Raw genomic sequence first — 72089 nt, forward strand, 5'->3', positions numbered from 1 at the left:
TCCCAGCGCTCCAGGACGATGCGGTCCCACCAGTCAGTGCTGGTGTCCAGACGCCAGATGCGGCGGGGCACGCCGGTGCTGGGGCGCCGCCACGGCTCCTCCTCAACCCCCAGGGCGGCCAGTCAGAGAGGCAGGGGGCTGACGTGCACCAGGTGGTGCCAGGCAGCCTCGAGCCATTGCTGGCAGGCTTGCAGCAGCAAGTCCAGAAAGTGCACCAGAAGGTGCAGGGCGAGCTCTGGCTCCATGTTTCCACCTGCGGCGGCGGCCCCGAAGGGAAGCACCGACACAGACGGGCACAGAGACCAACGCTTTGCTGTCCCTCAGCGAGGTTGGCAAGCAAGCAGGAAAAGCTGAGAACTGGCTGTCCGGGGGGAGGGGGTCCCTTTAAGCTCGAGCCTCAGATCGCCTCAGACAGCAGCCACACAAAGCAACTACTGACCTGATGCCCTGCCAGAACCAGTTTCAGCTGCCCTTAAATGCCCCCTTGCGTCCAATCAGTGTGGACGCGCTAGTTCGAATTAGCAAAACGCTAATTCAAACTAGTTTTTAGTTCTAGATGCTTTAGTTCGAATTAGCTTAGTTCGAATTAACTAATTCGAATTAAGTTAGTTCGAATTAGCACTGTAGTGTAGACGTACCCTGGAAGAATTTGGCCCATCGAGTGAAATTTGACACTTTCTAAGTGCTTAAATAGGATATAAATGATGCATAGTCCTTATGCTGGCACTTTTCAAAGGGGTGAATTTTCCACAAAAAAAGGTAAGGATCCTCACTCATGTAAATAGTCATAGTTCCATTTGAACTCTTAAGGTTGGCAAGTATGCTTGTAAAGGAATCCAGTTGTATGAAGGAGGTACTGCTGCATAAATGCAAAAGCATAAACAGCTTTATGACTGCTGATTCTAACCCATAAGAAAGTAAATGCATCAAATGAGCATATTTGTCATAAAACTGAGAAGCACAGAGCTATCAATGTTTGCCAAGTGGAAAAGGATGAAATCAGTGGAGAGAGCCTTTTGTTTCCAAAATAGAAAGTATTGCAAAAAATGGAAAGATTTTTTTTTCAAGAAAAACTTTTAAAATAGCAATCTTTTACATCATTTGAAATTAATCTAAACTAGCTTTAATTTACATATTTTTATATACATGCCTTACTGCCAGTGGAGTAATGCTGCTTTAAGAATATGTCTTCTGGGTTTATGCTGGTTAGAGGAGTTGTAGAAACCCTCTAGGCGACTTAAACAAAAGTGAACCTAAAAAAGATGTTATTTTGTTGCAATGCTCTGCCCATGATTAATAGAAGCCTCTGATGGAGACTGTAACTCAGTATATTCCTGGCATGTCATTTTGTTTCTCTTTCTTCTCAGCTGGGTCAAGTCCCAGGAACTACAAAATGTGAAAACATGACTTTTCTTGACAGTTCTTTAGTTTAAAATCGGGCCTGCTGCTGTGCAGGGCAGTATTTTATACATAAATGTGAGTATTTATGAGGATGTGATGGAGATTAGAGCAGGACAAATATTGATGGATTTTATCCAAAGGCTGAATAAAATTCAGACCAGGCCTCAGTGAAATCACTGCAGGAACTTGAACTGCACACTTTGAAGCATCTCTTAAGTGATTACATAAGATGGGTGGCATCTACTACAGGCAGTCCCCGAGTTACGCGGATCCGACTTATGTCGGATCCGCACTTACGAATGGGGCTTTCTCACCCCAGAGCTCGCAGGCAGCAGGACCGCCCAGAGCGCAGCGGCCCCGCCACCTCGACCTCCGGGGCGAGAAAAGCTGCTCCAGGTGCCCCTGGTCTGCTGGGGACCGTCTCCAGCAGACCAGGGACACCTGGAGCAAAGCCGGGGAGGCGGAGGGGTCCCGCGCCTCTGAGGCTTTGCTGTGGCAAAGCCTCAGAGGCGCGGCAGCCCGCCGCCGCTGCCGCTTTGCTCCCGGTGCCTCTGGTCTGCTGGAGATGGTCCCCAGCAGACCAGAGGCACCGGGAGCAAATCCGCAGCGGCGGTGGGTCCCGCGCCTCTGAGGCTTTGCCAGAACAAAGCCTCAGAGGCGTGGCACACCGCCGCCACTGCAGCTTTGCTCCCCGTGTCCCTGGTCTGCTGGGGGGGCGGGTGCAGCTAGTGCGCCCCCCCCCCCAGCAGACCAGGCTTTTGTTGTGGACCCTGGGGTAGAGCAGCTGGGGTGCTGCCGGGTTGGTCCTGCAGGGACCTACCTGGCAGCCCAGCTGTTCTGTCCCAGGCTCTAGATTCAGCCGCTGTTGAAACTGATCAGTGGCTGATTCCAGGAAGCTGGGGGCAGAGCAATTCTGCCTCCAGCTTCCTGTAGTCAGCCCCTGGTCATTTTCAGCAGCAGCGGCTGAATTTGGAGCCAGTTCCGACTTACATACAAATTCAACTTAAGAACAAACCTGTAGTCCCTATCTTGTACGTAACCCGGGCACTGCCTGTACTGATGGTTCTGAAGTGTCATGTACGCGTGTTATTCTAACCTGCATTGTATCTTTGATAAGGGATTCACTGTATAGGCAGGTGGCCATCAATGGCTACCATGGGGATTAATAAATTTACTCAGGCCCAGATGCCTGTCTGAAAAGTATGAAAGTATGGAAAAAAGATACAAAGAAGCAAATGGTTTTCATCGGGTCAAGGTTTAATAGTTTATGGAACCTCTGTGGGCTAAATTATGAAAGCAGTGGTTTTATTCTGATTTTGCAGTAGTGTGAGAGCAGAGTATGTCTATTGCTCACTTTAAAAACTATCATATCACTTAGCCAATTTCAATATTGGACCATTTTCTCCAATCTTCAGCATATATTATTGTCTGAATTTCATCCTTTTACTCTAGTTATATCCCTACTATCTCTCTAATTTATTCTCTGTCCTTGGTGTTCAGGGCTGTCCCTAGTGGGGTGAGGGGCCCAGGAGAAATCAGTCTGGATGGGCTCCCCCAATGGGGCAGGGGTACACTGGATCTCAGCTGAAGGTTCTGGAGCGGGGGGGCAAGAGGGGAGATGAGTCCAGCTATTCCATGGGACATGGGCCAAGGATTACCTGGATCAAGATTCACATAGTAGTGATCAGGGGTGCCCATCTGCTGGGTGCTGCTGCTGTCTCCTGCCCCACCTGGACTGGGACCCCATGTTCCCCAGCATCTACATTCAAATAATGGTGGGGTTGGGGTAGATGCATGGGGCAGGAAGCTGCATGTGTAGCATCTTCCTGCAGTGCTGCCCTGAGCCTGGCAGAGGCCCAAAAATCCAGGGAGGAGGTAGGGCCACACAATCTGTGCACAGGTTCCACAGGAGAGCCTGGATGTCTGCATGGCAGCCAGAAACCCCTGACCCAGCCTGCTGAGCCTCCCCCTGGCTATGCCAAATGGTATGAGCTGCTGAGGGGAGACGGGGCCAAACCCACCTCACTGCCTCCTGATCACTATCTGCTTCTGCTTGTTCAGCTCAAGGCAGACAGCTACTGTTCTCACCCCATCTGACACCATGATGTTGGAGCACTGGGCCCCCCAAAACATGGGGCCTGGAGCAGTTGCCCTGATTCACCTGACCCAAGATTTACCCCAGGTCTGTATTTCAGTTTTACCTAAGGCAGGCAATGCTAGAAGTTGTCTAACCTAGTGTCTGGCTGAAGTGGGGTCATACACAAAGCCAAGCTGTCTGTTCCTTGAACTGAATTAGATGGAGCTGCAGGTACTCGTCTAGGACAAACAAGCAAAAGAAGTCAGGGGCTATAACTGCCCCTCTGAAGATACATATCCTTTTTTCACTTGAGCTCACAATGTAGTGGGTCTGCTTAGATTCCCAGCTTCTACTGATAGAGAATTGGGTAATGGCAACAGCTAAAATGATTTTCCCTGGCTAGTATGCTCTAATCCTTTATTTCAGATATACATGTCATTGTCATCAGCCACACCTTTGGTACCTAAGATCATAGCAATGCATAAGAGCTAGGTTTTACATTTTAGATATCTAAGGCTGATGGCTTTTATGACTACTCTGTATTAATATCTAAACTGCTCTGTCCTCAATCAAAAAGGGGGCTGCAGCTATTTCTTTCTTTTACTTTTTTTAATGATTTAAAAAAAATTCTTGGGCAAAACAATGGACAAGATAAATGTATCATGATAACCAAATTGCTGCTTTTAAATTTAGACAGCCTTGGGGTAGATGTGAGAATAAGCTGTGAATTAGGCAGCCCTTGACAGATGGAAATTTGTAAAGTGAGAAAAACCAGACTCACCTCTAGTATGGTGCTGACAAGTGAAGGATTACATCGTCTTAAATATTGGGAGCCACGTGGTATGAGTCCCTCATCAGAGGGGCATATGTAGGCAGGAAACCTGCAACTCTCTCGTTTATTCATACTAAGACATACTAGAGTCAAAATATTTAGTGCTTTGACGTATTAAGTGGTCATTCCCATCGATACTGGACACAGGAACTTACGAACTCGTAAGACAGCACCAGGTACTATGGACTTCAGTTCTCACGAATTGCGGCTGTCCAATTTTGAATATAGTCTGACTTGAACAATGCAACTGAACAGGGGAATCAGAAGTCATAATGCTCTGTCACATTCCTTGAGCTATCTAGTCTTTGAGGCTGTTTGCACAGGACTACTTGACTGCTCACTTTCTCCTTGGAGCAGCTGGGTAAGGAATGTGTGGGACCTGGCTCAACTTCCCAGTGCTTGCTGGTGAAAGTAGCGGGGCCAGCGTGGTGAAGTGGTGGGACACTAATATATTGCTGGTATGTACCTTTCTACCTTTCAGAAGCAAGGAAGAAGCAGGGGAAATAGTTTTCTCTCTAAGCATAGGTCTTTATTCCGAAATCCCCCCCCCCCCCGGTTGAATTTATAGGCAGAGCATCCACACTACCAAGCCCATTATTTTGAAGTAAAGGGCTACTTATTTCAAAATCTGTACTCCAGCTTTTCATGGGGAATAATGCTAATACTCCGGTGCTGCTATTCTGAAATAGTTCAAATTACTCTGGGAAGTAATTAATTACTTCCCAGTGCTTATGGGGACTTTCATTCAAGGTTGCATCTCCACATTAAGGAAGCCTGCCTTGAACTACTTTGAGGCTTCCCCGTAGTGGGGACATGCTACTTCAATTTTGTAAAATCAGGAGTTATTAAGCCAAATTTAGTTATTTTGAAATAGTTTCCCAGTGTAGACATGGCCTAAGTCACAACATGTCCTGGACCGTTCTTGAAGTGCTACAGCTAATGCATAACCTCATGAACAGGGTTTTTCATCTATCCCTCTGCACTTTTGAAAATATGAATGTGAAATATCATACAAATGTAACCCTCTGTTTGGTGTGCTGTGCTTCCTTGCAGTTGTGTGCCCAGTCCTCAGAGAATATGAGTCTGTTACCGCTTCCAGCTAAAAGAAGCTAACCTTTTAGCTCAAGATTTATCGAGGTTTTGTTTAAGCTGTGGATGTTTAACTTAACCAAGATGGCAGTTATAAAAACTTGGTGAGTTACAAAAGCATAAACTTTTGTGCAAAACTAGCACTGAGTGAGTCTAATTCAGATTAAATTTCAATGCAATTTAATTCTCAGTCTGGAAAATAACAGACTCATAGTTTTGCTGCTTTTCATGAACAAGCCCTTCATTTTTATACCTAATTAGAGGCCAGCCCTGTTGCCAGTGAAGTTAGTAGAAAAATTCCCTTGGATTTCAATGGTAGCAGGATAAGGCCTTTTGAGATGTCACTATTAAATAATAATACATAATATTAATAAAGTTAAGGGCTTTCCCCCTCACCTCTCCTTCTCTTACTCTGATCAGATAATCATACAATTATGCTGAATATACTTTCACACTTCCAGACTAGTCTTACATACTTACACATTTCATGTATCTTTTCATCCAAGTGCATTTGAGTGCCGCACATCTAGGAGGCTGACAAGTTAGATTAGTAGGGGTGTTTTTCTGCCATGGCTACAATAATTCCATTCTCATTTTAGAACTGTCCTTCTGAGACAGGTGTTTTTGCAATGATAACTATGGGTGCAGTGTTAAAACATGTTTATGGTTTTGTGACATTCTGGGGCCCCTTTCTGTTCTGTGAGAAGAAATTGGACACAGAGGTGACAGGTCATGAGGCTTATTTCAGCATGCTTGCTTGATTTACCAATACTAGCACAATAATGCTCTTCCTTCCATTCCGGCTAGCCCACAGAAAAGGCCCAACTTCCTTTGGCAAAGAAAAACAATCACAGGCCAAAAATCCATGCAAAATTCTCCTCTTGCTTTCACCACATGCACCTGACTGTAATCAATATATTTAGAGGCTTCTCTAAGGTCCACATCAACTGCCATAGTACTTGAGCACCCCAAAAGACACTAACAAATTTACCCTGCCATCAAACTCAGCGATGTTCTATGCTGTAGAAGTTGAGAGCAGACATTGGCCCAGCTGTGGGTGCTTTCAAGTGGGGCTGTTCTTTGTTCCAAGAACAAAGATGTCTCAGCTGCAGCAGGCTGCTTGCCAGCTAATTTAATGGTAATGATAAACAACATCCATGATGTCCATAGAGAGGAGGAAAAGAGAGTGCTGCCTGTCCCCCGGTTGTAAATAGCAAGTAGAGTTAGAAGGAAAAGGAGTGGAATATTCATTAGTGGATTGGGTAGGGATGGAGCTGCTCACTTACTACAAGGTTGAGGAGAAGTTCTCCTATCAGAGGGACAAATGTCAATGATCTCCTCCCCTGCCCTAGTTTCCCATAAATTTACAAGGGGAGATGGGAGCTACCTTTATTGGCCATTTGCTGTCATACTTATTTGGGATGAAGGCCTCTTGAAATAATCCTCTATCAAGAGACTGGGTCAGCAACTGAGGGGAACGTTTTATTTGAATGGATGTTTCCACATCTAGGATTCTGTGATAGAAAAGAGATAGACTGGAGGCAGATAATGTACCTGATGATGTGGGGAAGAGCATCCAAGGTTTGTGGAAACTTCCTTGGATAAGAACTGAATGATTTTGCTACATTTTGACTCTGGGGAGACAAACTGTGAGTCATATACAGGGACTCCATTAATGAGCATCCACCAGGTAATGTAGACTCAACCCTAGACTTGAATGCACAAGCACAGGCCTCAAGAGAGGAAGGCTGATAAGTGCATAGGAGAGCATGCAGGGAGATGTCTGCTGCACAGAACTTACAGACCCATCTTGTGTATGATGTGTCCAGATCAGTGATGGGCAACCTAGTCTAGTCAGTGAGTTGCCCGAGTGGACTCTCCTTTATCTCAGTGGCCTTCCAAGATTGTCATAACCAAGGTGGTCTCCCAGGATAGGATAGTTTTGCTAACTGCACTTTCATACCTAGAATTTGCAGGATGAGCTGATTGAAGCATAGCAGTGCTTTGAGTAGATGGAGAAGGAGCGCATGGCTTCTATAGTCAGTGTTGTGTGCAATCAGCCCACACCTCACCTCACATGCCCTTGCTTTACGTGTGTATCACTTTATAATACTCACAATGGCTACATCTACACTGCAGGCTTCTTGTGCAAAAGGTCTTCCATGAGCGCATCCACACTGCCATGTGCTTTTGCACAAGAGATGTGCTTTTGCACAAGAGATGTGCTTTTGTGCAAGAGGGCTTATTCCTCATGGAGAGAGGAATAATTCTTCTGGAAGAAGCCCTGATTTCTGATGCTATACTGTAAATTTATTTGCGCAAGAACGTGCGTGCAGTGTAGACTCTCTGCATGTTTTTGTGTAAGAACAGATGTTCTTGTGCAAAAAGCCTGCAGTGTAGACGTAGCCATAGAGAAGAAAACTATGTGGATAGAAACCAGCAGAATCTGGCAACTCAGCATGTGGGCAATGGTAAACAAAATGTCTCATGGACCACATGTAGCACCTTGATGGGCTGCATGTGATCCTCGGGCTGCAGGTTGCCCATCACTGGTCTACATGAAGGCCCCCAATAATCTTCAAACAAAAGTGACCTCTCTGAAGCAACTCTACAGCCACTCTATCATTTGTAGGGACAAGAAGGATTCTACCCATCTATTAGTCCAGATAATCTGGGCAAGGCAGGATTTGAGTCTAACTGAGAACAATAACACCAATTTAGCTTGTAAGTTTAGAGAATAATCAGAGGGAGGTGATCTGGCTGCATGTTGCAGGTCTGCTGCTGTGAAAACAAGTTCTCACCGTTCCTATTTACCAACCTGCTTGAAAAGAAGCTTCCCCTTCCCCAACCAACTACCTTGGGCTGTAATGTCATAAGGACTTGTGCAGTACAGACATAAAATATACGGGGTCCTGTTAAGCCAAAACACAGAATCTGATAGCAGAGCTAATATCAACCATTTAAAAAGAATGGGAGTTCCATACAGCATTTATGTTCATAATATGATTCTATAACTACATCCTGTCTTGAATTCTGATTGCTAAGTATTCAGAATTTGCTTCAGGAAATTAATAACTTTATGAAGCAGCTGTTCCCTCCACAACCCTAAAAAATATTGCTGTTGTAAACCATGGATTACTGGTTTGATGGGGGTAATTCCCTTAAAATTGCCCATTGCTTTGACTAATGAATGGGTCTGTCATTCAGTGGGAGCTGCCCTGAGAACCATGTGTAATTTTGGAAGAAGCAAATATAAATGCTGAACTGCTATATGCAATTAGTTACACTGGGCTCAAACTTTTTAGAATGAAGCTTTGCAACTTGGAGGCAATCTCTTTTCTGTGTCTACCTCCTCCCAGGTTGTTGTGTAAGGAACAGTACATAAATAGCCACAGGAGAAAAAAACTCAACTTCTCTTCTTTTAAGAATTAATATTACTAATATGCAGCAAGTGGTTACTTGCAGCAAGCAAGTTTTTTCAAAACTACCACTGGCAGTTAGGTGCCTACCTGTCATTGAAAGTCAATGAGAGTGAAATTCCTGTCACTTGGGTCTTTGAAATTCCTCTGCCCTCCTGTCTCCAATGCCTTGTTTCTTTTACAAGAAACTGGTTGCATGCACTACTGACCTTTCTGCTGCCTAGAACATGAGATCTTCTCAAGTGTGCCATGTGCTCTAATAATACCGCTATGAAAGGAGATTCTTCACTAGTACATTCTTATTATTTGCCTAATTCCCAGCTGAGAATGATTCCCCATTGTGCTAGACTCTGTACATGCACAATAGTAGGAGGCCCTTGCCATGAAAAGTTTACATCTAAATAGACACGACAAACTTAGAGGGAGGGGTAGAACACGAGTGTTATTGCTACTTACAGCTGTGAAGTCCTAAGTGGACATGGTAGGCTGCATGGTGATACCTACTACTGCCTTCGGCATTCACTTTCAAGTTATTGTATGATTAGGACCCTACCCAATTCATGGCCATGAAAAATGCATCATCAATCATGAAATCTGGTATTTTGTGTGCTTTTACCTTATCCTATATAGACTTTACTGAGGAGATCAGCATTTCTCAAATTGGGGGTTCTGACCCAAAATGGAGTTGCCGGGAGGTTACAAGGTTATTTGAGGTCATGTTATTGCTATCCTCACTTCTGCACTCCTTTCAGAGTTGGGTGGCTAGAGGGTGGTGGCTGCTGATCAAAGGTCCAGCTCTGAAGGCAGCAGCACAGAAGTAAGGGAAATAATAATGCAACCTCCTCCAACAATAACCTTGTGATCCCCACATGACTCCTTTTTGGGTCAGGACCCCTGCAATTACAAACCCATGAAATTTCAGATTGAAATTTCTGAAATAATGAAATTTACTAGTTTTAAATCCTAGGACCATGCAGTTGACCAAAGCACACTGTGAATTTGGAGGACTCTAAGTATGATGCATATAAGATGGCTTCTTTCAGCAGATTTCAGTAGAATCATTCTGTTTCTATTCAAGTAAACCATTTGCTTTATGAATTTTCAACTTATAAAGTGACAAAACCAAGTATTACTTAGAGCTGGTTGAAATATTTAGAATGGAGAATGCTTCCTTAGTGGAGGAGAAGGAGAAGAAGAAGTTCTTGTGCAAGAACATGTCCACACTGCCATGGATGCTCTTGCTCAAGAAAGCTCTGATAGCCATTCACAAAATGGCCATCAGAGCACCTGTGCTTTTTCTGATAGGGTTTTCTTGCACAAGAAAATCCTGTTCCCCATGCCCACATGCCTTTTTGCACAAGAACTCTTGTGCAAAAAGGCTTATTCCTCATAGAAAGAGGAATAATTCTTGCACATAAAGTCCTGTCTTCTGGCAATCTACTGTACTTTTTCTTGTGCAAAGGTGCGCTTGTAGTGTGGATGCTCTGTGAGTTTTTGTGCAAAAATCACTGTTTTTGTGCAAAAACTCTGCAGTGTAGATGTAGCCTTAGGAATAGTGCTCTATTTTGAAATTAGATTGAAATAGGATACACAATTTGCATAGCTCAAATTGCATATATTATTTTGACCAACGGGTGCAGTGAATATGCCTCCTGAATGTTAGAGGTTTCATATGAGTATTCTGTGGTGTATTGTGGGCATTGTTTTTGTCCTCACTCTCTCCTAATGTGTTCCTCAGTGACCTAATTTTGTTCTCACAGAAGGCAATAGAAATTTTCCCATTGATTTCAAAGAGAACACACTGAGACCAATTCTGGCTGCATTTTGAAAATCCCACCATGTACTTAACATGCTTAATTCTTGAGAACTCCACCCAGGGGGCAGTCACTGAAGTCAATGAGAATTCTTCAGGAGTAAAGACGGCAGAAAAGGGTCCTAAGAGAATAGCCTTGCAAATATGAAAGTGGGCATGGAATGAGTTAATGATGGAGTTTTAGAATTTTTTTCAGTCAGTTTCTGGTTATTTTAGAACCCTACCAGATGTTTTGCTATCCAGCTGAAGTTAGATATGGCACAGAGAATGTAGTAAAAATGCAGAGATATTTAAGTAATCATGATTGAAGAACAGGGTATTTCCTGAAGATTAATGACTGCCTGGGAGTAGTTGGGGCCTAGGACTCAGCCGAGATCCATTACCCCATTTACCCATTAATCCCCCCCAAATGCTCTGTGCCAGGCTCATTATTGCTATTATAAGCTTTAAAAGTATGTGCATAGTATAATTTTTGTTGACAATGATGCAGATTTGAGAGGACATTTCTGGAAAATTAATGTCCCCTGTATTGGGCTAGTATGAAGTCTTGAAGTCTCTTTCAGTGGTATTTTACCTTTAAAATCTAGATTACACATTGCACCCTGTAGGATCAGCTGTCAGACTCATCAGCCTTAATCATGCAAATATTACATAGATGACTCTTCTCTTTAAACCAGTGGCCAGTTTATCTGATTATTTGGGGCTAGATACCACTATTTATATTGGGCTAGATTCTGATCCTCTTACTTAGGTGCTCATTTATTTCAGTGGAACTATTCAAGGAATAAAGTGGTATTCGGGTTGAACAAGGGGATCCTAATCTGGCCATTAACCAAGTACATATTGAAAGTCAGTTAACATTTCAAGTGGGAAATTGGAATTAGTGTTACAAATTGTTGATAAGGGGCTATTCCTGCTTGTACTGAAATAAATGGCAAGGTACTGTTGACCTGAATGGGAGCAATATCGGGCATGTAGTCCTTTTATTTCATGCAATCCAATAGCATTTTTTCTATTTCTGTTCATTAACTGTATAATCAGTGGCAGAGCTTTAGCTGGCCAGTTTTCACTTATCACTGTCAGTTTTCTTTTAGATTCATTGTTTAAGGTTAGGAGATACCATTAGATCGTCTAATCTGATCTCCTGTTTCTCACAAGCCATTAGATTTCACTCTGCTACCCTGTGTTGAACTCAATAGCCTGTGTTTGTCTAATGCCTTACTGGAAAGTGCCCCTCATGTCTTGATCTGAGGACATCAAGAGATGGAGAGTTCAGTACTTCTCTTGGTATTGGTGGATTTCAAAGATTATTCCAAAGGCTAATAACTTTCATTACTAACAATGCTGCCTAATTTCTAAGTTGAATTTGTCTGGCTTCAACTTCCAGCCATTAGCTGCTTTTGTTTAATTTTCTGCTAGACGAAAGAGCTCTGTAGTACCCCACGTTTTCTTCCCATTAAGGTTTGTAGGCCAGGTTTATACTACAGGGGAAGGTCAGCTTAAGGTACACAATTCCAGCTAAGTAAATAATGTAGATGGAGTTGATGTACCTGAAACCTAACTTTGGCGCTGTTCTCACATCAGGAGGTCAATGGGAGAAATGCTGCCATCGACTTCCTTACTCCTCACGACAATAAGGAGAACCCCAGTTGACAGGAGCATCCTAGCATTTGATTTAGCAAGTCTTACCAGTTGCAGAGTCAATTTTCCCATTAGTATAATCATGGCCTCTGACAATGTAAGCAGGTCTCCTTTCAATCTTCATTTTGATAGGCTAACAAGACTTCACTCTTGTCTCACTCTAAGAGCGGGTCTAGATTACTACTTAAGTTGATCTATCTAACATTGCTCAGAGGTATAAAAAGGATACCCTTGAGCGATGTGACATAAGTGCTGACTATATCAGCACTATGTCAGTGGGAAACACTTTCCCACTAACATAATTTCCATCTTTTGTGGAGGGAGACTAATTATGCCAACAGGAGAATAATTTTCCATCAACATCCTCACTGGACATAATGCATTGGTGCAGATGCACTGTAGTAGACCAGCCCTAAGGCACTGTCTCCAGCCTTCAGATTATTTTGTGTTTTTTAATGCACCTTATAATTTTCCAGCATTCTTTTTGCAAATATGGATAGACCTTTGTACCAAGAACAGGACACAGGATTCCTGTTTCTGGGTTGCCAATGACATATGCAGGGATAAAATCACCACCCTAGCAAAGTTCCCTTAATCCTTTTCCATCTACATACAATTTTTTTCCATCTATGTGTGGAATAATTATTTGTATGTGCACCAAGGCATGTGTGAATGTGCACCATCAATATAAACAAAACTCTGCTAATCATCTGAGCAGCACTTACATTTCTCCTGAGCAGCTACACAAGTGCATAGCTTACAGGGAACACTGCTCCCTACTCTTTTTTTGCTATTCCCCCCTTTTTACAGCCTAGGATCATATTAGCCCTTTTTCGTCACAGCATTGTATTGAGAACTTGTGTTGGGGGGAACACTTCTCATCACCTCCTGTTGGTTTGGTGCAAACCTGCACTCTTTCTCTCTCTGCTCATGGTGCCCCCTCTCAGCTGTTAAGCTCAGCAGGTTACTGCCTCTGGACTTGTGCACTGCCACACTTCACTCTAGGCATCTGGACACCTCTCACCTGCTGAATCCCAGAGCAATCCATGATCTGGGGGAATAACCACCTATCTTTTTTGTGGGACCTGATCCAGTAGGTCGCATATAGACATGCCTACTGAATCAGGGCCCATTCAGAATCTGGCAAGAGCAGTAGAAGTTGATGGTAATGCTCATGTCTGCTTTATAACTTTAGCTCAATGGCTAGCTCACCCACCTGGGATGTGGGAGACCTAGGTTCAATTTCCCCAGTCTGTCCGAGAGAGAGAATGGGATGTGGGAGACCTAGGTTCAATTTCCCCAGTCTGTCCGAGAGAGAGAATTTAACCAGGGGTCTCCTACCTCTGAGACAAATGCTCGAACAACACTGTGTGGGATGGTCTGATATGGTGTTTGCTCATTCTCTGTTGCTGATGATGTTCCATTGTGCATAAATAATGAAGGAGCATTTGGAGAATGGGAACTGGCCCGGGGTCTCCCACCTCCTCAGTGGGTGTCCTATCCATGAAACCACAAATAGTTCTTGCTGGCCTAATCTCTTGTTAAGAATCTTCACCAGTAGAGATTGAAAAAGATGCACATCAGGCTACCCCATAAGTTGGTAACAATGAGCAGTCCTGTGGCAATTAAAGACTAACAAATATATAATATCATGAGCTTCCCTGGGTAAAACCTGATGGTAAAACTACCATCAGTTGGTAGTTATAGAGCTCCCCTGACAGGTGGAAGACTCCTGTTCAGATTGTTTCTCCCCATCACACAGAAGGAGGAATTGAATCAAATAGTGGACACCACTTCCATCTTCTCCAGCTGTTTTCTGTTGAGGAAAGTAGGCTCCTAACATTCATGCAAAAAATGGCATGAGTGCCCAAGCCCCTTTTCTTAAGTCAGGTGGTTTCTAGTTATGCCTCACAAGTAGAGAAAGGTGCTTCCCTACAGCCTGGACTTAGACATCTATGTCCATGAGCGAGGCAAGACTTTGCACACACCAGTCTCAATGGCATCTCCCATTGGACAAACCTGAGTGACTTGCCTAACATGCTGGTTCTTCCTTGGAACTCTAGGTGCCTAACTCAGGCCAGTGGTTTTCCTGTGGCTGTCTAGACACTGAAAGTTACATGTTGCAACATTCTGTATCACAATACCTAAGTCCCTTTGGGGATTCAGGCCTTTCAGATCACTGATTAAAATGATGATTAGCACTGTGCCTGGCAAAGAACCCTACTAGGAACACCCCCATTCAATGAGCTCTCACTTCTGTCTGAAAATTCTCTACTCACCATAGTTACAAGAGATGTTGGAGATTACTATTGCTGAGAGAAGTTAGCAATAAACTATTTCTTTTGTAAAATTTTTGTACTTTGTGTACTTGATACTATTTTGGGCCCAATCCAAAGCCAATTAAAGTCAAAGTCAATTTTTGCATTGACTTCCATTGGCTTGGGAACATATGGTGTGTGGGGGAAGGGAAGACTGTCATTTTAATCTTTCCCCATATTGTTAGCCAATTTCTCCATGACTGAAAAGCCTCTCGAGAACAACAACAGAGGATCAAACCCCCACAACTTTATTTTGAAAGAAAATTTGAATAATATTACAGAATCTTATCAACCTCTTTATTTTATCATAAAGAAAGAAACTATCCTCTTTTCCCACAAGCTAAAGAAGGGATACAGTGAGAGACTTAAATGAAACAGAAGAACTGAGGAAGACCTCACCAGCTCTTTGTTGTTCTGCTCTACATCTCACCTCGAGAGCTATTACAATCACTGTAAGCTTGGGAGAAGGAGAAAACATTTAATAAGCTGATTGCTTTATCAAAGGCATACTATGAGTAAAATGCTGGTTGGAGGGGGAAGTGAATATAATTCTTTATCCAGGTAACCCTTTAATCTCAGCAGTCTGTCATGTCACATTATTAGCATTGGTGCAATGCATGATGGGATATCCCAGCAACAAGAGATTAAGTGAATTTTTTATTGTGGTTTATTGGAAGCTCATATAAGTCTTCTCAGGCCATTTATTTTCTCTTAGTAAAGTTACCAAAGTCACAGAAATTGTGAAACGTTTTTATTGGCTATATATATATATATATATGTATATATATACGGGCAGTCCCCGGGTTACGTACAAGATAGGGACTGTAGGTTTGTTCTTAAGTTGAATTTGTATGTAAGTCGGAACTGGTACATATTGTAGGGGAAACCCTAGCCAAACATTTCTCCAGAGTTCAGTTTTATTCTCCCACACCTCACTTCCCTCAGTCCTTTATTCTCAAGCTGAGGTGTCTGCTGAGAAAAGCCGCTCCGCGTCTCCCTGGTCTGCTGGGGGGCGCGCTAGCTTCGCGTCTCCGTGGTCTGCTGGGGGAAAGCAGCTAGTGCGGGGCTGCCTCATCCCGTTTGTAAGTAGGGATCCGATGTAAGTCGGATCCATGTAACCCGGGGACTGCCTGTATATATAAAACTGCAGCCAAATTACAAACTTTTCAGATTAGTCTAATTAACCAGTGAAACACCTGTTAGATAATGGGTATGATCCTTTTAGGATTCTCATAAGAAATGTATGTATCTTGTATCAAAGGAAGTGTGTGTGTGTGTGTGTGTGCGCGCGCGTGTGTGAAGGAAAGAGAGAAAGAGGATTCTTTAGTTAAAGCTATAATTTCTTCCAAATGATACATTTCAAAAGAAGTTTGTCAAACATAAAGAAAGACATTGTGCTTTAAATTTAAATCAAGTAGGTCATAATTTTTGTTGGAAGAGAGAGCAGAGATATATAAATAGGAAAAAAATATGCACAATGTTGGTTAATATCAAGATGGCTATTCACAATAGATGGATACATATTTTATTGACTCAATTTAGATAATGGAATATCCTCCCCTCATTGTATGAAGTAACAACTGTTTTGTACTTTGTAAGTTTCCTCATACAATGATAAGTGTAAATCTAGACAGCTATGGTAGCCCTGCATTCTTGCTGTAGTCATTTTCCCGTTTGACAAGCTAAGAGGGAGCATATAAAGCAGCAAAGGAAATGCAAGACATCTGTAACAAAACCAGTGAACATGCTATTGATTTGTTTCCCTTGCTGGTGTGGTCCTGGCATTGGTCTCTTTCTTTAGAGAAATGAGTTAAAGAAACAAGCCCAGTAGAGAACATGGAATTTTACTTCCATTCATCTTTCTTATTTTGCAAGCACCACATTCTGCAAATCCCATGCCAGCAAAGCTCTTGGATCAGTCCTTGAATTCTTCTGGATCCTTAAGGGAGGAGATGTCAGAGCTGGCCAAGAATCTAAGTGGAAACTGATGACAGAAGCTGACATTAATCAGTTCCACAGTATGTTCTGCCCAGCAGGTTTCTTCCAATAAATCAAAGGGCTTCAAATCTAAAGGGCATTTAACCATTAGAGAGCAACTGTTCGCTGTGGTCTGTAGCTGCTAAACATGATGAATTTAATATTTAATTGATTCAAATGTATAACCTCTGTGTATATACAGTGTGTGTGATATTACATACTCGCACACTGGGCCAGATCCTCAAAAGGTTTAAGTCAATATAGCACCACTGACATTGCTAGTTTACACCACCAGCTGGGGAGCTAGCCTACTATGTATATACAAGGTGAATTAAATGATTTTTCCTGACAGTGGTATGAAGCAGAAACACCCTCAGAATTTGCACGATGTCTGTCATTCTTATGATAATAACTTTCTCGACAGTGAGCCTGGAAGGACCAAATGATGGTGAACAGAGCGAAACCTTAGAGGCCAGATTACCCAACAGTGGGAGTAAGGAATTCACAGTCATTCACATGAGTGGTTCTGTTGATTTCAGTGAGACTACTCATGCGAATAACTACTTACCAGTAGTAATAAGGGGTCAACATTCTGCATAAAAACTAGGATATTTTCAGTGTGGGTTTTTGTGCAGGTCAGAGACAGGGGATGTAAAGGACTGATCTCTGCTCACATTGTCATTTGTAGTGTAATGTTGTAGCACGCAAGCATAGCTTGTGGTCACTTGTGAACTAATGATCCACCAACTGTGCTGTTTGGACACATAGGCCCACATATACAGTTCCCCATTTTTTTAGTTTAATGTAGCATGAAAAATATTTTGCCGTATCTAAAAGATATGTGGAGTACAAATATACTCAACAGGTAGCACTGTTATCCCTATATTTTAGTAGTTCTATGTATGCTTGCTTTTTGTAAGAGTATTTTGCATTGTAATCATGTATATAACAGATAATACAAAGCAGTAATAGTGGTTGCTGCAAATATTCACCTTAATGGATAAGGCACTCCATGGAAGCTGGTCTCTTCAAATTCAGAGTTGTTAGTGTAAGCAGGGCGTGAATCAATGCTTCCATTAAAGCCACCTGGAATAGGAAAGGAATTCTGGTTGTGGCTATGTAAATACAATTCACTCAGTTGCTTAGGCCTGCTAGATATTCAATTGTTAGAATGGTATTTTGCCTATTGTAAACAATTTGGCTGTTGTGGGGTCACAAACCATGTTAACACTAAATGCAGGAATTGTAAGATATGACCATCAATGCTTGCAGTTATTGGGAATGCAGAAAAGCAGACTGTGTTTAACTCCAGTTTAGTCCAGAGGAGAGAAAATGTCATTGTAAAGAATCTTGGATGGACAAGGCTTTCTCTTCCAAACTCTGTGAAGTCAACTGGTGGGGAGAGGGGAAGGCAGAGTGCTGAACCAGCAGGCTGCATGCCCTCCAGGCATGAGCTGTAAGACTGGTTAAAGCTGTTACTCTCTCCCCATCCCCCCCACCTGTTCTAATGATAGAACTAAGACCCCATATTGAGTCTCTTTATTATTTTAAAATGTTATTCCAATGGATGCTGGAATCTTTTCACTGGACTGTGCTGTGGGCCAAGATCTGAAACCACTGAGAAATGGAAATCACTATGTTTGGCCTAGAGCCAAATCCATCACAAGGCCAGCAGTGGTGGTCAGGAGGAGCAGCTGGCAGGAGCAGTGGCTGGTGGGAGGAATGATGAGCTGGCAGCTGGCGGGCCAGCCAGGTCAGCAGGAGCAGCAGCAGGTGGCCAGCAGGGCAGCAGGCAGGATGAGCAAGTAAGTGACATTGCCATACGCTCAACAACTGGATACATCAGGATGATGTACCTATGAACTCCGGGTCTGCGCTGACTGGACAGAGCCATGAGTGGGGTGTTTGAAGTGGGGGAAAACCACATTATATGTGTTGGGGGTTGGACTAACGATTTTTAAGCAAAAGACTCTGCCCTGTGGATTCCAGGGATGATACCTTGTTTATGGGTTTTCTTTGTATATGTATGTTCCCGTAGGTTGATGCTAGATTACCATTATTAAACAGACTGTTTCTATCTCTGAGTCAGTGCTTGTGAGAGGGGAAGAATTGCCTCTAAAAGTGCCCAGTGGGTAGGTTAGAATTTTCCCAATTTACAGGGTGGGGACTCGAGCCAGTTTGGTTACACTGTTGAAAGGACCTCTGTAGATACCGAACCCAGCCCTTCTGACTGCCAACTGCTACTGCAGGAGGGTTACATTAGATATCCTCAACTTTGCCTAACAATCTTGAGGAGATAGTTTTTCTAGGATTAGTGCTCCAAACGCTGAAGATTCAAATGATTTGAAGGGATTCAAAATGGCAAACAAACAGGCATGATATTCAGCTTCTGACCTTATCAAAATAATTTTGGAAGCCTGAAAGCAAGTTGTCATGTGATGACAATATTTCTGTGCCAGATTGAATTAAGAGTTGCTCTGAGAAGGAAGACCATGTTTCTATTGTTTGTCAAGTTTGTCTTCAGTCAGTGAGGAGCTTGTTTCGGCCCAGGTGTAAGACAGGAAGAAATGTAGTCGGGGATAACTTCTTCACCAGTATTCAGCTTGCTGAAGGTCTATGTCCATGCAGAATGAGAATTTGAACTATGCTCATGAAGTACATTGAAACAAATAATCCACATTACAGCAGAGAGAAATCGTCCTCCGTGTTCAGGTTTGTTGGGCTACTCACACTAATTTCCTATGTTTCAAAGTAGGACAAGTAAATAACAATGCTATTAACAACACATCATAGTAAGGCCATAGAAAGAAACGGAATGAAATGTCAAACACTTCATAGTACCACTTAAAATAGTGCTGATAGAAATGACCATCTTGCAAGAATTTAGTCCTGCAGGTGCAAGATAAATAGTGGTGAATGAGTCTTTTTCAACATACTTGTTGCTGTGATGACAAGTTGCACCCTTTGGGCAGCAACAACCCTTCTTGGCGCCACACTTGACCAAGATAAAGAAGGTGCTTGTTCATAGGTGAACAACTTGTATATGTAAATATAAAGAGAAAAGTCTGTGATGCCTATAATCTCACCACATCCATCAAAGCATCACACTTGTCCTTTGGCTACCACCAAAAACCAACTACTACAGAAACACCTAGCAAATTCACAAATTTAACACACATTTGCCAAAGGTCAGCTGACCAGAAGAGATGCATGAAATCTGGAGAATGCACTGAGGTTTTTCAAAAAAAAAAACTTCAATTACATTGCAATCACGTTCTTTCAAAAAAAATCAAAAGAATTTAAGGGTTTTTCTGACATCAGTAAACCTCTTTCTATGAGAAAAAAGCCTTTTTCCAAAAGAGCTCTTTTAGAAAAAGGCGTGTGTGGACATGGAAGAGGGAGTTCTTTTGCAAGAAGAGGAAAGAGGAAAAAGCACAGGTGCCCTCACTGCCATTCCGCCCATAGTAATCACAGCTTAAATGCAAGATAGCGTCCATCCAGTGTGGACACTAGCTGAAAAAGCAGATTGTTTTTTCAATGCGTTTTGGCAGTGTGGACCCTGTCTTTTGGAATAAGTTTTTTCGGAAGATCTCTTCTGGAAAAGCTTCTTCCGAAAGAAGCCTGCAATCTAGACATAGCCAGACTAAGCTCCAGAGGTCTCAGGTTTGATTCTACCTGTCAGCATTACATAAGCTCACACGCAATGTGACTCTTGCTAGTTCTTTCAGCTTTTTTTCTAAAACATTAAGGAATTGTTCTTATTTGTTCTCAGTCCTTCAAAACAAAGTTTATGTAACTTTTTCATGACATTGAATTGTAAACAATTTTTGTCCTGAAACATTAAAGAATTGTTCTTGATTTCCAAATGCATATGGGTGCAAACTTTACTCCCAAGGGAATTCTGTCCTAAAAAATTAAAAATATGCCAAAAATTAAAAATTCTTCACACAATATTTTAAAATTCTACAAAATATCTATATTTTTTATGTCAAAAACACAATATAACCAAACCAGTTTCATTTATTTTTGGTAATTTATTTTAAAATACCTGTCAGTAAGTATTTCTGTAACAATACAGATAACAGAAAAGATTCAGGAAATGTGTTTTGACAAGTAGATTCCTGAAGAGCTGATGGGTGTGACTAGGAGAAGTATGGGAGGATTGTTAGGGAACTGGAGAATCTCCCCCATTCAGGATATGTCTACACTGCAGTTTTTCCAGAAAAATGGCCGTTTTTCCAGAAAAACTACATTTATATCTACACTGCAATTGCATTCTTTACACTAAGTTGAAAAAATGCAGGGATTTTTCCGACAGCAAGGATTTTTCCGACAATCTTTTTCTATGAGGAAGAGGCCTTTTTCTGAAAGAGCTCTTTCGGAAAAAGGCATGTGTGGAAGGGGAAGAGGGTTTTTTTGTTTTTAAAGACAAGGCCTCCAGGAAAAAGCACAGGTGCCCTGGTGGCCACTCCATCCATAGTAATCACAACTTAAGTGCGAGAGAGCAATCAATGTGGACACACTCTTTTGAAAGACTTTTTCTGGAAGATCTCTTCTGGAAAATCTTCTTCCAAAAGAAGTCTGCAGTCTAGACATAGCCTCAGTAATAATTCATTTAAACTACAATATAGAACAATATTTCCTGTATCACTCAGAACCAGTGCAAAGTCTTGGAGGAATCAGCATAATGGAAGAGCTAAGGCAAAGGAAAGTATTTGTTGGGAAGGAGCCTGGGAGTGAATCTGGTGCATTGTTGGGTGTGAGTGGGAAATGTCTTTTGGGGTGGGAGGGGTGAGAAAGGGATTGTTAGAGATTCAGGGAGTCTCCCCATGAAGATCCTTGCTAATCCCAGCTTCACCCATTTACTCAGGCAAATCTGCCTTTGTACTGATGTGTCCCTGCACCATCACTCAGCCACCCCCATGTGTCTCTGCATGCCCACTACCATTCAGTCCCCAACCCAGTGTGCCCCCATTAGCTCTTCTGAAGCCCAGTCTATGTGACTCTCTAGCATCCCATGTGACTTACTCTATCCATTCCCCCCCCCATATCCTATGTTGCTTCACCTGGCCCCGTTGGGCATGGCATTGATTAATTCATTCTCTCTGCAGCTGGTTAATTTGGCTGCCCTCTGTTTTGGTGCCAGAGCATCCCCTAGTATGTGAAAGGCTTAATTACTGCACCTCTTCAGCAGAATATATTATCTGTAAAAAAATATCTGCAAGGGACATGAATTCTATATGTGTGAAGCGGCCTAGAATCTCCTCCTACCCCTGCCACCTCCTGGAGTAAAACTTCCCTCCATGATACAGTTAGTGTTAATTTTTTCTCAACCTTGGATACTGGCTGAGCTGTGATTCAATGAATGAAAAGTGTAATAGCCTATGAGAAGGCACAAATACTTTTGGATGCCTGGAGAGGAACTTGCTTCAGGTGTGGATGGTAAATGAATAGTTTGAATGGAGTACAGTTTATGGTCTTCACAAAATAGCTCATGGAGATGAGGTGAGGTGATCCATCTAGGCTCAGTAGCTCTCATTCAAGTATCATAGTGAAGTATGCACACAGGGTAAACATTTTGTAAAAGCACCTAGGAGGCTACACTATTTGACTTTAAGTAAGACCAAAGGTATCCCAATGCTCCAACAAAACACCTATGACTGGCCCAGGTCAATTGAGTCCAGCTCATGAGGTTTGGGCAGCAGGGCTATAAAATTGCAGTACATATGTTCTAGGTAGGGCTGGAGCCTGAGCTCTGATCCCTTGCAAGGCATGGGGGATCCCAGAGCTTGAGTTCCAATGCAAGCTTGAACATCTACACTACTGTTTTACAGCCCTACAGATAGAGTCCCATAAGCTTGAATCAGGTGACCTGGGCCAGGCAACCAGGTTTCTTTGCAATGTCTCAAAAGACAAGTCTCAAAATCTTCAAGCCACTTTTAAAAAGGGAATGTAAATGCTTCTGAAAACTTTACCACATGGGCTTCACTACTTTGCTCCTGGTGGCCCAATGTATGAGATTGCCACTATTGTGGCGAATACAGGGTTAGATCTCCAAAGCTAAAGCCATGAATCTCTGCAGCTTGAGAGAAAAAGGCTGTGTAGCTAGAGGTTGTAATATACTCAAATTGTCTTTACACCGGGCCCACAGAGAATACACACACACACGGTCTCTATCTCTCTTGGGGTACAGGTCAAAAGTGTTACCTCATCAGAATGGCAACGTTTTCAACAGGCATAAATGATGGCACAAGATGCAAATGGAGAATGAGTCCTCTCCTCACTGTTAACCAAGTGAGAGACATGTTTACAAGTACACAAGAAAAAAAAATGCATTCTCTTCTCCCGCCTTTCTCTCCACACACTTCTGAAGTTCCTTTGGCTATGTCTAGACTGGCATGATTTTCCGCAAATGCTTTTAACGGAAAAGTTTTCTGTTAAAAGCATTTGCGGAAAAGTGTATAGATGGGCATGGATGCTTTTCCGCAAAAGCACTTTTTGTGGAAAAGCGTCCGTGCCAATCTAGACATGCTTTTGCACAAAACAAATCTGAGCTGTCTACACTGGCCCTTTTGTGCAAAAGGACTTTTGCCCGAACGGGAGCAGCATAGTATTTCCACAAGAAGCATTGATTTCTTACATGAGATTGTCAGTGTTCTTGCGGAAATTCAAGCGGCCAGTGTAGACAGCTGGCAAGTTTTTCCGGAAAAACTGCTTTTGCAGAAAAACTTACCAGTCTATACGCAGCCTTTGTGTTTGCAGGAAGTGAAGGAAACAGTTAAAATACATAAAATTAAAACATGAAGAATAAAGAAGTAAAACAAAAAACAGAGACATTTGAAAATGGAGATCACATAATGTGTGGTATAAATGCTCAATAAACTTCCCAAAGGAAGCAGGATTCTTCCCAAAGGAAGAATGTTTTCTGCTGCAGTCAGCAATGAGATGTTGGAGGTGATGAAATATACTGTAGGTCAATTTATATTTACTAGATTTATAAGGTCAGGTTTGCTAAAACATATGATCATTTATCTTACGCTCTGCATTTGGTGATATCCATACGCTTCAAGTTCACATCTTCTGCGTTGGCTACAAAAACAGGGTAACTGAAGCTTTAAATCCTAAATATGCTAACACATCATTTAACCAAATTAGACCTGTAGTCTCTTTCACTTTCAAGTGTCTTATTCCTGGCTTCAAAAGAGCAACTTAGCACAGGTAGCACAAGGCACGTTATGCTTCTGTAGAGGTGAGAGCAGAGCAGTAGACACTTCCTTAAATTATCCTATTTTTGTTTCCCATCTGTAAAATGAGACTATCCTTATTTCCTTTATATAGACTTTAAGTTCTTCAGGGCAGGAGCTGTCTCTCGCTTTGTGTTTGTAGTAGGGCTGCTCAAAAACTTTCCATGAACTTCTTATCAATGGAAAATTATGTTTTCAACTAAATGGAAATTTGTGTGGAAAGTGGCTGCGTTCCTCAAAATATCTGCTTTTGTATTTTGCTCGGGGGAGGGAAAGGGGGAAACCCAAAAATTTGGCCTTAAAGTAAGTTTTTGTCTTCTTCACAACATGTTGAAATATTCCATGGCAGGAAGGGGAGCTGCATTTCCTGACCAGCTCTGATTTGAACAATGTGTAGAGCAAGGGGACTCCAATAATATCTCAGGCACTTAGATGTTGCTGCAATATAAACAATTAATAATCCCGACAATGCTGGGCAAGGTTGCTTAGGGGAAGCAGGAGACAAGTGTTCCTTGACTCTGCTCCACAAATGCTGTTGTGTATGCTTCTCCCTGTATGTGCTCTTAATGATAACATGAGATGCGACAAAATGGGGGCCTGGCCATGCCCATAGCCCCAAGCCCGCTAACCACACCAACTTAAGACCACAGAGCAATACATGGCTCGTTAAGCAGGTCCCCAGCTATCCTCAGAAAACATACTGGGTCTGTACTTTAGATGTTCCATACAGGGAGAAAAGTTTTGCTCTTCTCCCCCGACCCACCATGGTAGCATAGGTGTGCACAGCAGGCTGGGATTTTTCCCTTTACATTTCATAAGAAGAATGGAAATACATTCACTGCATCAGCATCTGCAGGTAGTTATAGTAGTTAGGGTACAAATGAGAAGGACTAGCATTCCTCATTCTGCAGGGAAACTTTTGCTGATTAGCAGCTGGGATCAGGAAGATAAATCTGAAGGGAAATTGTTTCAATATTTAGATGCATTCAGAGAGGCTTTCCTCCTCCCCTCCTTCTCTGCCCTTCTTCCATAACACCAGCCCCTGGCAAAGCTCAGAAAAGAGGAGAGATTGTCTGGATGATGGATAAGTTTTTGAATGACTGTTCTCAGAGTCATCTGCATCATGTCTCACAGTGCTCTGGAGGTGATTTAAAAGGTCTGGGGCTCCAGGTGTCACAGCTGCCGCAGTAACAATGGCAGGACCTTTTGAATCCCATAGCCCCGGACATGTGCCCCCTTTGCTTCCTTCAGTCGGTGGGCCTGATGCTTATAGAAACAATAATAGACGCAGTCATGGTTGTGTTAGCAGTCTTGGATATAGTTAAAGGCCTGACTTATTGAGGTTGAAGTGGAGCTAGTGTGAAAGGCAGGGCCTGGTGATCGACTTTCCTGGGCCCTGAGCAAGGTGGTGGGTGGGCAGCTCCAAGACCACAGAAAGGGCTGGGCTGACTGGTCTCTCACACCCAGCCCTATAGCAGAAATTTAAAGGGCCCCTGCGACTCCTGCCACTGCTGCTGCCATGGTAGTGGCAGTGGGGGCCAGGAGCCCCAAGTCCTTTCAAATCAATGGGCCTTGGAGCAGCAGCCCTTTCTTCTCAATTTACAAAATCTACATCCTCTCATTCTTTGTGGCTAAACAAACAGAAGAGAGTTTCTGGTTGTAGGGCTTTAGCAACTAGGGGTGTGTCTAGACTACATGCCTCCTTCGACGGAGGCATGTAGATTAGCGAGATCGGAAGAGGGAAATGAAGCCGTGATTAAAATAATCGCGGCTTCATTTAAATTTAAATGGCTGCCCCGATCTGCCGATCAGCTGTTTGTCGGCAGATCGGGGGAGTCTGGACGCGATGCCCCGACAAAGAAGCCTTTCTTCATCGACACAAGTAAGCCTGGTTTCACGAGGGTTACCTGTGTCGATGAAGAAAGGCTTCTTTGTCGGGGCATCGCGTCCAGACTCTCCCGATCTGCCGACAAACAGCTGATCGGCAGATCGGGGCAGCCATTTAAATTTAAATGAAGCCGCGATTATTTTAATCGCGGCTTCATTTCCCTCTTCCGATCTGGCTAATCTACATGCCTCCGTCGAAGGAGGCATGTAGTCTAGACACACCCTAGGTTACTATGCAGAATCTAGGCATTTATAATTTATTTATATATAGGAATTAAGAAATGACTGATGTTAATCATGAATTTTAATGCTTGATGCTTAATTATGGGCAGCTCAAAGACCACATGTGGAGTAGCAGGCACTTATCATAATCAGGATAAAATAAGGACAAATATCCATATCTTCACCATGAAGGGTATAAAATATCATACCCCGTTCTCATTTCTTGGGCTTGTCTAGCCCTCAAGATGGAGTAGACTGAATCTGGAACTTTCTTCTGATGGGATCAGTTATTTTCCTTTCTATTTTTATTCCCAATGGTCTCTATTAAGGTTGAAGTATACACAATGTAAGATTGTAAGTATGAATGATGTTGGAAATCTCTTTACTACATTTGTATTTATGTATATTGATTGCTTTATATTTCAATTATAGTCAGTATTGTTCTTATGTGTTTCATTACATTTAATCTTCTTAATTAACTCTAAGTAGCTGCCAGGAAAAAAAACCTACATCTGTGACAAATAATGCCTCCTCCCTCCCCCCAAGAAGTTTTATAAATATAAACTTCAAGAGGATGTTGTGAAGACTAGGACTTTAAGGGTACGTGTACATAGCAGCGTTATTTCGGAATAAGTGACATTATTCTGAAATAACATAGCGTGCGTCTACACTGCAAGCCTGTATTTCAAAATAATGTCAAGTTGGAGGACTCCTTACTCTAACTCATGGTAACCCTCATTTCACCATGATTGTGAAATTCCTTCGACTTTCTGCTGTTTAAACAGTGCCAAAAGCCAAACTAAGTTATTTTGACTGCAGCTATGCAATTGATGTAGCTGAAGTTGCATAGTTTAATTTGACTTTCAAAAAAAAACTAGATAAATTCATGGAGGTTAGGTCAATCAATGGCTATTAGCCAGGATGGGGTAGTAGTGGTATCCCTAGCCTCTGTTTGTCAGAGACTGGAAATGGATGACGGGAGAGAGATCACTTGATGATTTCTTGTTCTGTTCACTCCCTCGGGGGCATCTGACATTGGCCACTGTTGGAAGACAGGATACTAGGCTAGATGGACCTTTGGTCTGACCAAGTATGGCTGTTCATATGTTCTTATGTAATAATTCAAAGGCTATACACCTCAGTTTTAGAGCTTACCTTGTGATATATATTTCCTGAAGTAATGTAACAATGTAGTAGTTTTTTCTGTATTTCACAGCACAAATTGTGTTGTGTTGTTTTACTGGGTTATGCTTTACTATTTGCTTTCTATATAGTTTCCTAGCATATATTGCATGATGTTGTGTACCTGAATTACACTAGAAACTTCTTGCCACTTAGGAATCAGATGGAAAACATTATACTGAACAAAGGCTGGCATAAGAATTTCCACTGTGCTATTCTGGACCCAATTTATATGTTGTGCTAGAGGCTTCTGAAAGTAAAAGACATATGCAGTAGTCACCTTCAATCCATATAGAGTGCAGCCACTTTCCAATTGCAATGGTTAACTCTTAGGTGTCTAACCCCCCTGAAACCACACACCCTGGGTTAGGTGCCTAGGTTCCCTCTAGAATGCAGGTTGAGTGAGAAATACCTGAGAATAGAATCTACGTCAATCAGCATGCTAGGCAGGAAACAGTTTATGCTAGCCAATAGAGGCTGCTGGTGACTGGTATGTCCTTAGCCCAGCTCCTTTCTGGGAGTTTGGCACATAAAGTCCAGGCTGGCATCTCTCTTTGGATCCATAGTTGGGAGCCTTTTCCTGGCTGACTCTTCATAGAATAATGGAGAAGTGGGTGCCTCTTTTATAACTTTCAGCGTAGTGGTTAGGGTATTTATTCAGGATGTGGGAAACTCAAGTTCAATTTCCCTCCCTACCTGATGATGATTATGAGGAATTTCAAGAAGGGATTCCTACTTCTCAGATAAGTACCCTGAAGCCCATGTTCAAATTCCTTCCCATTAGGAGATAAGGAGAATTGAATTGGGATCTCTCACATCCTGGAGGAGTACTCTAATCACTGGGCTAAAGATCAGAGAGTCTGACTCTGGCTATTTTGTGTCATGTTGACCATGCTATTTCAAAGCACACCCACTGGATCAGGCCCCACTAGCAAAAATCTAGGGGCTGACAGGCTCAGGTGGCAGCTGATCAGGGTGGTTATGAGGATAACTACAGGCAGTCCCCGACTTACGCGGATCCGACTTACGTCGGATCTGCAGTTACGAACGGGGCTGCCCCAGAGTACACGGACTGCGGGACCTCGCAGTCCTGCTGCCCGTGTACTCTGGGGCTTTGCTCTGCGTCTCCCTGGTCTGCAGACCAGGAAGACGCAGAGCAAAGCCACGGAGGGGCTCGGGCAGCGGGGCAGCCCCGCTGCCCAAGCCCCCCCCCCACCCGCGCGGCTTTGCAAAGCGTGGGGAAGCCGGCGGCGGGGCACCCCAGGCGCGCCTGGACTGCCCCACCGCCGGCTTCCCCGCGCTTTGCAAAGCCGCGGGGGGGGGGAGGGGGCTCGGGCAGCGAGGCACCCCAGGCGCGCCTGGACTGACCCGCCGCCGGCTTCCCCGTGCTTTGCAAAGCCGCGGGGGGCTCAGGCAGCAGGGCACCCCAGGCGCGCCTGGGCTGCTCCGCTGCCAGCGTCCTCAGAGGCACTCCCCGTCTCCCTGGTCTGCTGGTCTCCAGCAGACCAGGGAGACGGGGAGCAAAGCCGCGGAGGACCCAGGCAGCGGGACCGCGCAGCATCTCGGTCCGCCGCCCGAGTCTTCCTGGTCTGCTGGGGTGGGTGGGGGGCGCAGCTAGTACGCCCCCCCCCAGCAAACTAGGCTTTTCTCCGGACGCCTGTGGCAGAGCAGCTGGGGTGCTGCCGGTTGGTCCCGCAGCGCCGCTCTGGGCGCTACTGGTGCAACCCAGCAGCACCCCAGCTGCTCTGGTCCTGATTCAGCCGCTGCGGGTCAGTTTCAGCAGCGGCTGAATCAGGACGCCTGGGGCAGAGCAGATGGGGTGCTGCTGGGTTGCTCCAGTAGTGCCGAGGAGCGGCGCTACTGGAGCAACCCAGCAGCACCCCAGCTGCTCTGCCCCAGGTGTCCCCAAGTCAGCTTCTGCTGAAACTGACCAGCGCTGACTACAGGAAGCCTGAGGCAGAGTTGCTCTGCCCCAGGCTTCCTGGAATCAGCTGCTGATCAGTTTTAGCAGCAGCTGACTTGTGGACGCTTGGGGTTCTTAAGTTGATTCTGTATGTAAGTCAGAACTGGCGGTCAGTTTCAGCAGCGGCTGAATCTGGACGCCAGTTCCGACTTACATACAGATTCAACTTAAGAACAAACCTACAGTCCCTATCTTGTACGTAACCCGGGGACTGCCTGTACATTAAAAATTGTGAGGAGCTCAAATGTCCCCACAATGGGTTCATATAAATAACCTGTTTCTAAGAATTTGTGTACTTTCAATTGCTTAAAACATGGTCATAAGTGCTCTGCTGGACTGAGGATCTTGACTTGCTACCTTCAAAGTTCTAAAAATCTCACACACACTTTTCTCCTTGTCACTGTTGCATGTGACTCTCCATAATTGTGGGTCACTCTGCACTATTGTTGTCCCATCAGTCTACAGTTCTTTCAGTCACTGATGCATTTCATCATTCTGAGTTTCACTTTGTAAATGTCCTCTTTAGACTATGAGTGACAAGAAATACCACTCAGTCACTCTTTCTTCTTTTTCTTCCTTCATAGTAACCACTCTCTGAGAATATTTATGATATAATGTGTCACAGAGGAAAGGCTAGTTTTGTGACATAAACTCAAGACTAGGAAATAGGGCATCTGGGCTCTTAGTTTTGTTACAAACTTTCTGAGAGACCTTGAGAAAGTCACTTATTGTCTATTTCCCCCACCCCAATCCCAATGCTTCTGTTGGGTTTTTTAATGTAAGCTCCCAATCTATATGGGAAACAACATCTTTAAGGGATTGTATTAAAATATCTTATCATAAAACACATATAAAAAGTTAGGTTGTTACATCCTCTACATTACACTCAGGCGGGTCCCTTGATATCAGAGAAAGTCCCAAATAGTGCTTCACAGTAGCCAGCAAATGAGCATATAGCAAAATGTAGTCAAAGATATCATGGAACTTAAATCATGGTATCCAGAGTGACTAGTAAAATAGTAACAGAACAACCAAACCTGGGGAAAACACAGATTTTATAAAAAAAAAATCCCCATTTTTTCCAAATTTTGATTAATTAAATTCAACCAACTAGAGGTTAGAGTGGTTAGGAAGTAAGTTACCAATAACATCACTCTATTCACAATAAGTATTTCTAAAATAATATCAGTTCACCATATATTGTATTTTACCAACCAAGACCAATCCATAGCATTCACAATAATTTAATTGCAATATAAGGGGGCTAGAAGTAGTAGGAGCAAAAGAACATTTGGGAGCCTGAGAATTCACAGTAAGGTGCTTCTCATCTTTTCCTCATGAATGAGACTCTGGCTCAAATATTTAAAAAATGTTTTGACCACACAAAGTACAATATAACTGCAGTTTTATGACTATCTAAGATATGGTTGAGCTTCTCTTGATGTCCAGCTCAGATTTTGGCTAGATAATTCCTGCAATTCTTTTGATTTCTTAGATGATATCGGTGCTGTTTTCCTTTAAGGCTGTATTTCTGGAGAAACTATGCTTACGTCCACAATGCTATTATGTTCTTTCAACAGAAAGTAAAAAGAATAGAGGGTTTTTTCTGATAGCTGTAAACCTCTTTCTATGAGGAAGAAGCCTTTTTTGGGAAAAGGTATGTGTGGACACGGAAGAGAGAGTTTTTTCGAAAGAAGAGGATCTCCAGGAAAAAGCACAGGTGCCCTGGTGGCCACTCCATCCACAGTAATCACAGCTGAAATGCAAGATCGGTTCCAGTCAATGTGGATGCTATCTGCAGTCTAGATGTAGCCTCAGTGGTATTGGTGCTATCCTTGTTCCAGTAGTACAACTGTAAAGTTAGATGCAGTAATTATGACTAAAGCATGTGGAATCAAGCTTCTCAGTCAAACCAGAAACATTTCACACATCAAAAAGCTCTCACTTCCATTGCATAGAATGAAAGCTTGGTAAGACATTAGAATTTTTGGGTAGAAATAGTCCTGGGAGTAGGCTGAGAGAGCTCATCTAGGAGATTAGGAAAAGAGGCAGGGAACAGGAAACTAAAAGGCCATATTACCAGAAAATGAAATGTGAAAGGGGATATTATAGTATTTGCAGAAGCACCTAGGAGACACCCATGGGTTGGGTACTGTACAAATACAAAATAAAAGGACAGTCTCTGCTACAAAGGATAAAATCAAAGAGGAGAAAACAGATGGATAGAGACACAGATGGGGCAGCAAAAGGAAACAAGGAGATGATATTGGCAGGCAAAATAAGCAGCGGCCTCAGCATACTAACAACCTAACCATTGTAGACATTGCAGCAAAAGAGAGTTGAAAGGAGGAATTTAAACGGGGTCAGTGAGATAGCTTTACATATATTTATGGAAAATCTTCCAGAGCATGTGAAGCTGTATGGAAGAGAGCAGAAATATTCTGTATTAAAATAACACAGTACATGTATATGTAATTTTACAGAGCATAGATTGAAACAGTGCCACACACAGAAAAGTCCAATTCAGACCAGATTAGATCAGATTATTATAATAATCATTTTGAGAACAGGCCAGGTTGTTTTCTGGGTTTTACTTGGAGAGATTTATTATAGTGAGGAAGGAAAAGTTTGCAGTACTGACAACCTGTTTTCCTTGCTACTATCTTCAGAAAGTTGAACAGAAACTGATATTTTTCCTTGATTCTTGTATAAATGGCATTTAAATGCTGATGTGATGGAGCTCTGTAGTTGACCAACCATATTAATGTAAGGGGACTGTTACCCCTTACTAAAACTCTGTGGGAGTTTTTGGTTTGCCAGCTCGCAGTATCTGAAGGGGAAGAGTTCATGAGACTGACTGACCCCAGAGACAATGGAAAGCAGCCAACACTCCAGCTCAGCCTGATTGACAGGTTGGACAGGCCAGTGAGGAAGGGGAGAGGCCAGGCCCCATCCTCCCTGTGAGCTGGGATTGTTCTGGCTCTCCCTCTCTCTGAACAAACAAGCTGTGTGCAGAAGAGGTCCTGCAAAGACAGAGAGCTGAAAAGAGCAGTGCAAGCTGTATGAAGAAGTCCTGCAAAAGGAACAGAGAGCTGAGACACTGCTAAGAGGAGTGCAAGCTGTGCTGAGGGGCAGTTTTTGCAGCAGCAGAGCCAGGCATACAGAGCACAAGGAATGCAGACCCCGTGTTGAGCAGCAGACTGGCAGGGCTCAGAGAGCAAAAAGGAACAGAGAAGCAACACAAGGAGCTGGAACTGGCCAAGCAGCACAGCCTGCAGCTGGATGTGGTGAGCACCTGGGACCAGCAAAGTGTGGGGAGAGGCTCTGGACTGGGAGAGGGGTCTGGCCACTTCGAGCTTGAGACTGTGTGGTCACTACCAGAGCTAGCGTGTCCAGCCTGTAGCCCCCCTGTAGCATATCCAGGGCCTCTAAGAAAGAGACTGTGGACTGTCCTTATACTGTGCAGGCTGCTGTTTTGATGTCCCTGTGCTACAGAGCAGAGCTGTGTGTTCTCATTTAACCATTCTAATTGTTTTCTTATTCTTTTCTCTTTAATCCGTTGTTGTTTAATAAATTGTATTTGCTTTGAACCTTATGAAGTGATCACTGGGCCAAGAAGGCCTGCAGTGTAAAGAGAGCACCTCGGAGTGGGGACACCCTAACTCCTGCCCCTAGTGACTACAAGGTCAGGGATTAAGCCTCAGGAAACCTGGGCCCAGCCTTGTTGGGGTTTCAAGGGCTCTGCTACTCAGGAGAGTGGAGGGGGAGCCCTCAGGATCATGGAGCCGTGGGGTAAAGGAAGTGGGAGCGGGGACTCAGATCCTTTCGCTGGTTCATTTCACCAGGGTGTATAGAAGCCAGGAAAGTTCCCCACAATAGCGGGACCATTCCCCCGCTTACATTAAGGTAGTCTTAGATGGATCACAGTGTCACTATATTACTTACAAGAAACTTTTTGTGGGGAACTGATGCAGGACTCATTAGAATACACTTCAACCTTGATCTAGTCCTATAACTGAACCCCAGCCAGGTTAGAAAACTGTCTCTCTGAAAATATAAACCTCTGGTTAGTAGGTGTGGCCTATCCACACAAGTGAATCTGATACTGCTGCTAACTGTTTAGCTCTAGAAGTCTGTACGTCAAACTGCAGTGTTGGTTAAGACAGTTGCTGTTACATAACCAGAGACTAATTCAGCATTCAAACTGCTCTGGGCTTCATTCTCAGGATGAGACTTCTGTGTCCAGAGGTTGGCTATATCCTACTTTTCAGTATGATAAGTATTTACCTTTATTTCTCATGCAGAGAGTAATATCTGTTACAGTTCACAGGTATAAATCCTGGCTCTTTCAGACAAGCTATAAAGACCTGTGTATTCAGTTCTAGAAACTCCTGATTCAATCCTGGTTTATCAGTAAATGACACAAAGCAGTCCCCAAGTCCATTTTACTCATTCCTTAGAACCTCTGTGCCCACACAGCACTGATGTTAATCTTGTAGCTTCTCTTCCAGATATGTGTCATGCTACAGACTTTCAAACATCATGATATCATCTGAGCTTGCTTTGCTGCAAAACTTGCTTTATTATGTTTTGACGCAAAAACTTAATTAAAAAAGTGAACCATTTCCATTATTTGAACCCAAGGTTCAAAGTGAAACTCGGACTACATTAATCCTCGGTGCCTGAAACAACAACAAATAAATATGCATGGATCTTTGCTAAGGATGCCTCTTTTGTTCCAGAGATGCCCTAATAAAAACACAAGAGGCATGAATTTTTGAATATTTCATACTTTGACTTACTGAATTTATGTAAGTTCCATGATGGCCCCTTTGAGAGCTCATTTTTTCTTCACACACTGAGCCAAACACTGATATTTTGCTGCATTTTACTCAAGTCTGTTTAGTCAGCCCATCTGTTACGGAAGTTGTATGAGCAAGGACTGGACAAAAACCGAATCTGGGCTTTAGGCGCTCTTGATTTTAATTTAGCCTTTGACATGAGAGTCTGACAAACTTGGAGGCTTCTCTCTCCACTTGTGTATGCGCTATACTCCTGATTATCTGGGTAGCGTGTGGGGTGTGGATTTTGTTTGGATAATGGGGAGTTCGGGTAATCAAGAAGGCAGAAGTCATTCAGCTACGGAGTGGCCTCCCTTGTGACTAGGGGGTTATCATTCTTTTCCTCACTCTTCTGGCCAAGTCCTCTACTCTGACCCACTCACTCATGTAATAGCAGAGCTGCAGAGAGCTCCCTCTGCTGCTGAACCTATCACTGCAGGCACAGGGTGCAAGGCAAAGAAGATTCCCCTGGCTAGACCATCAGGTCCACAGTCTTCCCTGCATCGTGCACCTGCAAGGATCAGTACCAATGGCCCAGTAGCAAGGCAGGGAACCCCGTCAGTGCTGCTGTCATGGCCCTTCTTACTTGCTCCCATACAAAAGGCCTGTAGAGGGCTCCTGACACTGATTCAGGTGCCATTCAGTTCCACCACAGCCAGAGGCTCGTAGTTATTTCCTTACTCCCTTTCCTGGCTGAGTGTCTCTGCTCTGTTATTGGAATTGCCACATCCAAGGTGAGTGTCCCAACCACTGGGCTCTTGGCTATGCAGGGGTAGCTCCATGTCTGTCATTGTTTGTGCTTTAATCCAAAAATTAAACATTGATCTCAAACTCTCTCAAAACCAATTTTCTTTTTCTTGGCCAGTCCTAATCCTGCTGAAGTCCAATGAGTGTAAATAACATTTATTTTGGAAAGCGAGGCTGAATTTCATGTGACGAGAGAACACTGCAGTATATTAAATGTTATTACTGACATCCACCTAAGACAGGGGTGGGCAATAATTTTTAATGGAGGGCACCCCAAAATTTTGGTAAGTGGTCAAAGGCTACAGATTTCTATGGAGGGGATATGGGGTCTGGGCTGGAGTTTGAAGGCAGAAGGAAGCTCAGAGTAGGGGATTGGTGTACAGGGGGAGGGGGAGGTGTGGTGTCTGAGCGGGAGATCGGGTAAAGTAGGAGGTTGTGACTTGGGGCAGAGGATTGGGGTGCAGGGTCAGGGAAGGGTATGGGTACAGGAGAAGATTCTGGTCCGGAGGGAGGGGTGTAGGAGGGGATGCAGGGTCTGAGAGGAAATGTGACCTGGGGGAGGGGGAGTGCAGAGGGTTTGGGTGGTGACTGGTGATCTGGAATAGGGGAGGGTGGTAGCCTGGATCAAGCTCTGGGGAATCAGGAGCGGGTAGGATGCCAAGAGGCAAGCTCTGGGCAGGAGGTATTTACTTTAGGCGGCTTCCAGCCAGCAGTCCAACAGAGACTCTGAGGTAGGCTTCTTCCCTGCCACAACCCCAGCCTGCTCAAAACAGCTGGAGGCTCCCTTTATGTGCCACTCAGTACCACATGCCACTGGCATGGGGACTGGATCTAGCCCACCCCTGTGACCTAAGATCTGCTACTCATACATTCCATAGGATGCAAAGTGTCTCTCTGTTACATAACAAATATGAAGTAGGTAGACCAACATGGGAGCGCTATATTTGACTGGTAAGTATTCCCCTTTTCAGTGTGATCTGGCTCCCAGGGTGTTAATGATAACATTTCTGACATGTCATCAGCATTTTAAGTTAGCATTGTGCAGTTGGTAGGAGAATATAGAAAAATGTGAGATAAAGCAATTCTAGCATGTCAGAAAATCTCCACAGAGGCATCGCTGTACAGACCACTTACTGGTTTGTTCATCTGCAGTGTTTTGTGACATCTGTTTCTCAAGTTACTTAAATGATCTGCAAGATGGTTCTATGTTCTCTATAACCTTGTGGAAGATGGCAAGCTCCTGGTAATTCGTCTACTAAGAGTGCTTTGCTGCCATCCTGTGGTGGTACATTGCCACCATATTGTTTTTTAAATCTGATTTTGAATATTTTTATAATTTAGCATTTATTTATTCACTGTGTGTCACAATACTTAATGCACTATGGAAGACTGTAACTCACTATGGGTACGTCTACACTACAGCGCTAGTTCGAACTAACTTAGTTCGAATTAGTTAATTCGAACTAAGCTAGTTCGAACTAACGCATCTAGAACTAAAAACTAGTTCGAACTAGCGTTTTGCTAGTTCGAACTAGTAAGTCCACATTGAGTGGACTCTGAACAGGGCTTAATGATGGCCGGAAGCAGTGCCGGCAGGGCATAAAAGGAGGACTTAGAGCATGGAGATACTGTCTCAGGCTAGCCGAGGGCTGCGCTTAAAGGGTCCCGACCCCCACCCCGGACACACAGTTCTAAGGGGTGCCCCGCTTGCAAAGAAGTTCTGGCTTGGAGTGCCCTGAGTGCCCACACTGGGCACATCACACCACTCGGCCATCAGCCCGGCTGCACTTGCCGCAGGCTGCCATCTGGGGAGAGGGAGTAATTGGGGGGCTGCAGGAGAGCTTCCACCCCCAGAAGCCCGCAGAGCCAGCCCAGTCCTCCCCATCGGGGGCTCGTACCCCATTCCTCCCTCACCTCCTTCCACTTGCCCTTCCCTAGCCCCCCTTCTTCTTGATGTACAAAATAAAGATAACGTTTCTTCCAACATTGACTCTGTCTTTATTGAAAAAAACTGGGGGAGACTGGGAAAAGGAGGTGGGAGAGGGGAAGAGAAAGGCTGGGAGAGGGGAGGGCAACTAACATGATCAGGGGTTGGGAACAGGTCCCAGATGAAGAGAGGCTACAGAGACTGGGACTGTTCAGCTTAGAAAAGAGGAGACGGAGGGGGGACAGGATAGAGGTCTGTAAAAGCAGGGGTTGGGTGGAGAGGGTGCATTCAGAAAAGTTCTTCCTGAGTTCCCATAAAGAAGGACTAGAGGACACCAAAGGAAAGGAATGGGTATCAGGCTTGAAACTAGTAAGAGAAAGTTGTTGTTCTTGACAAAGCAAATAGTTAACCTGCGGAACTCCTTGCTGCAGGAGGCTGTGAAGGCTACAACTAGAACAGAGTTTAAAGGGAAGTGAGATCAAGTCATGGAGGTTGGGTCCATGGAGTCCTATTAGCCAGAGGGTAGGAGTGGTGTCCCTGCCCAAAGTTTGTGGAAGGCTGGAGAGGGATGGCACGAGACAAATGGCTTGGTCATTGTCTTCGGTCCATCCCCTCCAGGGTCCCTAGGGCTGGCCGCTGTGGGCAGACAGGCTACTGGGCTAGATGGACCTTTGGTCTGACCCAGGACCGCCATTGTAAGCTCAGGGCTCAGTGTCGGGGGTCTCAGTGGACCCCCTTGATTTTCATGCACACCTGGTCCTGGGTGGCCAGGCTGGCAGCTCTCCTGCCCTAGACGGCCACTTTCCTGTGCCTAGTGCGGAGATCGTGGACGAGGTCCACGATGTCCGCACTAGCCCAGGAAGGTGCCCGCCTCTTGCGGTCCAGGGCAAGCTCCCGGGAGCCGCCAGCCTGGTCCCGGCAAGAGGGGGTGGGCTGGGGGGCATCGGGTGGGTGGCTCTGTGCCGTGCCAGGTGCAGGGTCTGCTAGCTGGGTGCTGGCAGGCTTGCACCTGGCACGGGCACCGTAGCCAGCCCGTGCCCCTTTAAGGGGTCCGGGGCCGGGAGGGGGGCATAGAGTTTCCCTGGTGTTGGCCAGAGTGGCCACCAGGGAAACCTGGGGAGGGCTAGCCTCCCACTAGTTCGAACTAAAGGGCTACACAGCCCTTAGTTCGAACTAGCTAGTTCGAACTAGGCGTTAGTCCTCGTAAAATGAGGTTTACCTAGTTCGAACTAAGCGCTCCGCTAGTTCGATTCAAATTCGAACTAGCGGAGCGCTAGTGTAGCGCATAGGAAAGTTAGTTCGAACTAACGTCCGTTAGTTCGAACTAACTTTCTAGTGTAGACATACCCTACGGTACCTTGGCAATAGGTCTACATCTACTGGCTAAAATAAAAATATTGAGAAGAGTTTTTGCATAGTTTATAAATTTAACAGTAGAAATGTCCTGTGAACTGCTTTATAAAAGGGCATGTCATGACACAAACGCTAAACAGTTTGTAGAAACATTCCTTACAATGGCACTGGTATAAAAATAATATACATATTATTTGCAGATAATAATAAAAATGATGTACAGCATCTATAGACATCCCACTTACATGTAATTGAGGAATGCGTGGGTGACCCATCACTAGTGTGTTCCATTTCCCAGATTAATTATTTTTATTACCATAGTGCCTGGGAGCCCTAATCATGGAACAGAACCCCACGCAACTAGGCACAGGACAAAAAGATGGCCCTCGCTCCTAAGGCTTATAAATACTTGGTACTCTCCCACAGTAGGTGCATGCAGATGAGAGCTGTTCGGAGAACTGTTTTTTGGGGGGTGTTTTTTTGAACATTTTCAGTGAAAATGGAGGGAAAACAATTGTTGAATTCTTCCTCAGAAAAAAAAATTAGGGTCACCCCCGACCAACAATTTTCAACAAAATTAGGGTCTCATTGAAAAATTGACCCCCAAAACTGAGATGCTTTCACCCCAAAGCCAAAAGGTAATTCCCTTCACTCCCCATGGAAAGCAACAGTAACTCCTTTCATTTAATCAAAGACCCAATGTTCCATCAAAATAACATTTTTGATGGAAATATTTTGGCTGTCTCTAATGCAGATACAGGATCATCTGGAAAGGAATGAGAGATGATCACTATATCAAGAGAGAATTACAATGAGAATTTGATGTTATAATAGCTGAAGAAGTAAAAATGTCTTATTTACTGAATGTACAACTTTCTTAGCAACTCCCTGTGTCAGTATAGTCTGTCGCAGAAGTATGTCCTATAGAAATATTTCTTAAAATATTGTTTTTGCTGGAAGGAAATGTATATAATTCTGTATCCCTTAGCAAAGATCATGGCTGTCACTACTGTGTGAGGAAATAGTGACATGTAGTGCAAGCTCATGATCTGCCCTAGATACTCATGGCTGTCTTGGAGTTACAGGAGTGGTAGATGATTTTAGAACCAGTTTTTTTGTTAACTGTTTTATGATTTAACAAAAAGAAGCCCACAAAGCAACACTGAAGGATGAGAGGCCCCTAAAGTGGGATTCCTGATGCTTCACAATGATGGTAGTGATAAATGTTTTAAGAAAGTCTCTCACACAGCAGGACAGAACATTGACAAAGAACAAAACTAGCATTTGCTGCCAGGAAGAAGGAAGCTAGAGGAAGAATCTTCCATGTGCAACAATACTAAAAAGTCTGAAACTTGACTGAGTCCTGGAGAAACATTTATCATCAACAGAAGGATACAATGCAAAGAACTGTCACTTTTAAAGTTGAATGAAAAAGCACAGAAGAATGGGTGAATTTCTGATTATGAAAAATCATCATGGCATAAATTCAGGCCTGATCTAATCCTCTTAAAGCCAGTGAAATTTTATTGGGGTAGTGTTTCTCAAACTGTGTTCCGCGGAGCCCTGGGCAACATCTCCAGGGGCTCTGCAAGGTTGACAAACTGGCAAGCCTTCAAAAGCATAATTGAGAATCGATAGGTACAACACATACAATCAGTGGACCGCTGGGGCTCTGCATAAATTTTTACGCATGTAAAGGGCTCCAGAGCCCAAAAAGTTTGAGAACTGCTGCACTAGGGGATGGATTTGGCCTAATGTATTTTAGGCAGAAAGGTCAATTTTATCCTACTTTGTAAGGTTCCATTCTTATCTTGCAAGGCTAGTGAATCACCGGTTCTAATGCTAAAATCAGTAGAATACTAGGGCACTTGTCATTAATAGATCATGAAATACATTGTCTTTGAGGAAACACTTTGTGCATTTTAGATGCTCTTGGTCAGCCATATTCATTAATGTTACGTGCAACCATTGATCAGGGATGGGGAATCTAAGGCCTGGGGGCCAGATGAGACCCCCCAGCTTGTCTTGGTTCAGCCCCCAAGGCTCAGGGTTTGCCCCTCCCCCCCAGAATCAAGGAGCCAGTGTAGGAGCTCCTGCCCTCTGCCCCATCCATTCTGCCCAGGCTCCCCATCCCCACTTCGCTTCTGAATCCTATTTCCTGCCCAGACCCTCCACCCCCACTTCATGCCTGCATCTGACCTCCCACAAAGACCCCTCCTCCCAGTCTGCTTCTCCACCTACTTCCCCACCCAGACCCCACACTCCCATTCTACTCCTGTAGCCTACCACCCTCCTGGACCCACCACCTCCTGGTCCAACCCCCAACCCATACCTGCATCCTCCCTCCCACCCAGACCCCACACCCCAAGCCTGGTTCCTGGTAGCTCCCTCCCACACATTGAACCCATCATTTTTGGCCCAAAGCACTGGTGTGTGAGGGGAATGTGGAGAGTGTCTTTTTGCTTCTCAGTCTGGGGCCATATCAGTGAGGTGTTGGAGATTTTTATGATTTATTTGCTTCTCATCTGTTTGTATGCCCTGACTGATTTTTCTGAGGGACAGCAGCCTCTTACATAGGTCTGTATCTTGTCCCTTTCTAAAAATAGCATAATACAGGAAGCACACATATTGAGAGATTAATGTAAACAGCTTCAATGGAATGGTCCGTGTTTATACCCTCTGAATATCTGATCCATAATTTGCATGTGCAGAAAGGTTGTTTAGGGGCTAGATGTTCAGACACCCCTTGTATTAGGTTAACATGGTGTGCAATTAGTCAAAAAATTGACAAGACATCTTGGCTACGTCTACACTGGCATGATTTTCCGAAACTGCTTTTAACGGAAAAGTTTTCCGTTAAAAGCATTTTCAGAAAAACGCGTCTAGATTGGCAGGATGCTTTTCCGCAAAAGCACTTTTTGTGGCAAAGTGTCCATGGCCAATCTAGACGCGGTTTTCCGCAAAAAAGCCCCGATCGCCTTTTTCACGATCGGGGCTTTTTTGCGGAAAACAGTACTATGCTGTCTACACTGGCCCTTTTGTGCAAAAGTCTTTCAGAAAAAGACTTTTGCCCGAATGGGAGCAGCATAATTTTTCCAGAAAAGCACTGATGATTTTACATGAGATCATCAGTGCTTTTCTGGAAATTCAAGCGGCCAGTGTAGACAGCTGGCAAGTTTTTCCGCAAAAGAAGATGATTTTGTGGAAAAACTTGCCAGTCTAGACACAGCCCTTATGTATATGTGTAACACAAAGCTCAGCTGTCTCACTTAGCAGTTGGCTTCTTGTGAAAGGCATCTTTTCTTTACACATGATATTGGTGCATTGAAATTTCTGAATGACTTAGTCTAGCAATTTGAAGTCTCTTTTATGCTCATGCTGAAAATTATAAGCTCTGGACCATGTAGAAGATTTCATCTTCTTCTTTTAGGCAGTGCTATGGGCTTTCTCTGCATCTAATCATCCCCTGTTCTTTTATGTTTCCTTCCAGACTGAGATATTCGGAAGATTCTCTGTACTCCATTCAATTTAATTTCGATGGCATATAATTAAAAGTGTGACTCAGCTACTAGTGCAAATAAAAACAAAATCTTTACTTCCTTGCCTCAACTTCCTAAAAACCCCAATTCTTTAGCAATATCTTCTAGGTAATTTTTTTTTTTTTGTAAAAATACAATTCTACAACTTTTAATATAATATTTTATTTAAAAATCAAAAATAGAATGATTATGCTCTAAGTGACTGTAAGGTACGTGGAAAGGAGTACAATTATTATAGTCTGTATGCCCTTGTGGAACTGTAGATATCATAAGGCAAGAGTTGAAACTTGTCCTATCAGTATAGTATTAAGTCAGTGCAGTTAATGAGGCAACCAGATAGCACGATACCAAAGATATACAGTCTTGAGGTGGAAGTGAAAAGGCTAAGCTTGTTTGTACAGCTCCTTTTAATTTAAAAATCTCTGTGCTGTGCCAATCATAAAATCAGAGATACTGCAGCAGTAATCATTAAAAAGCTTGTAATTGAGAAACATCAAACGAGATTAACCAAAGTTAAGCAAAAAATGTCTGACTCTTGTTGGAGTGACAAGTTAAATAACACTCAGATCTGAGACAAATAGAAAACATAAGATTTCCAAGCTGTTTTGGAAGAGAAGGTCCTAAGGATGACAATGAGCAGCATTAGCAAACATTATAGGTGGCATTGTTAAAACAGCTGGGGAAACTCAAGGAAGCAGATGATTGATGGATCAAGGCTATCGGAAGTGAAGATGAGGATTTGATAATGAACAATGTAAAGAAAAGCTAACTCAATCACAGATCAACAAAATTATCAAGAGAGGACTGAATGAGAGGGCAGTCAGCGAAGACTGGATGGCAGATTGGAATAAGACAGAAGAAACAGAATAAAAAAAACTAGGGACGTTTTTATTAAATGTGAACTAAAAAGCAAACTAATTTCAGCCAAATCAGGAGACTGTTAGAGATAGACCAGCTGTGATTCCATTCCCAGAAGTAATATGTACCATCCCTCCTGAAAGTGCTTTCCAAGAAAGAACCACATCCTAGAAAAACAAAATGCTTTTAAAATATTTCAAATTGTATGATAGGAATTTAATACTTATGTGCTGTGTTGCTTCAGATGAGACACTCACACATGTCCCATCCCTCTCTGTTTCTGGTGGCTGTCAAGATAGTAGTTTAGGCATATTTTGAAAGGAGTAGGGGATAACTTAGTGTTCTGCCCAGCACTCCTTCTATGTTAAAAACAGGTTCCATTGCTCGGTGATGTGTATGAGGGACTGTTGAGTGCATGATAAATGTTGTATTTGCCAATAGGTGCTGCATCATTATACTGCAAAACAATTTCAAATATCTTAACAACAGAAACTGCTCAAGTTTCATCTAAAATAAAACTACCCCTGTCATGCAGGCTATTTACATGTAAATAAATGTGATAAAAGAAAGAAAGAATCCCATGGCCTTATTTTGAACCTCTGCTCTAAACAAATTAGGAAGCTAGAACTGTTACAGAAGATGACCTGCTAGGTGTGTAGCATGTCTTTTAGAGATCAGGATAGGGGTGCTTCAGGACTCACCCTTGTTAGTTTTGAGCCTCTGGCTAGAGTTTAAAGTGTTGCTTCTGAGCTAAAAGGCCCTCAATGGCCTCAGTCAAGACTACCTGAGAGACAGCCCCTTGTTTCCCCTTATGCAGTGCCACAGTTGTGGTCTGCAGAAGTGATCATTCTAGATTTCTTAGATAGAATAGATGAGAATAACAAGGATTTTTTTCTAACAGCCCATGGACCCCTTGACCAAAATAACTTAGACTTGTTAATTTTCAGCATACCAGGCTATCTGAGGCCCGTGCTTAAAGGGACCCCCCCGGACAGCCGGTTCTCAGCTTTTCCTGCTTGCTTGCCAACCTCGCCGAGGGACAGCAAAGCGTTGGTCTCTGCGCCCGTGTGTGTCGGTGCTTCCCTTCGGGGACGCCGCCGCAGGTGGCAACATGGAGCCAGAGCTCGCCCTGCACCTTCTGGTGCACTTTCTGGACTTGCTGCTGCAAGCCTGCCAGCAATGGCTCGAGGCTGCCTGGCACCTCCTGGTGCACGTCAGCCCTCTGCCTCTCCACCTGGCTGCCCTGGGGGCCGTGGAGGAGCTGCGGCGGCGCCCCGGCACCGGCGTGCCCCGCCGCATCTGGCGTCTGGACACCAGCAGCGACTCGTGGGACTGCATCGTCCTGGAGCGCTGGGAAGATCGACAGTGGACCCAGAACTTCAGGATGAGGAGGGACACCTTCCTGGAGATCTGTGAGTGGCTCGCCCCTGCTCTGCGCAAAAGGGACACTCGCATGAGGCCCGCCATCCCCCTCCAGAAGCGGGTGGCCATCGCCCTCTGGAAGCTCTCCATGCCGGACAGCTACTGATCCGTCGGGAACCAGTTCGGCATGGGGAGATCCACCGTCGGAGCGGTGCTCATGCAGGTATGGCACTCATCGGCCACTGCACCGGTGGGGAGGAGGGCTGCAAGGAGGGGATGGGCCGCCCCAAGGACAAAGGGGAGGAGGGAGGAGGCGAAAGCGCCCTGCACCGGAGGGGTCGGTCTGTCCCGGCCGTACTACACACCGCCAGGGGGGTTGCTTCCGGGAGTCAGGCGCGGGGCACTGCCAGGGCATGAATGCTCCCAGCCACCCGGGCGCCCCACTGATTGGCGCTTTGCTGTGTCTCTCTCCGCAGGTGCTCAAGGCCATCAACCAGGTTCTGCTCTGCAGGGTGGTCTGCCTTGCCGTCCCGGATGCCGTCATCCGGGGATTCGGTGCCCTCGGCTTCCCCAACTGCGAGGGGGCCATCAACGGGATGCACATCCCTATCCGTGCCCCGGAACACCAGGCCTCCCGGTACGTCAACCGCAAGGGGTACTTCTCCGTGATCCTGCAGGCTGTGTGTGACCACCGGGGACAGTTCACGGACATTAATGTGGGCTGGTCTGGCAAAGCACACGACGTCCGGGTGTACCGCAACTCCTCCGTGTGCTAGCGGCTGCAGGACGGGACCTACTTCCCCGACCGCCACATCAGGGTCGGGGACGTGGACATGCCCGTGTGCCTGGTGGGGGATGCCGCCTACCCACTGCAGCCGTGGCTGATGAAGCCCTACACGGGGCACCTCAATCCCTCCTGCCAGGCCTTCAATGCCAGGCTGACCAGGGCCTGCATCGTGGTGGAGGGGGCCTTCAGGCGACTGAAAGCCCGCTTTCGATGCCTCCTAACCCGTCTGGACCTGGCCGAGCACAACATCCCTCCCGTGGTGGCAGCATGTTCTGTGCTCCACAATTTATGTGAGAGAAAGGGGGAGGCTTTCCTGCCAGCCTGGATGGCTGAGGCTGACCGCATGGCTGGCCACTACGGTCAGCCCCGCACCGCCGCCATCCGGGAAGCCCAGCGGGGGGCCGTCCGGATCCGGGAAGCCCTGCGGGAGAGCTTCCTGGTGGAGGAGGAGGACTGACCTCTCCCTGCATGCCCCACTGGGGCCTTCTTCTACCCTACCCCCTTCCGCTTTCCTCTCCCTACCTACTGTCAAATAAAGACACCTGTTTTTCAAACAAAAATGTCTTTTTATTTAACATAACTGGGGTGGGGGGAGGGAGGAAGGAGGGTGGGAGAGGGAAGGGGGAAACCTGGAATGAGGGAGCTGGAAGGGGAGGGAAGGGAGGAAGGGAAAGGAAAGCTCAGGGGTGGGGGTCCGGCTGCCTCTCCTGTCTCGCAACACTGTGGGTCCGGGGGCGTCGGTGGGGAATGGTTGTGGAGGGTGGGGCAGGAGGGATGGGGGGTGTGGAGGAAGCAGGAGCGGGATCAGGAGGGAGAGCAGGGGGATCAGGAGGGAAAGCAGGAGGAGCAGGAGGAATTGGGAAGCGGTCCAGCAGGCTCTGGAGGTGGCCTCGCAGGGCACGGCCCTGCTCCTCCAGTGCCTCCAAGCTCCTCCGGCGCAGCCTCAGGTCCTCCTGGACCCAGTGGTCCTGGATACGGAGCTGTTGCTCCAGGACCCGGAGGTGCCACCTCTGGTACTCCTCCTGGTTCCTGGCTGTCCTGCTGGCCCGGGCGCGGACGGCTGCTGCAGGTGGGGTGGTGCACCCTGCAGTCCCAGGTGCTGCTGCTGTGGTGAAACAAGAACAGCGGTCAATTACCCCAGGGGCCCAGGTGTGTGAAACCCAGCTCCCCTCTGCAAGGCCAGGGCCCCTGCAGGATCCCCAGTTGCTGCTCCGTGGTGGGCAAGGCCCAGGCACGGTCCCTGGGCTCTCTCTTGCCCCAGCCCTCCGTACACATAAGGGGAGCACGATGGTACTCACATGTGGACACCTCCCCGGCCTCGAAAGACACAGGCGAGCGGCTCTGTGGGGTGCCTCGGGGGTCCCAGGTTCTGGGCAGGCTGCCGGCAGGCTCCTGGCTCTTGGAGCCCTCCTCCTCCTCCTCCTCCTCCTCCTCCGTCTCTGGGAGCGGTCCCTCTGCCCCGGGGTCTATCACGTACCGGGGGGCAGGGACGGCATGAGCCCCCAGGAGGCGGTCCAGAGCCTGGAAGTGGGGGCACGCCTCCGGTTCAGCCCCTGGCAGGCAGGCCCGGGAGTAGGACTGCCGCTGGTCCTTGATTTTCCAGCACACCTGCTCCCGGCTGCACTGGTGGCCCCTGGCGGCCAGGCTGGCAGCCACGTGGCCGTAGACTGCCGCATTCATGTGGCTAGTGTGGAGATCGTGGACATTGGAGGCATCCCCCCAAACCTTGATGAGGTCCACAATCTCCGCACTAGACCACCCGGGCCTCTTGCGGCCCCGGGCAGGGTCCTGGTAGCCGACAGGCTGGTCCCGGGAAGAGGGGGTGGGCTGGGTGTCATCGGGTGGCTGGCTCATGGGGTGTCAGCTGCTGGGTGTGCTGGCATGGGTGCTGGCAGCCTTGCAACTGGCACAAACTGTGTAGCCAGCCCGTGGCCCTTTAAGGGCTCCGGGGCCGGGGGGGGGGGCAGTAGAGTTTCCCTGGTGTTGGCCAGAGTGGCCACCAGGGCAAGCTGGGAAGGGCTAGCCTCCCACTATTTCGAATTAAGGGTCTACACAGCCCTTAATTGGAACTAGTAAGTTCGAACTAGGCTTAATCCTCGTGGAATGAGGATTACCTAGTTCGAACTAAGCGCTCCGTTAGTTCGAATTTAATTCGAACTAACAGAGCGCTACTGTAGCGCCTATGAAAGTTAGTTTGAACTAACGGACATTAGTTCGAACTAACTTTGTAGTGTAGGCATACCCATAGAGGGATTCATGTGCAGGTCAATGTGTTTTTTCATAACAGAGACTTGTTTAAAGACTTGAATTTTCTTTCCATTGTCCACAATCACTCTAACTTCCCACTCCACCCTTTTCTCCACCTCCCCTGCCCACCAACTTATGGTGGCCTGACATAAAGCAACAGCATGGTGTGTTACCTTTGGATTAAGAGGCACTACTCAGTCCAAAGGGTGAGCTGGTTTTAAATTGTTCATTGGGTTTATTATACTTTTAAATAACTAGCAGGATGTTTAGAGCCTGTTTATGTGCATGTGTTGTTGTCTTATATTAAAATAAAGTAAAATAAAAGAAAGCTCCATAAACCTGGCCTAAGATCTGTGCTGAGCGGAGTGAAGCTCTGAAGTTGCTTTTTGCATGATGGAGCAAACCCAACTGTACCAACATTATTGTCTTTCTAATGCTTCTCTTCAGAATGAGTCACGGCAGTTGGTAACTGGTTATTTTTGTGCTTTTTATTCATATTTAGTGATTTCAAAACATTAAAACTGAAGGCCAAACTCTGCTCTTAGTAACAAATGTAAACCTTGAGCAATTGCAGCTGAGTTACTCAAGATTCACACTTGTGTAACCAATTTGGCCACCTTGTGGGTGTGAAATTGTCAGAGGTCTACTCTAATGATGTAAATCATAGAATCATAGGACTAGAAGGGACCTCGAGAGGTCATCAAGTCCAGGCAGGACCAAGCTCCGTCTACACCATTCCTGACAGATGTCTATCTAACCTGTTCTTAAATATCTCCAGAGAGGGAGATTCCACCACCTCCCTTGGCAATTTATTCCAATATTTGACCACCCTGACAGTTAGGAATTTTTTCCTAATGTCCAATCTAAACCTCCCTTGCTGCACTTTAAGCCCATTTCTCCTTGTCCTGTCCTGAGAAACCAAGAGGAACAAATTTTCTCCTTCCTCCTTGTGACACCCTTTTAGATATTTGAAAACCGCTATCATGTCCCCCCTTAATCTTCTTTTTTCCAAACTAAACAAGCCCAGTTCATGAAGCCTGGCTTCCTAGGTCATGTTCTCTAGACCTTTAATCATTCTTGTCACTCTTCTCTGTACCCTTTCCAATTTCTCCACATCTTTCTTGAAATGTGGCGCCCAGAACTGGACACAGTACTCCAGCTGAGGCCTAACTAGTGCAGAGTAGAGCGGCAGAATGACTTCACGAGTTTTGCTTACAACACACCTGTTGATACAACCTAGAATCATATTTGCTTTTTTTGCAGCAGCATCACACTGTTGACTCATATTCATCTTGTGGTCCACTATGACCCCTAGATCCCTTTCCGCCATGCTCCTTCCTAGACAGTCGCTTCCCATCTTGTTTGTATGGAACTGATTGTTCCCTCCTAAGTGGAGCACTTTGCATTTCTCTTTATTAAACTTCATCCTGTTTACCTCTGACCATTTCTCTAACTTGCTAAGGTCATTTTGAATTATGTCCCTATCCTCCAAAGAAGTTGCAACCCCACCCAGTTTGGTGTCATCTGCAAACTTAATAAGCGTACTCTCTATCCCAATATCTACATCATTGATGAAGATATTGAACAGTATGGGTCCCAAAACAGACCCTTGCGGAACTCCACTTGTTATCCCTTTCCAGCAGGATTTAGCACCGTTAACAACAACTCTCTGACTACGGTTATCCAGCCAATTATGCACCCACCTTATCGTGGCCCTATCTAAGTTATATTTGCCTAGTTTATCAATAAGAATATCATGCGAGACCATATCAAATGCCTTACTAAAGTCTAGGTATATGACATCCACCGCTTCTCCCTTATCCACAAGGCTCGTTATCCTATCAAAGAAAGCTATCAGATTAGTTTGGCATGACTTGTTCTTCACAAACCCATGCTGGCTATTCCCTATCACTTTATTACCTTCCAAGTGTTTGCATATGATTTCCTTAATTACCTGCTCCATTATCTTCCCTGGGACAGACGTTAAACTGACCGGTCTGTAGTTTCCTGGGTTGTTCTTATTCCCCTTTTTATAGATGGGCACAATATTTGCCCTTTTCCAGTCTTCTGGAATCTCCCCTGTCTTCCATGATTTTTCAAAGATCATAGCTAAAGGCTCAGATACCTCCTCTATCAGCTCCTTCAGTATCCTGGGATGCATTTCATCAGGACCTGGTGACTTACTGACATCTAACTTTCCTAAGTGATTTTTAACTTGTTCTTTGTGTATCCTATCTTCTAAACTTACCCTCTCTCTGCTTGTATTCACTACATTAGGCACACCTCCAGACTTCTCAGTGAAGACCGAAACAAAGAAGTCATTGAGCATCTCCGCCATTTCCAAGTTTCCTGTTACTGCTTCTCCCTCCTCACTGAGCAGTGGGCCTACCCTGATGCAGGATTGGATTCCAGAAATAACCGACCTAGAGGAAGAGGGTTGGAATACAGTTTCAGCAGACTCCATGAGATTGAATGTGTACCTTGTTAGTTTGTATCTTCAGTTCACCATTCTTATTAAAGCGTTTTTTATTTTGTTGTTAATGCTTCATATTCATCAGTGTGAGAATGGCGGGGGTTTATAGGCTCTTTGAAAGACATGTATTTTAAAGAGGAACTCCAAGGTGGAGAGTGGCGGAGGCATGGTGAACCAAGTCAGAAAACTGGTTAGATCTATAGACACAAAGAAGAGATTCAGAAACTAGAGAGGCAGGAGGATGCAAAAGGAACCCTTCACAATAGCTTTAGTCCATTACAGTAGATGAAAATAATAGAATTGCCAATAGTAATTCAGAAAAATGATCAAAAATATTTCTGGTCTGTATTTGGAGAGAAATCCAGAAAACACATTCTGATGATGAAATAACTTCCATTTCAATTGCTACAAAGGAGATGTTAAACAGTAGCATCTCAAGTTAGATACTTTTAAAACCAGCAGATCCAGATAACTTGCATATAAAAATTTGAAAAGAGTCGGCCAGGATTCTGTCTGGACTGGTGATACCTAGAGAAGTTCCAGAGGACTAAAAAGAAAGTGCCAATATTTTAAAATGATAAATGGAAAGCCCAGTGTAATCACAGGCCGGTCAGTGTGGCATCAGTCTTGAGCACAATAATGGAACAGCTAATACGGGCTCTATAACTAATGCCAAACAGCATGGGCTTATAACAAATAGATTGTCAAATTAACTTGACATGTGTTGTGAAATTACATGTTTGATAAAGATAATTGTGTTCATGAAATATACTTCTATAAGGCGTTTGACTTGGTACCACATGACACTTTAGAATCTAGAACGATACAAAATCAATAATGGCAACATTAAATGGATTACAAATTAGCTGACAGGCCTCAGTGTTGTTGCCATGTTGCTCTCATTAGAGCAGGGATTCACCAGGGTTGACCAGGGCTGCCACCGCTGTATTCACCTGTTCCTCTGCAGGCATGGGTGCTTGCAGCCCCTGTTGGCCACAAATCACCATTTCTGGCTAATGGGAGCTATGAGAAACGGGGTGGACCGGGGCACCTTTCCCTGCAGTTCCCCTTGGCCCGGTATAGTGATGCTAGTGTTTATCCACTTCTGTATGAGACACAAGATAGGTGGAGTAATATATGTTATTGGTCCAACTGATGTTGGGGAGAGAGACAAGCATTCAAGTTTATGTAAGAACATAAGAATATAAAAATGGCCATAGTGGGTCAGACCAATGATCCATCCAGCCTAGTATCCTGTCCGCCAACAGTGGCCAATGCCAGGTGCCCCAGAGGGAATGAACCGAACAGGTAATGATCAAGGGTACGTCTAGACTACATGCCTCTGGCGACAGAGGCATGTAGATGAGGCTACCCAGCATAGGAAAATGAAGCCGCGATTTAAATAATCGCCACTTCATTTAAATTTAAGTGGCTGCCGCGCTGAGCCGATCAGCTGTTTGTCGGCTCAGCACGGTAGTCTGGACTCTCCGCGGTCAACATAAAAGGCATTTGTCGACCTCCCAGGTATGCCTCCTGGGATGAGGTTTACCTGGGAGGCTTCAAGCGATCTCTCTCCTGCCGTCCATCTACACAGAAGATGTTACATGGAACTATTCTTCCAGTCTGAGAAACTCTCTCAGGGTGTGACTGTTAAAAGGAAGGTTGAACAGAATGTTTAGCATAAGTAGTTAACACATATTTGTAGGACCATTTGAGGTGAAGTTACCCATTTTCACTCCTTCAGTCTTAAGGGAGAAGGAGCAGCTTTGGTGATGTGGGGGAAGGGGATGATTCTAATAAGCCACAAATCCAATGTCTCTGTTCAGTGTATGATTTTTAGTGACTAGCTAAGTTTTGCCTATCTCCTAGAACTGGAAGGGACCTTGAAAGGTCATTGAGTCCAGTCTGCTGCCTTTACAGCAGGACCAAGTACTATCCTTGACAGATTTTTGCCCCAAATGGCCTCCTCAGGGATTGAACTAACAACTCTGGGTTTAGCAGGCCAATGTTCGAGCCACTGAACTATCCCTCATCCTGAGTTATAATTTTAAGTTCCCAGTTTCACTTTTTGAAAGTGTTTAGACTTCTTTTCAGGTACAGAGTGATTGCTTTGTTAGTGTAGTGACTGTCTGGTTTCATTTTGGGACATTTAATGCACTTGAGGAGGTACACCACAAGCTGTTATAGATATGTGTAGGGTCCAACATTGTGCATTGTGGAGAGTATTGATCATTCTTTCAATGGAGATATGTCTTTCGGTATTTAATCTGTTATTTTGGCAGGATCTGCTGCTGCTTTGAGTTGGTGAGTCCTGATCTGTGGGGAGCTTGTTTCTGATGATGAGCTTGGAGAGGCTGTGGGGTTGTTTTAAGGCCAGAAAAAGGAACTCGAGAAAGGGTGTTTTTTTTTTATGATGTCCCCATCACTATGAGTATGACTTGTAATTGTTTAATGATATCCTATATAGATTTCAGTGCAGGGTGGTAGGTGACAACTAGGGGGATTCAGTCGGGGGTGGAGGGTGCTAGAGCCACTGAATTTATAGATTATTACCCAGGGACAACCCTCTTTCTATGACCTCTCCCCACCACATGGAGGGATCCCCTGAAACATGTGTTAACTTCTTATGTTAAGCAATCTGTTCCACTTGTGACACTCTGAGGTTTTCCAGACCTGAAGAAGAGCACTATGTAAATTTAAAAGCTTGTCTCTCTGGCCAACAGAAGTTGACCCAATAAAAGATATTCCCTCACCAACCCAGGTCTCAAAATAAACTGGTACTGGAGAGATCTTGTAGGGATCAGATGTTGGCCCTACACTATTTTATCAGTCACCTGGAAGAAGTTGATTACATTTGCAGTTGACACAAAGATTGGAGAAATAATAATTAACATTGACACAGAGTGATCTGGATTTCTTGGTAATCGCAGGCACAATCTAACAAATATGCAGTTTCAGTACAGTCAAATATCAGTTAATACATCAAGAAACAGAGACTATAGGCCAAGCCTTATTTACAGGAAAGCTCTACCTTGAGAAGCCAATGGTTACGAAAAGACCTGGGAGTTATGGTGAATGCAATCCTTAAATACTTAAAGAGGGAAATATTTAGTAGGAATACAGAAGTTCTGCTACCTTTGTATTTGTCACTATTGTGACCATTATTGGAATATTGTCTCTGGTGACCAGAATTCAAGAAGCATAATAGAAAATTTGGAGAGTATTCGGAGAAGAACGATTAAAGGATTAGAAATTATGTTATATAGTAAAACAGTCAAGGAGCTTATGAACAAGGAGGGTAAGGTGTGGCTTGCTCATGGTCGATAAGAACAGATAATCTTTAGTATTTTATACCTTCGCTTTTTCAGGTATTCCACATTTTTATTGACAGCCTAAGTTAGTTCTTTCTTTAGAGCTCAGTAAAGAAATAAATGAACCATAATATAGACTACTGCAGAGATCACAGTATGATGGTATATTGAGTGAACAATGTTTATCTATTTTAATCTAATGGCACATTAAAAAGGGCTACAGCACAACTGCACCAAATAATACATTCTGTTTCTCACTAAAATGACCAAGTCTTGTGAAATCCAACTTAAAAAATATTATACTTTTTGTGTGCTCAGTTATACCATTGGATTATCAGGTATATCCTGACTGAAGTGGTTAAAGCATAGTAAAATTGGAATAAGTCTCATTAGGGTTATGTCTAATTCTAATGTGATTTTAAATTCCCATGTTGATAATATGGTTAAGTAATTATTTTCATAAAAGAACTATAAGAATTATTGTTCATGTGTGCTCCTGATTGTCTCAGAAAGGTAATAAAATGTCAGTACAAGGGGTCACTTCTTGTTGTATTGATTACTATAATTCTACCTCAACCATTTTCTCTACTCAATATATCCGGTGTATGAAAGCTGTAATATATGGACAATATTCAGATGCCAGACTTCTGATTTTATACTTGCTCATGGGACCAATATAAGCACAACATCCTGTCCAAATTTTTCTAGCAACCTCAACATTTTGTCCTGCCTATTACTCGGAGTTTCTTTTCCCTTCAACTGTCTCTTTCTCTGGGATCATCAAATCATGATGATTCACTGAGTTCCACTCCCCTCTCATACAAAATCACAAAGGAAAAACTAACTTTGCATGTAGCTTCTACAAGCAAAGTTACTAAGATACTTTGTCTAGGTTGACGTAGTTCCAACTATGCCACCCATTATTTTCGCGTAACATCCATGTGCAAAGTCCATATATGCTTGTAAAACTCCCATTCTTTTTAAGGAAAATAGTTTCTCTCTGATGGATAAATTTGAGGTTATTTGTTACTAATAATATTGTGTATGTTTGTGAGTATCTGTATGCTTCAGGTAGCGATCCTGAGTCCTGCAAACTTCTTTGTTTTTCACAAGTATTCATGCAATAGTTTACATCAATAAACTTCAATCCTATGAGTTGTTCATGAATTGTTCACTTTGACAATTAACCATTCACTTTTCATGATGTATCATGGATCATCTAGTCCAGTGGTGGACAACCTGCAGCCCACAAGCCACATGCAGCCAATCAGGATAATCTTATTGCGGGTCATGAGATGTTTTGTTGACGCTGACTGCCTGAAGACACCTCCCTCCACTCCTTAGCTCTCGGTATGTTTTCTGTTCCTGGTTAATGGGATCGTAGGGGGGCAGCAGCTGAAGGAGAAAGAGACAGGGTTGTGCTGCCTCCCGCAAATCCCATTGGTTGGGAACAGCAAACCACAGCCACTGGGAGCTGCAGAGGGCAGCACCTGCAGAAGTTCAATGTCAGCAGAATGTCTCATGGCCCGCAATCAAATTATCCTGATTGGTCACATGCATCCCATGGGCCACAGGCTGCCCACCACTGATCTAGACCATATCACATGTTTTGACTCATGGTTTGATGATGTATGTCAAATATTGTGTTTCTGTAAAGCTGTCAGACAAAGCTCAAATAACCAAATAACTTAAATTTTGATACACTGATTATGCACAGTAAATAAATCAACTCTGGTCAATCAGAAGAAGGCATATTATTACTGTATCTACTGCTGTGCTTCACCTTGGAGTTTTGGGTTATCAACCAAGGCAAAAATCATCTGGTCAGAGTTCCACCTGGCTTAGATGAAACCAGTAAATTTGCCCAAAATCATTTGGAAGTTTTCAAATATCAAATATCTGGTTCATATAAGTGTACCCTGCATGTTTCAAAGGGATAACCTTGAATAATAATCTTGTTCATATTAAAACATGCATTTCTGCACAAGAAACTCCACTGACTTTAATGAAACTACTGATCAAGTAAGATACCACACAATGCAAAAGCATCACAATCTAGCCCAGTGGGATTTATGTTTACACAGCAAACAAAATAATAATAAACACCTTTTGATAAGGGATTCTATATCTCATTTTCAAGTTCACTATCCTATAATTATATAGCCTCCTGCTAAACTTGTTGATCATAAAGCACTATGATTTTAAGGCACCTGTAGGCTGGACAATACTCTGCCTATCAGACTTTATGTATGCATTAGATATTTTATAAAGCATTATCTTGAGATTCTCCTATTTTATGTTCCAAATCCCACCAGTAAATGGCTAAAGATTTAGAATGACAATTTCCTTCCTTTAAATCCTATTACCTGATTAAAATGTTTTTTTCGTGAGTAGTATTTGCTGCCATATATCAAACTAGCTCTTTACACCCATTCCCTCTGGTTTTCAACATTGTTGGCTGCTGGTCCAGAAAGATGTCTATCTGAATGAGACAGTGGCCCTTTGGGGAAAAAGCATGTGATCATATAATTAAAGACTATCATAATGCATAAGCACAAAGGAGTTGAACAAAGACTGCACCGTCAATTTTAATTCTGGCATTACCTAACTTTTGAATGCTTAGCTTTGCAGCCTTTCCGTTTTCTGAACACAGTTTGTGTGCATAATAATTTATGCTATGTCCCAAATGGAAGTAAAGAATGCTGTAAGATCCAAAGTGTGAACAGAAAATCACAGATGACACTGCATTCTCTTCATATCATCATCAAGATCAAAATTACTAGTACCATGTTTTCACTGGCAACTGCTGTGAAAAGTGATTTCCTCTCCTTCTATTGTCATTACTAGTAATTTTTGGTAGTGACTCTGTGTCTGCCACTGAAACTGCAGCTGGAAATACAGTGGTGTTCACAGACAGTGAGGGTATGTCTACACTACAGTGATTTTGCTCTGGGAGCAAGACCATGTGCCTCACAGGGGCCCCGAGGTGCCCAGGGAACCATGCTGCCTGCTCCCCCCTCCATGGACAAGCAGGCAAGGAATGTGTCCAGCCACACTGGGATCCCATGGGCAGCAGAGGAGCTGGGTGTAACCTGGCCTTCCCTGGGGCGTGCACACACACCTGCACCTCGCATCACTGTCCACGGGAGCAGGTGGGGCCTTGCACATGCAGGCATGCCTGTATGCTGTGTGTGGCACTCCTTGGTATGTCTGTGGCCATGCCTGCGCCCTTGTGGCTAGCCTGCTTCCAGCCATGGTAGGTGGTGGAAGGGTGTGTTCCCCGCTCCGCCCCCCCGGGCTAGGCATGTGTGTGGCCTCTCCTGAGCCTGGGAGCAGGAGCCTGGGTGGGATCAGGGCTGCCTGCTGAGTCTATGTGGCACACAATAATGCTGCACGTGGTTGCACGTGCACGGACTGCAGCACGATGTCCAGCCCGAGAAGACTGAGTGATGCTCGCACCCCACCCCCTGTGTACTCGCCTCTCCCACCCTGCATGTGACACAAACTTAGAGCGCACACCTGAAGATCCCTCCTTGGCATCAGACGATGCCTGGGAGACATCCTGGATCACAGCTACCGGCTCCAGGGACAGCGTGACGGTGGCCGTGTTGTTCTCCTTCTCCTTCTGTCCCTTATTCTCCTCCTCCTCTGCGACCTCTTACCAGGTGACAACAGGCATCTCCAAGCTGGCGTCCACCACGACGGGTGGGGAAACAGCTTCCCCACTTCCCAGGATCTGGTGGAGCTCTGCATAGTAGGGGCAGGTGCAGGTGCAGGGTCTGGCTCTGGAGCGCAAGCTGCGCTCTCTGGCCCTCACATAGCCCTGGCGGAGCTCCTTTACCTTTTCCAGACCTGTTCTAAGGTCCGGGGTGGGCGTCTGCGCTCTACCAGAGATTTGGCCATCCAGCCATAAATGTCTGCATTACGGCACTTGGAGCGGAGATCCTGTAGTGTCTCCTCCTTGCCCCACAGCTCGGGAAGGGACAGAATCTCTGCGCCAGACCATGAGGGTGCTCGCTGCTTGGTCCCACTTGGTGAGTCCTAGGAGTCATGGTCAGGCTCCCTGTATGGGCCACGAGGGTTTCGGAGGGAGGAGGGCTTGTGGCTGTGCCATGGGTCAGCAGGCCTGTGGCAGGGAGAGCTGCGAGGTCAGGGTGCTGCTCCAGGTCCAGCTTCCTGCCACAAGGCTTGTCCAGGGAGCCTGCTGCTTTAAAAGGGTTCAGGAGACAGGAACTATAGAGTTGTGATTAGTATGGATGGAGTGGCCACCAGGGCACCTGTGTTATTTCCTGGAGGCTTCTTCTTTCGGGGAAAAAAACCCCTTTTCCCAGTCCACTCATGCCTTTTTCTGAAAGAGCTCTTTTGGAAAAGGTGTTCCTCCTCCGAGAAAGAGGATTACCACTGTTGGAAAAACCCCTCTATTGATTTTTTTTCTCGAAAGAATGCGATTGCCGTGTGGATGTATGTCATGATTATGAGGGTTGCCCAGCAGCCTGGGGACTAACGGGTTAAACTTACCTAACCAGGTACATTCAGCCAATAGGAAAGTAGGTAGGAATTTCAAACTAGGACAAAGGAATGTTTAGTTTTCCCTCCTTTGTCCTGAGAGTTCCTTCCAGCTTCTGAGGGGGTATGTCTACACTAAGGCACTAATTCGAACTAACTTAATTCAAATTAGTTAATTCGAAATAAGCTAATTTGAATTAGTGCATCTAAACCTAAAAACTAATTCGAATTAGCGTTTTGCTAATTCGAAATAGCATGTGCACATTGAGTGGACCCTGAACCGAAGTTAAGGCTGGCCGGAACCAGTGCCAGCAGGGCATCAGGTTAGGACTTAGGCCGTGTCCAGACTCAGGGATTTTTTCGGGAAAAGTAGCCTTTTCCCGAAAAAACTTCCCCTGCATCCAGACTCAAGCTGCGTTCTTTCGAAATTATTTCGAAAGAACGTGGCTTTTCTTTCGATGGCGGTAAACCTCAATTTACGAGGAAGAACGCCTTCTTTCGAAAGTTCCTCTTTCGAAAGAAGGCGTTCTTCAATGTAAAGAGGCCGTCTTCGAAAGAGAGCATCCAGACTCGCTGGGTGCTCTCTTTTAAAAAAGCGGATTTCTCTTTCGAAAGATCCGCCTGCAGTCTAGATGCGATCTTTTGAAAGAGGCTCTTTCGAAAGATGCTTTCGAAAGAGCCTCTTTCGAAAGAAGCCTGCAGTCTAGACATAGCCTTAGAGTGTGGAGCTGCTGCCTCAGGCTAGCCAAGGGCTGTGCTTAAAGGGACCCGACCCCCACCCAGGACAGACAGTTCTCAGGGTTCCCCACTTGCTTGTCTAACTCGATGAGGGACAGCAAAGCAGTCCTGTCTTGGAGTGCACTGAATGCCCACACTCGGCACATCACAGCACTTGGCCATCAACCCGGCTGCACTTGCCGCAGGTTGCCATCCAGGGAGGTCAATTGGGGGGCTGTCAGGATCCAGGAGACCCTGCAGGAGAGCTTCCACCCCGAGGAGCCCACAGAGCCACCTCAGTCCTCCCCATCGGGGGCTCGTGCCCCATTCCTCCCTCACCTCCTTCCACTTATCCCTCCCTAGTCCCCCTTCCTGATGTAAAAAATAAAGGACACATGGTAAAAAATAGAAACTCTCTTTATTTAACAAAACTGGGGTTGGGAGGGAATGAACCTCTGGGGAGACTGGGAAAAGGAGGTGGGAGAGGGGAAGAGAGAGGGTTGGAGAGGGGAGGAGGAATCCTGGGAGGAGGGAGCTGGAAGAGGGAAGCCAGGAGAAGAAGAAGGAGGGGAAGTATAAAACTATGGTATGCCATATCTTCAGTACTGTGTACAGATGTGGTCTCCTCTCCTCAAAAAAAGTTGTTTTGGCCTTGGAAAGGGTTCAGAAAAGGGCAACTAACATGATTAGGGGTTAGGAACAGGTCCCATATGAAGAGAGGCTAAAGAGACTGCGACTTTTCAGCTTAGAAAAGAGGAGACTGAGGGTGGATATGATAGAGGTCTATAAAATCATGAGTGGTGTGGAGAGGGTGAATAAAGAAGAGTTCCTCATTAGTTCCCATAATAGAAGGACTAGAGGACACCAAATGAAATGAATGGGTAGCAGGCTTCAAACTAATAAAAGAAAGTTCTTCTTCACAAAGCAAATAGTCAACCTGTGGTACTCCTTGCCACAGGAGGCTGTGAAGGCTAGAACTATAACAGAGTTTAAAGAGAAGCTAGATAAAATCATGGAGGTTGGGTCCATAGAGTGCTATTAGCCAGGGGGTAGAAATGGTGTCCCTGGCCAAAGTTTGTGGAAGGCTGGAGATGGATGGCACGAGACAAATGGCTTGGTCATTGTCTTTTGTCCATCCCCTCCACGGTAGCTGGTGTTGGCCACTGTTGGCAGACAGGCTACTGGGCTAGATGGACCTTAGGTCTGACCCAGTACGGCCGTTCATATCATAGAATCATAGAATAATAGGACTGGAAGGGACCTCGAGAGGTCATCGAGTCCAGCCCCCTGCCCTCAAGGCAGGATCAAGCTCCGTCTACACCATCCCTGACAGATGTCTATCTAACCTGTTCTTAAATATCTCCAGAGAGGGAGATTCCACCACCTCCCTTGGCAATTTATTCCAATATTTGACCACCCTGACAGTTAGGAATTTTTTCCTAATGTCCAATCTAAACCTCCCCTGCTGCACTTTAAGCCCATTACTCCTTGTCCTGTCCTCAGAAACCAAGAGGAACACATTTTCTCCTTCCTCCTTGTGACACCCTTTTAGATATTTGAAAACCGCTATCATGTCCCCCCTTAATCTTCTTTTTTCCAAACTAAACAAGCCCAGTTCATGAAGCCTGGCTTCCTAGGTCATGTTCTCTAAACCTTTAATCATTCTTGTCGCTCTTCTCTGTACCCTTTCCAATTTCTCCACATCTTTCTTGAAATGTGGCGCCCAGAACTGGACACAGTACTCCAGCTGAGGCCTAACTAGTGCAGAGTAAAGCGGCAGAATGACTTCACGAGTTTTGCTTACAACACACCTGTTGATACAACCTAGAATCATATTTGCTTTTTTTGCAACAGCATCACACTGTTCTTATGTTCTAATCTCAGGGCTCAGGGTTGGGGGTCTCACCTTGATTTTCATGCAAACCTGCTCCTGGGTTCGCATGTGGCCTTTGGTGGCCAGGCTGGCAGCTATGCTGCCCTAGACAGCTGCTTTCCTGTGCCTAGTGCAGAGATTGTGGACGTTGGAGGCCTCCCCCCAAACCTGGATGAGGTCCACGATCTCTGCACTAGACCACGCGGGCTCCCGTCTCTTGCAGCCCCGGGCAGGCTCTTGGGAGCTGCCAGCCTGGTCCCGGGAAGAGGTGGAGGGTTGGGTGGTAGCGGGTGGCTGGCTCATGCCGTGCCAGGTGCAGAGTCTGCTGGCTGGTTGCTGGCAGGCTTGCACCTGGCACAACACCATAGCCAGACCATGCCCTTTTAAGGGCTCCGGGGCCGAGAGGGGGGCAGAAGAGTTTCCCTGGTTGTGCCCAGAATGGCCACCAGGGCAAGCTGGGAAGGGCTAGCCTCCCACTAGTTCGAATTAAGTGGCTACACAGCCCTTAATTCGAACTACTTAATTCGAACTAGGCGTTAGTCCTTGTAGAATGAGGTTTACCTAGTTCGAATTAAGCGCTCCGCTAGTTTGAATTAAGTTGGAACTAGCGGTTTGCATGTGTAGCGCCTATGAAAGTTAATTCGAACTAACAGCTGTTAGTTCGAATTAACTTGTAGTGTAGACATACCCAGGGAGACAGACATGTTTCTGTCTCCAAGAAACAATTCTTCACTTTGGGTACATCTAGACTACATACCTCCTGGGATGAGGTTTACCTGGGTGGTCGACAAATGCCTTTGATGTCGACACCCGTGCATCCAGACTACCGTGCTGAGCCGACAAACAGCTGATCGGCTCAGCGCGGCAGCCATGTAAATTTAAATGAAGCGGAGATTATTTAAATCGCCGCTTCATTTTCCTATGCCTGGTAGCCTAATCTACATGCCTCTGGTGACAGAGGCATGTAGTCTAGATGTACCCTTTCTGTAAGAAGGGTAACATTTAGATAAATTCTTTAGGTTTTATTGTTTCATGGTTTGGGTATGGGATTTGATGTCTATGCACTTTTTAAGAAATGTCTTGGCTTTCCTTTGTAACCAAGTTTTAGGCCCATGGTATACTTCTCCAAGTCTGTGTCTAGACTGGCCAGTTTTTCCAGAAAATCAGCCGCTTTTCTGGAAAAACTTGCCAGCTGTGTACGCTGGCCGCTTGAATTTCCGCAAAAGCACTGATGATCTCATGTAAGATTGTCAGTGTTTTTGCGGAAATACTATGCTGCTCCCGTTCGGGCAAAAGTCCTTTTGCGCAAAACTTTTGCGCAAAAGGGCCAGTGTAGACAGCTGAGATTTGTTTTCCGCAGAAAAGCCCCGATTGCGAAAATGGCGATCGGGGCTTTTTTTTGTGTGCAAAAAGTTCTTTTGCGGAAAAGCGTCTGTGCCAATCTAGACGATCTGTTCCGAAAACGCTTTTAACAGAAAACTTTTCTGTTAAAAGCATTTCCGGAAAATCATGCCAGTGTAGACGTAGCCTTGGAGTATTACTTTGTTACTTTTTCATCTGGTCATTATACTTGCCACAGGAATATTGTGGTGATAATAAAAGTTTTCTCTTTTCTTTTATTAACCTGGTATTGGTTAATGGTTGTGTCCTGCATGTACTTTAGGGCTGAGATTTCCCCTGATTTTTCACATCAATACTTGGGTGGTGGCAGCAGAGATTTTTAATCCCAAAATCTAGGGTTTTAAGATTCTGGGAGGAAGTTTTATACCAAAGCCTTGTAAATAAGGTTTTGGGGTACTTTTACTGGCCCCCACTTCTGCATTTATCGTGCCAGAGTGGAAGGAGCCATGACAATGCAATTGAAGTTTTTTCAGAAAAACGGCTGTTTTTCCCAAAAAACTCTGTAGTGTAGACATAGCCTGTGATCTGAAGGATGTGTTCCTGGTTATTTGAACAGCACAAGGGGAATAGGAATTTGGAATCCAGGAAAATTCAGAAGAAGAATTGGAGAAGATGAATACATTCAAAATTTGAAATAATTTCAGATAAGTAATCAAGCTTTTAGATACTTCTCAGAACCAAACCGAACTCACATTACTTACTAAGATGCCCTCTTTGGCTGCTTGTTAGCACTAGAGAAGGTTAAAAAAGCATGGAGGGGAGTGAGTATGAAATTATACAAAACTAAGGACCATCCATTTTTCTTATAACTGAGGAATGAATTTTGGAAAAGGCTAAGAGGTATTCTACATAGAGTATTATGATGCCAAATAAGTGTAATAGTAAATAGTTCTCTTGGCCATTGCTAAAGGAAAACATAATTTAGAATGTATCTAGTGTAACAAAAAAATCATCTGGACCCAGCATGCTAAGGAAATGTGTCTTATTTGAAACTTCAAGAGGCATCACTACAGATGTCTGACCAAAATGAGTCAAACTTATTCAAAGTTTATAACACATGGATTAGGGCTCCTGACTGATTAGGACATTTACAACATATGTTAAATATGACTATCCATGCCTGTATCCTTACATTATCCACTCTGATGTGTTCCTGGCTATTTCAATATTTTACCTATGCAGCCACACATGCACACACTCAAACACACACTGTTAAGTAAAAGAAGACAGAGAACTCCAAACAACATATAAAACAAGACTTTGCAGACTACAGGTGTTAGGTGTCTCGCTAAACCTGCCAAGCCGTGCACACACAGCAGCGGGTTATTGCAGTTGTAAGCAGTACTGAGCTGGCCACGCTGTGATAAGTAGTCACCAGGAAGATAGGTCCCGTTGGTTGCTCCTAAGTGTCACTGTCATGCTGCTGCAGTCTGTGCTCCTTGCCTATGAGTAAAGCCCTGCAAATCTGCAAATGTCTGCTTTAAATCCACAGTGGCTGAGGCTATCCACAGCTCATTTTTGCAGATATGGAGGTAGATGTGGATATACATTTTTGTATCTAGAACTCTGCAAATTTGTAGATATCCACTTTATATCCATGAGTATCTTCATCCGCAAATGTCAATGTGACAGTACAGGCTTATTTTTGTGGATACAGATACAGAAGTGGATACAAACTTCGTATGTGTTTAGGACTTTACCTATGCATTCTTCTGTTCTGTAGTGTATTTGCTATATACCAATGTTTCCTAAGTACTTGTGCACCAGTGGCCTGGGATCAGATGGAGAACATAGATATCTAATGCTGCTCTGACATGTTTTAGTTGACCTCAAGACTAACATTTTTTGCTATCAAGCATTTGATCACTGTGTCAGTTGCATAAGTCTCTTCCAAGCAGGTATGAGGTAGAACAAACCTCATTGCTGCCTGACCCAACGTCTGCTTACATTTTATGATGCTAGTTGGATACAGGCTGTGTCTAGAACCACCTGAGCACCTGTATGGGTTTCCTGATTGTCCATTTAGGCATATGGCATTTCCGCACAGGTCTATGTCTTCACAATTGGAGCAGAAGGATCCTTTGCCTGGTACCATACAATCTTCGTTATCTGGTATAACAAAATTAATCTCTGTGCATTGCTGTCAACACTGAAAGTGGCCCTTGATGCATGTCCAAGGTATATGATAACCTTCACGTTCAAGAACATGCAACATATATCCATTTAATTAGATCATGCCTCCTTTGTTATTCAGTGCACCTGCTTTTCCAAGGGAGCTGCTTGTGTTTGTACAATGAGGACATTTTCCAGTTGAGGTTTCTACCACAGTCTCAGCTCTCCTGCTTCCCCTCTGTCCACCTTGTTCTGTTGCATATCTATGAAATACAGCACCATGTTCTATCAGGCTGCGTCTAGACTGGCAAGATTTTGCGCAGAAGCGGCTGCTTTTGTGCAAAATCTTGCTGCCTGTCTAGACTGGCCGCGAGTATTTGCACAAGAACACTGACTTTGTACTGTACAAAATCAGTGGTTCTCGCGCAAATACTCCGACGCTCCCGTTCAGGGATAAGCCCTCTTGTGCAAGTATTCTCGCGCAAGAGGGCTAGTGTAGACAGACAGGTTAATTTCTTGCACAAGAAAGCTGATGGCTAAAATGGCCATCGGAGCTTTCTTGCGCAAGTGAGCGTCTACACTGGGCACGGATGCTTTTGTGTAAAAGCAAATCTTTTGTGCAAAGGCACATGCCAGTATAGACGCTCTCTTGCGCAAATACTTTTAACGGAAAAACTTTTCCGTTAAAAGTATTTGCGCAAAATCATGCCAGTCTAGACGCAGCCTCAGTGTATTATGGCACACAAAGGACACCCACTCTTCCTTCCTGTATCAAGGGGAGGGCACTATTCTGAGGTGATGTGGATATGCATTGCAATTTTGCAGCCTGCGGGTTTAGAGATGGACTCATTAAATGTTTGACCTGTATTCAGAAAGAGTGAGGTCTCTGAACAGTATTGGGAAAAAGAACAAGGTCTCCATTCACACCAATTGGTATAATGCTACCCATTGCTATCCTCACTTACGACCCAAATAAATAATACTTCACAATATTCACTAGGAATCACAGCAGAATGGCGAAAGACTAAATGGACATGGAGATGAATGGACAATTCCCTCTCATCTCAAAGACAATATTTCAGCTCAGAGTTGAGGGAAATTGGGAGAGGTCCTGTGAATATTTAAGTAATTACCTCTACCCATGCACCAATTAGAAAACTTCAGCCTTGTGGATTGTATATTCAGAGCCTTATATCACCCACTGATGGGCATTGGACTGGGGCTCAGGAAACCTGAATTTTACTTTGAGCTCTACCACTGGCTTGCCAGGTGATGTTGGACATATTTTACTTTTCTGTTTCTGATCACCCCATGTGTAAAATGGAAGTGTTTCTTCATACAACACAGTCAACCTGTGGAACTCATTGCCTGGGGGATGTTGTGAAGGCCAAAACTATAACTGGGTTAAAAAACTAGATGAGTTGATGGAGAAAGGTCCATCAACAGCTATTAGCCAATTTGGCCAGGATGCAACCCCGTCCTCAGGATGTCCCTAAGCTTCTGATTGCCAGATTCTAGGATGACAAGCAGGCCCACCAATGGGGTGGGGAAGAGGTAAAGGGGGCTTCTCCCTGGGTCCTGGCAATACAAAAGGACCCATTTTCCGGGTACTTAAAGTTGCTGCTGGAATACCACATGGCTTGCTTTGGGCAGCACTGAGGACCTAGCTCCAGCCCCCACCCCTTACATCAGAGGCTTCACCCCTTCCAGGCCCAGCGAGGCTGTTGGCCCTGTTGATGGCAAGGGATGGATTGCTGGATAATTGCCCACTTCTGTACATTCCCCTTGAAACATATGGCTTTGGCCACTGTTGGAAGACAAGATACTGGACTAGACATGTCCATTGATCTGTCCCAGAATGGCCATTATCATGTTCTTATGAGCTAATTCATTGGAAAAAAAACACTTTGAGATCTATGAATGAGAGAGGTACTGTAAAGAGCTAAATATTATAATTATTGCCATTGTTGTTCTCTGTAAACAAAGACAGTTTCTGAGAACTGAGTTGTTGGGGGATAAATCATTTGATTTGGCACCTCTCTGATAAGTATAGGCCATTTTAAGAAAAGGAGAATGTTATCTTAGTTCACATACATAAAAATAGAGGTGCCTCCTCTTTGGTTCAGAATGCATGTTATGGTGAAAAAAATAACACTTACACACACAAAAAATAAAAAAGAATTCTCTCTCTCTCTCTCTCTCTCTCTCTCGCTCGCTCGCTCTTTTCCTTCCTGGTAAAAATGATTAGATTAGGGTCCTGATAGAATTGTTTGAGAATTTAGGGAAGCTTGTGATTATTTTTCTGTGCTCTCTCCAACTAAAATGTTTGAGTTCTTCACAAGTAGTCCTTTTTCCCATTGGTGTGAATCCCAAGAGTACATTAAATAATACACTTCTAGTTGTAAAACAGATGGAAAAGTGTTTAAAAAGGTGCCAGGTTTATTTATGGAAGCATGAAATTGAATTTAATAGGTGAATTTTGCCAGTATGAAATGTGAACTCTCAAAACAGGAAGTGGATTTTATTGCTTATTTATTTTATTACCGGATCAGCTGCCCAGAACTGTAGAATCCTTCCTCTTAGGAATTATTTACTTTCCAGCTCTGAACCAGAACATCGTGACTATCGGTTGCTACATCTCCTGGCTGCCAGATTCTCAACTACAAACATATGCTATTCCGTCTATCTCAGATGATCTTCTGCAGATTTATATGGAGAACATTTTGCCTTTAGATTTATTTCTTAATTTAAAACAACGTAAACTGGTTTGGTGGAGCCAAGGGAAAGAGAACTTCCTTTCAGCTCCTGAGAGGTATTTAATTAATTATTGACTGTTTCTCTGAAGAGATCAAAGAGTTCATTCACTCTACGATAGGTGTAGTTTAGCTGTGCAAAGATGCACAGGTTGGGGATGGTAGCACAAAAGGAACATATCTTCTGTGTGAGGTAGCACCTTCCTGGGGACTTATTTAATAGCAGTGCTCAGGTGTAGTTGGGAAAGGGCTGTGAGCAGGTGGATTCTGTTTATACACCCGGCAGGACAGTGACTCTAGGCTTTTAGTCAAACTGGAGGCTAGATTACATGCTGAAGAATACATTAGAAATCAACACATATATTCTGAAAATGGCCTCAGCTTGTCTTGTGGATTAGCAAGCACAATTCAGCAACTGCAATTGAAAGTGGCCTCACATGCTTGCATATGGACTTTGAATAGTCAGAGCTGCAAGCCTTAATATCTCACACTTTACAACGATCCTTGAATTCACAGCACACATAATGCCCTGTCAGGCTGATAAACATCATTCACACCCTCTTCCAGCTGCAGAAACTAAAAAGTAAAGTGACTTTCCCAAGATCATACAACTAGTCCATGTTAAAATGAAGTTTAGAGCCAGATCACTGAGCTCCAAGTTCAATGCCTGGTTCAATAAATTGCAATGCCCTCTACGCAGCTCTCTTTTGCAACTTTGAAAGTTGCACATGCAGAACTATAATGTGCACACATGTTCAACTTGAGGTTGGCATGTGCAAAGCCAATATTTACTCACAAAGCCCTGACCTATGCATCATCCTTAAATATTTTTGGCATGAAACTCATGATTTTATAGTTTTGCTTGTGAACTTTTAAAAATTTGAGTCTTGGCCTCTCTGTCTCACATGACCAGCTATCGGTATGAATTGAATACTGTGCATATATGGCACTCAGGCCCTGATTCATGCATATTGCAGTAGGTAAAAAAATTCCCACTGATTATATTGGGCACTGGAGCAGGCATTATTTTTCTATGTAAAGCACATCAGACTATTTGGGTATGTCTACACTACAGCGCTAATTCGAACTAACTTATTTTGAATTAGTTAATTCGAACTAAGCTAATTCGAAATAACACATCTAGACCCAAAAACTAATTTGAATTAGTGTTTTGCTAATTTGAAATAGTGCGTCCACACTGATTGGATGCTGGGTCGCATTTAAGTGCAACTGAAACTGGTTCCGGCAGGGCATCAGGTCAGTAGTTGCTTTGTGTGGCTGCTGTCTGAGGCTATCTGAGGCTCGTGCTTAAAGGGACCCCCTTGGATAGCCAGTTCTCAGCTTTTTCGCTTGCTTGTCTACCTCGCCGAGGGAAAGCAAAGCATTTTCCTCTCTGCCTGCCTGTGTCGGTGGTTCCCATTGGGGACTCCACCGCAGTTGTCACCATGGAGCCAGAGCTCGCCCTAGGCATGCTGCTCCAGTTTTTGGACTTGCTGCTGCAAGCCTGCCAATTCCATGGCTGCTAGCACTCATGCTATTCCTTCGGCTGCCACTGGCCAAGAACACAGGATGGCTCCAGCCTGGACTGGTGCGGAGATCCTGGACTTCATTGAGATCTGGGAGGAGGAGACCAACCTCCAAGATCTCTGCACCAGAAAGCGGAATGTGGATGTGGATGGCCAGATTGCTGACAGCCTGGCTGACAAAGGCCACAACTGGACCCTTGACCAGGTTCGCTTGAAGGTGAAAGAGCTCCAGCAGACCTACCACAAGGTCAAGGAGCAGAGTGGATGCTCCAGGGTAGCACTGCACATGTACTTCTACTTCAAGTAGTTGATGCCATGCCAAGAGGCAGGTTGGTCACCTCCTTCATCTCCGCCGTGTGGTATCTGGCGAGGGCACACCCAGCATCAGCCTCCACAGGGGCAGGGGGGCAGGTGAAGTGGAGGAGACGGAGGTGGTCAGCCAAGTGACCATACCCACCAGCCAGGAGCTGCTTCACACCCTGGAGCAATCCCCGCCCCCCCCCCCCCCCACCGCAGGATGTCTCCCAGGCTTCGGACAATCCCAGGGAAAGCACTTCAGGTGAGTTCCATAACTTTCCCTATATACATGCGGAGGCAGGTGGCAGGCCATGAGAAGCTACATGCTCCTTGCTTTGCCTACTCAACCTGGGGGCCACACAACAACCTGTGCATGTGGCTGCACGTGGACCACTAGTCCGGAGCGCTCAGCTCCATGATGCTCTTACACAGGGATCCCTCAGTCCTTCTCACATGGTTTCTGCACAGGCCTGCCTTACTGTAGCCTCGGAGGTGTGACACCTTCCCACAACAAGCCACCACTAAGGAGTCTGGGAGCATGGAACCACACAGCAGCGCCTGCACATGGCACAGGGTCATGTCTGCATTCAGGCAGCATCTGCTCCCGGTTGAGTGTGGTGATGCTGAGGAGACTGATCTCCTGCATGGGAACCTGCTGGGGGAGGAAGAGTAGGGGACCCCAGTAGCACTGTCTCTGGCAAGCAGCCTCTGCTGCTCACTGCCCCAACCCCACAGCTGGGGAAGCCCATGGTGTCAAAGCCATCCACATGGTGTCCACATTGCCCAGAGTGATGACCCTCCATAGCTGTACGTGGTTGATGGCCTTGGCTACCTGCAGGAGTACAGACCCAGCTGTGGATTTCCCCCACACTGAACTGGTTCCCAACCAAGAGGTAGCTGTCTGACGTGGTGACCTTCCACAGGGCTATGACAACACACTTCTGCCTGGAGATCGCAGGTCTCAGTTGGGTGTCCTGTCACCTGAGGGCAGGGGCGAGCCACTCGCAGAGTTCGAGGAAGGTGGCCTTCTGCATGTGGAAATTCTGCAGCCACTGCGGGTTGTCTGATAGCTGCAGGAGAATGCAGTCCCACCTATCTGAATGGGTTTCCTGCCACCAGAAGCAGCATTCCACGGTGACCAGGGGATTGAGGGGCATGTGCAGCAGCAGGAGTGCCAAGACCTGGTTTATCAGGTCCTGCGGTCCGGGCTCGTTCTCCTCCTGCTAGAACAGTATGCAGGCATCTTGGAAGTGCTGTGCCATGAGGTGCTGCTCGAGGCCCATGAACCTGGCACTGCTTTGCAGCAGCTCTGGCACATGCTTTGAGTGCTATGGCATCTGCAAGGAGAACCAGTGCACACTGTGTCCATTTTGTGTCCTATGAGGGGAAGGCAGGGGAGTGACGCATGAGATACAGCCGTAGAGAGGAACCCCTAAAAGCACGCATTGCAGCTTGCCTGACCAAGCAGTCACAGGAAGTATCTACCCTCCTGGTGCTCTCCCCAGAGGGTTTCTGGGAGCTCTAACTCCGAGGCAGGCTGGATTCAGTGTGGATGCTCTATTTAGAAATAATTCTGACTAATTTCTATGCTCCCCCATAGTGGGGACACACTATTTCAATTTTGTTAAATCTAGTATTATTATTACTCATTTGGAAATAATTTCCTAATATAGACATGCCCTTCGACACAGATTATTCCGGTTTAGCGGGACATATAGTATCTAGCAGATCTGGTAATTCTTTCAAATATGTGAGTAAAATTCTTCTTTTAGTTCTGGCCAAAATGCCTATGCAGTTTTGTACAATGGGTTTGAAAGCTCTTCTGCATTTAAAGAAAATCCTTTCAACTGACTCCAGAGTCCTGTTTTATGTTTCATGTGGCTTTGAACTTATTACCTATCAACAGTGTCTCAGAACTTCAATTTGGGAGCATTTAGAGCTAATGATTAAATGTATAATAAAACAATACTTTGATGTTGCCAGAAGCAATTAATTTCCTCTGTTTATACACAAAAGTTTAAATATGTCTGTCTTATGACAAAGCAAGTAGTTCTGTGAATGCAAAATATGTTAACTGAATTTTAAAGGATTATTATTACTTGACAGAAAAAAGGTTTAGATCAAACTTTCGCCACAATGAAAAATGTTGTAATTAATTTTTGGAGTCTCAAAATGCTTATGGCAGCAAAAACATGATCATTTGTTGTAGAAAGGCTACCTACAACTGGCTTCATTCAGAAAGGTATCCTCAGGGAAGTGGTCAGTATGTCTGGATAAATAAAGTTTTATAACTTTCCAGGAGTCACTAAGAAAGATCTCATTTGCACATAAGTCGACAGAGGCTATTGCATGTTTCCTGCGTAGATGCCTGGTTGCCTGTCGGACAACACTAACAAATGGAGAAATGCATTGTATGTTGTCACTCTTACATTTTTTAGGAAGCGCATCTCACACTTTTTTCATTGAATCCATGTGCTGAAGAAAACAGACATTATTACTGTATAAATCACACACAACTGGATACTAGTACTAGAAGTCAGGTCCTGCATGTTCAAAATCTCCTTTAACCTGTTAGGCTATGTCTACACTACAGGCTTCTTGCGCAAGAAGCTTTTTGCAGAAGAGATCTTCCGCAAAATCTTCTTGCGCAAGAGAGCATCCACACTGCAAAAGAACATCGAAAAACAATGCACTTTTGTGCAAGAGGACATTCAGATTGCTTGGATGCTCTCTTGAAAGGAAACTCTGATTGCTATTTACTGAATGGCCACCAGGGCACTTGTGCTTTTTTTTGATTGCCTCTTTTTGAGCAAAAAACCCTTGTTCCCCGTCCACACACACCTTTTTGCACAAAAATTCTTGTGCAAAAAGGAGTTATTCCTCATAGAAAGAATACTTATTGCACAAAAAACCCTCTGCTCTTTTGATTTTTTTGTGCCAAAAAAAACCTCTTGAGGTGTGGACGCTCCATGAGTTTTTGCGGAAAAATGGCTATTTTTCCACAAAAACTCTGTAGTGTAGACGTAGCCTTAGTGTTGGTAGGTTCTTTACCTTTGCTGTAGGCAATCTGCTAGAGGGGAAGATCACATACATGCAGTATGTTGGGGAAGGATAGTCTACACATTTTAAACACAAAGAGAATGTGAGCAATAAAACTTTACAAGAGAATAAAGGAAAATGAAGCAAAAAAGAGGAGAACTTGAAACACTTATAAGTCTATGCAACATTTTTAACACAATCAATCCCAAGAGACCCACTTGAAGGAGTTATGGATCTGAGACTGTTTCTATTTCATTTTCTAGATTAAGTAATAGTCTTATGAGAACAACTATAAATAGATATTTGTATAGTGATTTTGTGAGAGGAATTAGAAGTTCTAATTGTTTAGCTAACTAACCAGGGATGGGAGAACTAGGTCAGAAAAAAGCAACCCAGAAATGCTTTCAGTCAACTGTGAAATGTTCTGATTGTTCACAAAATGTGGTTAGAGGGTTTGTTTGTTTGTTTGTTTGTTTGTTTGTTTGTTTGTCCCATGGTCTTCCGGTCTCCTTAGAGCCAAAAATCAATCCATTTCTGGGTGTAGGGTGAATCAGAGCTATTTGACTAAGAGGAGTTTTTAAATATGCCAATAGATAGATGTTTTGCAAGACTTTGGTACATTTATGGGTTCATTTTGCACAGTAGGCAATCTGTATGTAAGTCTTTCAGTGCTAGCTTCTGCTGTGAACTCCAAATTTCCAGTTCAGCATAGCCCTTATGTATGCATATGTTTAAGTGCATTCCTATTCAGCAAAGCATTTACACTTTTACTTAAAGTTAAGCCTGAGCTCAGACTATTGCTGGGAGGCAGGTGCTTCATGTAGGGCTGGGCTGGACAAATAACAGATTTTTCAGTTCCCAGGCATATAAAAAAAATCCATTTTGGAATTAGAGCAAACCAAAACATTAAAAAAAAAAGCCTAAACAACTCTGTCTAATGAAACATGCTTTGACATGAAATGAAACATTTCATTTGCTTAAGCTTTTTTTCTTTTTAAAAATTATAGGCAATTTCAAAACAAAAAGTTGTTTCAAACTAAGAAGCTCAAAACATTTCACTTTAAAAATGATACAAGTTGTTACATTTTTCTTTTTACACTGTGGCTTTTGTGCTACTCTTTGCTGACTTGTTGTGACCACAGGTTACTAGTGTACATAGCTTAGTCTATGGACATGCATCTACCACCAGCTTGATGCAAGCCTCATATTCCTTCAGACATGCTGATCTTCAAACCAATGTCCCACTTCCAGTTTGTGCTACCCCTGGTGTGGGGAACTTGCTTCCATTCACTTGTTCTCTTCATTTGGTTGGGCAGCCATGCTCTTAGTCCTCTGCACTACCCACATACTTTGTT

The sequence above is a fragment of the Pelodiscus sinensis genome, chromosome 3, assembly GCF_049634645.1.
Source record: "Pelodiscus sinensis isolate JC-2024 chromosome 3, ASM4963464v1, whole genome shotgun sequence".
In the NCBI taxonomy this organism is placed as follows: domain Eukaryota; kingdom Metazoa; phylum Chordata; order Testudines; family Trionychidae; genus Pelodiscus; species Pelodiscus sinensis.